The sequence below is a fragment of the Corvus hawaiiensis genome, chromosome 3 (assembly GCF_020740725.1).
Source record: "Corvus hawaiiensis isolate bCorHaw1 chromosome 3, bCorHaw1.pri.cur, whole genome shotgun sequence".
Classification (NCBI taxonomy): Eukaryota; Metazoa; Chordata; class Aves; order Passeriformes; family Corvidae; genus Corvus; species Corvus hawaiiensis.
In genome coordinates, this window is record NC_063215.1 from 50,139,064 (window position 1) to 50,211,152 (window position 72,089).

The following is a 72,089-nucleotide window of genomic DNA, read 5'->3' on the forward strand; positions in this document are numbered from 1 at the left end:
GGGCTCAGTGGCAAGAATTAGCATCCTATGACTTCAGCAGCTGGGTTTTAAGTTGGTGTATTTAATAAAATTGAATGGATTTAGATTCAACAAATCTCTCTTTCTACTCTTGTCTCTTGGGGCAGCACAGTCAGTCCTGCCTAAATTCAGGGAACCATTGATTAGATCAAATCAATGTTAAGTGGGGAAAGGAAGAAAGAAAAGGAGCTCAAGTATAATCTGGGGAGCTGAGAACTTGATACTATTTTTAAATCTTATTTAAAAAATCTAAGGCATATGTAAATTTGAGATAACACACCTCCCTGCTCTCAATGCCTCGAAGGAATTTACTTCAGTAATTCATATCTAATTCCATAATTATTAAGCTGGATAATGTATTTTCAATATTTAATACCACAAATGCTTAGGTGTTTTCAAAGTAATCTTTAATTTTGGCCATCAAAAGTAAAGCCTTGATAAAAATCTCTTTATGTGTTTCCTGTTCTGTTTAGTGATAACTGAATCAGGTTTCCTTTTTTCTTTTCAATGTTTTAGTACTTTTGGCCACCTGTCAGCCAACCAAAATTAAAAACAGAGGCTGATTAAATGGCTCTCTATGGTGCTGTTCAGGCAGCTTCATTAGTGTTTCAGCTTATGGCCACTGAGTGAGCCCCACTGCTGTAACTTCTGACAGTTTATGGAAGAAGATTTGAAGGCACAGGATGTGGGGTATGCAATTTTGCACAGTTGCAAAGTTTTGATTGCATGAATTATACATGAAGTCCATTACTGTCGATGCTCACTTGTGGTAACAGCACTCTGAAGGTGTAAAACAGCTTTTTCTTTGAAACAAGTAAAACCCAACTAACCAAATACAAGCCACATAAAAGAGGAAAATACAGGAGAAGAATAACAACAACAAAAAAAAAAATCCCAAACATTCTTTATTTGTCTATCCAATCACTAGATTTTATGAAAAATAGCTGAGAGCCTTCCAGCTCATTTTGCTGGTGTTCAGGTATGTTGAGAACTCAGGTGTCAGGAAGGTGAAAGGTGATGGAGAAATAAACCTTCCAGGCTATGGCTGTAGATTTTTGTACACATAAAGGATTTCTCCAGCATGAACACAGCAAGCACCTCTGAAAGCTCTCGATGTCATTTTGCCAAAGATGTCTCCTCTTTTCACTAGTTGTCTGTCTGCTCTGTCAAATGTAATGCTTTATTAAAGCTTTGGGGCTTCTTTTTTTTTTTTTCCCCTTTTCCTTCTCTCTGTGTGCCTTTTCAGGTGATAAGAAAGTAGTTTAAAAAAGCAAAAAGATGAGAGATAGAGCAAAACTCGCTCTAATTTCCAGTATTCCCACTTTCCTCAGATGACTTACTACCTCCTTGCCATTTTTTCATGTTATACTAAAAGGAAAATCTACATTTTAGTGAAGATTTGGTGTTAGTTGTTACAAAAACACTTCTTGGTGCAGTTCTATACAAAAGCCTTTAACCCTTCCCCTTGTACCATCTGAACAAATTAATTTATCTGTGTCAGAGTGTTCAGTAATGTACCAAAGCACATGTACACCAACACTTACACAGATGCTCCCTGTGGAGATGCGCTCCCATTGACATCAGTGGGAAAATTGTATCCAGACAAACCAAGGAAGAGTAGAACCTGTAAGTACCGATGTAGAAAATAAGCCAAACTGATCAGGCAGTGCAAGCTCTATCAGCTTCACACAGAGAGGATGTGTGTTTCCTCTTCCTCTAGCACTAGCCTGAATAAGTAAAGCTGCACATGTCATACCATGGATCATACTTGTACTTTCTTCCACTGTAAATTAAAGCAGTTTCCTCTTTCAATGATTCTTAGTACTCATTCCACATGCCTAACATGCCCTTTCTGTCTGAGGCTGGGTGTAGAGCACACTGCTCATGACTATTCATTGCAATGTCTTGGCAAGACATTCACAGCCTTAATATGTCAAAAAACAAATGTTCATGGGGTAATACTTGTACCTTGAAGTACTTATGTTAAGAAAAAAGACGTTGGCAAATTAGTGTAAGGCAAACTGCCTAACCTCTCAAAGCTTTTTTCTGGATTCCTAAGAACACAGGGTATTGGCTTTCTCCACATGTTCAAAATTTCTTTTAGTGTTCCATGTGAGACCAAGTTCCACACCTTTTCAACTAAAGGCTCTTCAATAGTGTAATCCTTGTACACAATTTCAGTTATGAAACATCTGAATTAATTCAGCTGTGGATTTTCGTGGGGAAGCGTATTCATCTCTGTTGCAATTGCTTTCCTCAGGTGACTCTCAGGAGCCATGTACTTCTCCTACATGATGCTGTGCTCTTCCACAGTCACCAATACCAGACTTTTGTACTGTCATTGTACTGTCCCATTACCAGGCAGTACTAACCTGATCTACATTAGGCATAGGCACACAATCACATTTCGTAGCCAGAATACATAATGTAGACTATCCCTCAAAGTGTTTTGACTCCCTGGTTTTATACCTAGTTTACATCACCTGTAACTTGTCAGAAAATCCACAAATAATTTTTGAAGAAATCTGAAAAAGAAATGCAAGCTTATCTCACTCTGCAACAGAATGTCTCTACAGCATTTCTGAATCCATGCTGAGACCTACGTTAATATTTGCCATTTACTATATTACTGAACCATGGTCTGAGCAGATCCATAAGCAGCAACTTATATACTGAAATTTGCAAAAGTTGTGCCAAGAAAAAACTTTAAGAAAAAACAACTTTTCTGTATTTTCTCACACTATGAATGGAATTCTATCATTCTTACCCCGATGTTTTCCCTATCTTTTGAACAGTAAACCTATCAGCATATTTTTATCTCATATTTTTGACTTGAGATTTTATGTCAAATATTTTATTTTTATATCAGAGTAAAGCTCTGTAGAAAATTAGATGCAACCTTAAGCAAACTGGCTGTGTCTGAAGCAACAGCTTCTCCTTAAATACAAGGTATAATTTTGAGCAAACAATGACAAAAATACCAAAGCAAAGCCCTGTTTCTACAATGAGTATGCATGTTTGGAAGCTAACAGCATCGTTTATGTGGTGACAAACCACCTCCCTACCCTTTCATAAAGTAATTCTGCAAATCTCATTCATAATAGTAGATTGGACTATCATGAGATCAGTCACAACTAACCTTATTCAATATGACTGCATTTTATAAGCAAGCATATTCCTCCTGGAAATCTGACCAGAATCAGCTGTTTACTTCCTGGAAACATTGGTGTTGATCTCTCTTTGCTTTCCTCTCTTTCCTTCCTCCCCTCTACTCTCTTATCCTTTATATGACCAAATTCTAGTTTAAACCCTTCAGGGCAAACAGTCGCTATCAAAACTTGTCTCTGCTGCAAACATACTTACAGGGAAGCAGAGTGTGTGATATCCCCTGCCGTGGGTTTGCACAGCAAGCTTTTGTAGCAGGGAAGCTACAGGGCTGACTTCTGTGAGGAGCTGGAGAAGCTTCCCCCACATCCAAGAGAACTAATTCCAACCAGCCCTAAGATGGACCCACTGCAGAGTGAGGCCAAGCCCATCAGTGACAGTGGTAGTGCCTCTGGAATAAAAGATTTAAGAAGTGTATAGGGGGTGAATCTGGGCTGTAGAATCTGCAGCCAGAGAGAAGGGTACTTAACTGCAAGTTTGGTTTCAAATATATTTGATACATGAGCATGAAATCTGCAATTCCTCCCCCTCTCTCATAGTAAGAATATGCCCTCCTCAGAAACCCAGGTTGACAAAAGACTTTGACACCTAATGACCTGGAGACCTAAATCTTCCTCTGTTTCTTAATGATGCAAGGCATCCGTACCTTTCCATGGATCATGCTGACTTGGACCATGCTGTGCCATCTAACAGGCTGCATTATGAATTTCTGGGTGTTTGGGTTATTTTGCAATGTGTAGAAACACTCATAAAAAATGAGATCACTGACCTAAGGTTGCAGGCAGTTAATATTTTCTGTAAAAATGGGTGTAGATATAAATGATGCTGTAAGGATAAGAGAAGGAGGCCAGTAAAAGGGGATGAATCAGAGAATCAAACCAATGTGTTCAGTCTAAAAACCTCACCAAAAAGAAAATCTGTAATTATTGCAATGGTGACCTTAACTCAGGGAAATAGGAAGCAGAAGTATACCTGCACAATATGTGAACCAAATCACTTTGCACATCTCTAGTGAGCACAAAGCAAAGGCATGGAATTATGAACAGGCAGATAAATGTTTTTCTGCATATTTTGCTTTGAAGTAGGGATGAAAAACCTTTTTTTTTTAAATTTCTGGGGGGCTTAATGTCCATTTCTAGACCACAACACTTCTTTTATCTGCTTTCTATAAGTACTTGTAATTGTATACATTATATACACGCAATATTTAAAAAGTTTATCTTAGTTTAACTGTGAGGAAACTGATGGTAGTTTTCCACTGCCAGAAGTCATAGTCTCAGCACCTGCTATGACTTTCATGGGACTCTATTTAATCAGTGGCAGTTCACCAGGACTCCCAGGTCCTTTCCTCAGAGATACTTACGCAGTCAGTCAGTGAGTAATTTACCCACACTGTGCTCCTCTAGAGCTTGGTCCATCCCTAGTGGAGGACTGTTGAATTTAATAAGGTTCCTGTTAGCCCTTGCCTTCAGCCTAAGTCTCTGAACAGCAGACCTGCCTTCAAAAATATAGATTGGTCTTTCAACATTGGTCTTCTGACTTGACAAAAGGGGGCATTTCTTTGCCTCCTCCAGGTCACTGGTAAAGATGTTAAACAAGACTAACAGGTCCTAGAAAAGGATTCTGAGGAATTACACTTGTAAATTCCTGCCAGGAGATTGCAAACTATTAACTACTACCCCCTGAGCCACACAATCCAGAATATTTTCCACTCATTTTGTAATAAATTCATCTATGTTACTATGTCCAAATCTGTTGACAAGGATGTTAGAGGAGACTATGTTGAAAACCTCACTAAAGTCAAAACACTTTTCCTATCTGTGACTAAGGGAGAGTCAACATTCCCCTTCCTCTCTAGATCCAGTAGTTTTATTCTGCAAAGTAACTATAAAACACAACCTGTTAAATGTCAGCTCAGGTTAGTTTTTCAAGTCAGTTTCTTCATGCAAGCCAAAATTGCTTCCAGGAAGAGTTGCTCTGTGATTTTCACAGTAACTGAAGTGAGACTGACAAGCTCATAGTTATTTCAATTTTCCTCAGACTGCTTGAAGATGTTTGAAGTATTTGTCTCCTGCTGCTGCTCTCCCAGTCCACTTGTGTGCAACACACCTAATCTCATGAATTAGTGTGAAGCAAACTCTCTCAAAAAATCACTGACTCCAACTCTCACATGCTGCTGGTTGGTTCTCTCCTTCTGCAACCTTGCCTCCACAGAGAGAGGCCCAGGAGACCTTGTTGGTGAAAATCAATGAAGGCATTGTGTACCTCATCCTCATCTTGTATTCACTGTCACTACATCGCTCACCTCCTTCAGCAGTGGGTCAGCTTTTTCATTGCTAGTTTATTTACTGTCAGTGCAGTCACAAAAGCTCTTCTTGTTGCCCTGGACATCTCTCACTAATTTCAACTCTACTCGAGCTTTTACTTGTCTATCAGCATTCCTGCATGACCAGGTAATGTTTCTGTATTCCTCTGTTACACCCTATCCTTGCTTCTACTTCCTGTATATATATTTAGTTTGTTTGGTTTGGGTTTTTTTTGTTTGTTTGTTTGTTTTGGTTAATCATGCCTCTTTATTCATGGTAAGTTTCTTGTTTTCCGGAACACATCATTCCTGTGCTTGGAGGAGGTTGTTCTCAAAGGTCTGACAGTACTCTTAAGCTCTTCTGCCCTTCAGAGCTTCATCTCACAGGATCCTTTCTGCCACTTCTGAATAAGTCAAAGTCTGTTCTAGTGAAGCTCAGGGTTTGTACTCTGCTTCTTGCCTTCCTCACTTCCCTCAGGATTGTGAACTTCCCTGTGTTATATACATTATGTTGCCACACACAAGGAGAGGATAAGGTCAGAGCAGAGCACTACATGCAGAACTGGCTACAAAACACTCCATTTTATATTTATTTTGCAAAAATGTTAGTCCAAGATAAGTAAAGTAGGTGAAGAATTGAAACCATTAACTTTGGTATAAGGACATTTTTTTCACTGAGATTCTTTTGCCCAGAGTAGCTGAAGCAAGTATTCAAGGATTGTTATATAAGCCTAAAGTGTTGAAAAGATGACACAATCGTGAAACCACAGCATGTTCCCTTCTTCATAATGTTCTTTTAATCATTGCTCACATCTTGTGCTTAAATGTCATCTTGTCTGTTAATCTAAAATTTATTAAGGATATTCAGGTCCTCTAATCATCTTTTCTTGTGAAGATTATTGAACTTAACCTTAGAGGATGTTCCTCCCCGGGAAGCATGGATCACAGATACATAATAGCATCAACAAATTATATATGAAAGGTGCATATGAGATCATTGGGAGTGTCAATATTGACTTTTCTCCAGACTGTAATGGATGAGTCATACCTGATCTAATGATTTTTATTGTAATTCTAACCACCACATTAGTAAGAGGTGGAAAAATTAAAATGCTAGACAGATGTAACCTTTACTGATAAAATACATGTATTATTAACTTTATTACATGCAGTTTTCTTCAAAGGTCCTTGAAAGCTGCTAATAATGTTGAAAGAAGTGATGGATAACAACTCGTAACATTTTCTCACTGAATTTTCTCAAAGTGATAGAAAAAATTCCATAGGATTAATTCAAATTACTAATAAGTATTATTTTACTATTAGTTCTTTTCTGCCTCAGCTGTTTTTCCTTTTCTTCAGAAAACATCTGTATCTTCTCAGCTGCATAATTTTTAATTTGCTGGATGCCTTTTATTGATCAGTATCTACTAATTGGGCGGGGGGGGGGGGGAGGTGGTCTTGTCTGTATTTTTTCAGAATGATTTCACTCAATCACTGTTACTTCTCCCTCACCAGACAGTCATCACATCCCTTGAAATAACATATAATAGTCTTCTTTCTATCCATAAACCAGAAATTGATCATTTTCAGGTAGATTGTTTTAGCTACATGGAGCTCTATTAACTCTGATAGGGTTCTACAGAGACCCAGCAATCTAACCATACTCTATCAGTTCCTGGACTGAAGTTTCTTTCAGTTTCTTTCAGTTTCTTTCAGTTTCTAACTAACGTTTATTTAAGGTTTGTTTGTTTGTTTGTTTGTTTGTTTTTGTGAAAGCCAGGAAGGAAAAATTCTCTTTTTGTCTGCTTTGTTCCACAGTTCTTCTTGCAAAGTTAGACCCCCCACTCCAAAACATATATGTGCTGTGTGTTTATACATGTACTTTTTTTTTATCCCAACAGGCTTTTTTCTCCCTTTGTTAATTTACTTCAGTATTTTGTCTAATGAGTTGCACAAATTTATTGCTCTTTGACACAGTCCAAGTTCCTAAGGAGGACAAATCTACTAAAGTTAAAATTACTGTAAGAGATAAAACCACAAGTATATGAGTGATATAATACAGTCTTTCTGGAACATTAATAAATAACTTCAATTAAATTTTAAATTTTTATTCTCACAAACAAGTCAAAAATTTCCAATATCTAGGGTAGGTATCTGCATGTCATCTCAGTTCCTAGACTTCTGTTAAAGGCAATGGAGCTCCAACATGCAAAGTCTGAAGGACTCTATAGAGCAATTCAGTTGTACCACTTTAAATTCTGCCAGATTTGGATATGCTCCTGCCAATGGACAGTAAATGTCTTTAACACTTAGAACATTTCCTGCCATTAATTTGACTTAACCTTGGACAATTCATGGGATGGTTTAGCTATTAAAATGGTACAGGTACCATTACAGTAGACAACTTGTAGTTTAAAACACAGGACACTTAACTGGCATGAACACATGGCAGTCTCTTCCAGGTGACCTCAGTGCCTAGAATCTGTCTAGGCAGTTTTAATTAACTAGTATGAGTGGAGTATTAGGAGCTGCTTGTCAGAATACGAGCTTTGAATGTATTAGCAAATCCTCTCATGATTATAATCCAATCTTAGATGTCTACTCCATGCACAGTTACTTCCATGTATGCACTTCTTACACCTGAAGAGCTTAAGTCCTCCTTTATGTTCAAGTCTGTACAACATTCTAACAATGTATGTGGACAAGGAATGCCAGCTGACCCAGACTTTCTCTTTGATATCTTATGAAAAATGTAATGTGCAGGTACACTCCTTTCCATGGACAACCATGATCAGATAGTTGGCTGCTCTATCAGGTAATTATGTACATAAGAGTCCTACATGCTTAAAAAGTGAATTCTTAAATCAGCCACATTATGTTGATTTATTCTTGGAAACTTCAATGACAGACTGCTCTACTTCCAAATGACTATGAATTTTTTACTTCCCATACATTTACATCCCAGCTGCTAAATGACAGCATTCGAGATTCATTACTGACCTGTTGTCTTTCATTGGTGAATTATGGTACTCATAGCCTAGCAAACTAATCAGACAAAACTTGTTTATCTTCTGAATAAATGTCCAGCCTGTCTCTCTCTTCCCCCTTTGCTCTACTCAGAAAATACAAACAAGATACAGGTCCAGAAGAACAAGCTTTGCTTTCCAGCAAACGTTGCAATAGTATTTAGATGAGCTCTTCAAACCTTTTGAAACTTAGCAAACAAAGCTTAGTTACACCCATAAAGGTATTGGCTGTGTTCAAGACTCCCAGATTGTAAAAGCTGCACATTATTAATCACCCTAAAATTCAGCAATAAGGAGTAGTGAACCATTCTTATCATCAGTTATGAACAGTCTTTATGTGCTGTCTAATTATGAGACATAATAACATTACTATGTAAATCAAAAGTCCATAATACTAATTAAAAATCCCAACATTTATGAATAATAATTAGAAATTTAATTAATAATAGAACATACCTGTTAATTTTATTTACATTTGTATGTGTAATAATTTAAAAGCTTTATAGCTTATATATATATGGTAGCTGTAGTGGATGACAAACATTAGGCTAACAAACACAGCCATTCAAAAAGCTATGTGATGTCTAGGGAATTTTGCCATTTTATTTCTTTTCTTTATTATTTGTACTAAAATCAGTTACAAATTAATTTCAATTGCCTCAAGACCAAAAGTAAATTGGATGTTTAGAATTTATTTTAAAATTTAGTAGAAAAAAACCCCATGAAGTCTAACATGCAAAAGACATATGGATATCAGATTTTAGTTCTACACCACATCTACTTAAAGTAAAACTCTATAAATTAAAACACAGTCATCTTGAATTTAACATGGGAAAATCTTACTTTCAATTAAGCCTAAACACATTTATAATCAATTCTAATTAGTCCTGTTCTTCTAAATATCATCTGCAATTATAAAATAAACCTACCCATGGATATTCATTAAATCTTGGGATTTTTGAACCTGAGCTTCAATGATCTTCATTTAAGCAGTCCCCCACCATCTGACATAACTTTCTGCCCTGTTCCTTGAGATTACTTGGCACACAAAACTATGACGGGAATATTTCAACAATTTCTCCATCTTTTCTCAACTTCTGCTAGGAACACACATGAACTAGTTGCTCAATCTCTACATTGGAAAGAGATGGGGGCAAAAGGATCATACATCCCTTCCATCTACCGCTGTCCTTATGTAGAAAGACTGATTTTTGCAAGTGATTTTTTCATTTCCAGATAGTTGTGTATATGCATGTCCACCGACGTTTCTGGAGTAGCAGAGAAGCATCCAAATGAAGGTGGAGGTGCACCTTTAGAGGTGCCATGGTTCAAGCCCTTGTGCAAATACACATTCTGGGCAGCACTCATAATCTTTCCTGCTCTCCTACTACAAGTCTTTGCTAGACTTCTGTGTGTCAGAAGGCAGCTGGAGCAGGCCTTGTGCATGAGGGATGACAATCTGGAAGCCAAGGGTGACTCTAGTTCAGTCTGTACCCTCACCAGCTGGCATCATCTCACCAGGTCTAAACACAGTAGACAGATTGAGTTGCTGCTAACCGAGTTTACTATCAGCTTTCAACACAGTAATGAATCAGCTCCAGGGTACACCCAGGAGACATGGCCAAATACATTACTTGAAACCAAGCTGCTAATTAGGTCTGAGGTCATTCTGGGGAAATAAGGTCAGAAAAAGGGATGAAGACAGGTACACCTAAAGCAAAGAGTGCTGATCCCACTGCTCAAGCCCGAAGAACAGCATTAGTAACTAGAAAGCAGTTGTATTTTCTGCCCATTTGCAACATTTTTAGCCCACCAGTCCATCCCATTGTCCACCCACCTTACTGTTCTCTGTTCCATATCTCACCACATGGCTATCAAGAAATTACAGATACACTTTTAAAGGCCTTCCTAGGCTCAATATACAAAATCCACTGATCTTCCGTGTTCCACAGAGGGATTATTCTAATCACAAAAGGCAATTTAATAGGTAATGCAAAACCTGTCCTTGGTAAAGTTATGCCAGCTCTTTCCAGCTGTCTCCTTATTCTCACATTCAGAAAAAGGTCCCCTCAGTATCCATCAGTTTGTGGAATACAAAGTACAACATTTGCTCAAAAACCCCCCAAAAAATTCTGACTTCTCCTTACAAGAACATTTCAGGTTCTTTCTGAGATAAAATGTCAATACCTCACTTCACAAAATGTGACTTTTCCTAGTAGATCCTTCAGAGTTTCTTTCTGGTCACAGATTTGAAATGAGCTGAAGAACATAAAGAGCTGGTGGTGTTAATTAAAGATTTCTTAAAAAATAAATTAGAACTTACTCATCCGATCTAAAAACAATAAGCTTTCCTCTCTGGGGTAATGAGTGTGGATGATATTATCCAGTAACTATGAACATCTAAAACCTGTTAACCCTTCCCTCATATACTTTTAGATATTTTCCATATGCATTTTCAAGTATAGTTAGGGGAAGGAGGTGATAGCTGTTGGACTGGTCTACAGTGCTGTTGTCCTATACAGTCCCAGTACAGTTAAACACTGGATGCCTGGCTATGTAGTAGGATGAACAGATGAAGAGTCTGAGTTTGGTGAGCCACAGGAAAGGGGGAGAATAATTAAAAAAGAAAAAAAGGAAAAAGAAAAAAAAGAATAAAAGTGGTTCTCCTTCACAGAGTGACCTTGTTTTAATGTTCTCCACGCCATTCACCCTCCATAGCTGATCAGCCAATTCCATTTATCATTATAATTAGGCAGCATCTTGCCAGTTCAATCAGGCTCAATTACTTAGGCCTCATTAGTGACTGACATACTATAACAAGTGCATCTTTGAATGAGCAAGGTCAGATAAAGGAAGTACAGTATGCAGCCAGCAAACACATTTATAGACCATGACAATACAATGCTTTCGATGTTGAATAACTTTGCATTCCCCCTTTTTAAGGAGGCATGAAGATAATGAAGCTAAAAGTAACCTTGCTTAGCTTGCAAGTTTCTACAAGTTCCTATCAACTCTGCAGCTGAACAGTAGTGATAAGAGGGAAATCTTCCAAAGGCTCTGGAAAAACTTTGGGGCTGTTAGCAAGTTTAAGTTTCAGGTTCTGGAGAATGGCAGCTTGTCTGATGCTTCAGAGCAGCATAAGAACTTCAAAAATGCACAGGAAGAAACTGGACATTGAGCCTCCAGTGCTACAAATCTTTCTGTATTAGTAACAGCAGTAAATGGTTCTGCTTGTAAAATATGGTGGAATGTAAAAGGAACTGACTGGCTTCTGCATAAATGAACATTCTAGATTTTGAAATAATGATTAAAGTGTGTTTGAAGATATTACTGCTATTTATAAATATATAGAAAAGTAACCTCCAGGGATTAAATGTATCTTAAGTTAAATATACATTTTTTAGACACACACACACACACACACACACACAAGTATGTATAATATTAAAGGCATGACATTAAAGAGAGAAAGGCACATTCATTAACTAGAAATTAGAGTTTCTTCACACAAGAAAGTGGTGGTCTTCAACTATTTGCCACTATGAATGGTGGAGAAATATATCCACATTACTTAAAGATGATGTCTGAAAAGTTTATAAAATTTTTCTCTCACTTTGATCTCATGGAGCAGGGAGCATAAATTATGAGTCTATTGGTGTGTCCCAGCTATATATCTTTTTAGGTATGACCAAAGCCCTTAGCTCTAATGGAGGTGATGGAATCACACCTGTTGCTATTCCATAATTAGGCACAAATGAAAGTGTAGTTTTACACGGCGAGACATTCCTTTTAATCTAACTTTCTTCATTGCAAAAGTCTACTGTTTCACCATTTGGTCATGCTCATTCTTTAGCAAACAGTGATAATCCTAATTTTTTTTTTTTTTCTTACTCCAGAGCACAGAAATAGAGCTTGCTTTAATGTTTTATCCATAGTCATGATACTTGGAGATACAACTCAACTTTCATTTTGCTGAGAAGATAGTACTCTGAAAGCAGATACAAATTATGATCGTTATGGTGCCTGTGTTTATTCTTATTCCGAATTATTTTTTTAGAATTTTGTGATGTACCTTACACTGGGTGATCACAAAAGTACCAATAAAGAATCCACCCATTTTCTGGGATATCCTCTTTTAAATTCTGGTAAACTTTGTTTCAAATGTCTCCTATATTTTATGTTACTTTTTTTGTATTTTGCATTAATGTATCCAGTTCTCCTCCAGTCATAATATTTAAAAGGTATATGAAAAATGCCCCAAGTCCACGCAGAAAATTCTGTAATATATTATGCATTATAAAAATAAAGTAATGTCTCCAGTGAAGTGATCAGTATGCATCCAAAAGTACAGGATTTGATTATTCTAACAGATATATTCTGAGTCATTATTATCTGGTTCCCTTTTATTCTTCTACACAATATTCAAGTACATTATACCCAGAGGTATTTCATTTCATAAACCGGCAGTGTGCCATGTGAAGTGTTTCTTTCATATATTCTTATCTAATCTCTTAGTTGTTTATTTATTTTCCTAGGCAACTATTAACTATAATAGCCAAATATTAAAAAATCAAAATAACAACTTTCCACTCTTACTTTCCTCCCTACTTGAAGACAAATCAACTGAATAATTTTTTATGTTTCTGAAAACTTCACTGAGTAAAAGTGAATCGAAGATGAGAATTTTGTGAGTGAAAAGTGGCTCAGATTGTGGTTATTTTTATCTTTTGCAGCAGTGAATTCTCCAGCCTTGGCTAGGATCTTAACCAATTTCTTTAGATATTTATGAGATAAAGAGACTAGAGGATGATCTCACACCTTCAGACTGTGTTATTGCATTTCTCCTTTAATGGGTTTTGGCCAAAGACAAAATATGACATATGCATACACGTGAATGTGACCTATACATATGTGCTATTCTGCACAATATTCTAGACCAATAGGTTGTTTCTGCAATGAATGCTGGAATAGGTATTACAAATCACAACAGTTTATATTCCCAACTCAAATTTTGCCACCTTCCTGAAAAGAAATGCAGCTATTTACATGAACAGTAGAAAAACCCAACCAAAATATTTAGAAAGAGAAGTTTTCCACTACATTTTCTACCACTGGAGAGAGAATAAGAAAGAAATTTGTGACAAGCATTAGGTGTGTCATTAAAGAAACTCCTGGGAAATGTTCGGTTCAATAGTTCAGACAGAGGTGAACTCAATGGGGATATAGCAAATTACCTTAGAGGAGTGGAATTATGAGGGCAAAGTTTTGGTGGATATTTAAGCACAGTAACTCATAACAGCTCTCACAGATCCATGCAAACCATTTTTGGGGATCCTTGTGTAAAGCCAGTCACATCCTGAGTTATACAAATAAAAAGTGAGACCAACAGGTCAAGGGAGGTGATTGTCTCCCTCTACTCCATTCTCACGAGAGCCCCCCCTTGAGTGCTGTGTCCAGCTCTGGAGTACAGCACAAAACATACATGGACCTGTTGGAGAGAGTCCAGAGTAGGCCACAAAGATGATCAGAGGGCTGTAGCACCTCTCTTACAAAGACAGGCTAAGCAAGCTGAAGTTGTTTATCCTAGAGAAGGCTCCTGGGAGACTTTTTTGTCTTTCAATACGTAAAAGGAGCTTATAAAAAAAGAGAGAAAAAGGCTTTACCAAGGCATGCAGTAACAGGACAAGAAACAATATTTTTAAACTGAAAGAGGGTAGATTTAGACATTGAAACAAGTTTTTTAGAGAAGCTGTGCATGTCCCATCTCAGGAAGTATTCAAGACCAGGTTGGATGGAGATTTGAGCAAGCTGATATAGTGAAAGATGCCCCAGCATATGACAGAGGCATTGGACTAGATGGTATCTAAAGCTCCCTTCCAACACACACCATTCTATGATTCCAAAATTTCTTACTCACTGCAACCTCTTCCAAACAAGATGCAGGAGTTTGGTGGTTACGTGCTGCTTCACTGTTTTACAAACGGCTCTCTGTACCATGTTCTAGTCAACAACTCTCTAAAAAGCACTCAGGAATTTGACAAGGGATGTATCACAATTGTGACTTTTTCTATTTTTTTTCTCAAATATTCTTGAGTGTCTTGCATGAAAACAGGGAAAGCATCACCTGTGTCTAGTAATAAAATTGATAGAAGTTAAGGTTAGGTTCTTATAAATGAATACTGCAATTTTTTACCAATCTGTGAACATGTGAATGGAAAAGTAAAACTGCAATAACCCTGGAGCAGAACACAGCAGCAGCCAGAAACAAATGAGCTCAGCATACATTTCAAATTGTGAAAAAATTGTTAGATTATATGTAGAAAGACCAACATTTAAAAGCAACAAACATGGCCCCCTCTTATCCATTGCATATTACCACTTTAGGGAGGGACCTAGCTTGCTTTTTTCAAACGTGGATTACTTTCAGGATTCACAGCTTTCTGAAACTGTGGCAGTGTGATTTACAGGGATTAACATGCTCATGTCTCCAAACCCTTACAGATCGTTAAATTCTCCTTATCAAAGGAGGCATCAAGAATTTATGTTTGGAAAGTTTCTGCATGCCCTTTATTATCTCTAATTGCTCAGGTAAAACAGAGGTCAAATTCATGGGCTCTGAACTGTTGCCATCAATGATTATATTAGTCTGGTGTAAATGAGATAAGTACCTAGAAATGGGGTATTTAATACACCCTGAATTTCATGAAAAGAAAGGTAATAGGTGAATACTGGTGAATTGCTTTATGAAAATTATTCACAGTTTTTTAGAGAAGGGATGCTTTATTCTTGCCATGACAGTCCTGGTTTGCAAGGCAATATATAGCTCAGGAAAATTGTGGGAGGGATGAAATTTATCTGCCATTATTTGCATTGGGCTTTTCTTCCCTATCAAAGCCCACTCACAGTTATATTTTTACTTCAGTTCTTACCATACCTGCCTGGGTGTCTTTGTTTTATAATTGCTCCCCAATGCTATTGATTTACGTCTCCTATACACTGAATGCTATGCATGTACCAGATGAAATTTGAGATTTTAAATGAAGTGAATTTAGTAGTTTTAGCTCAATCCCCAGCCAACAGCAGATAAAAACATATGCAACACTGCTCAGTTGACACAATTTCTTTCATCTGTGCTGAGGAAATGCACTGGAACACATCCAACACTGACAGTAAATTGATTTGCACCCTTGAGATGCTGGCTACTCCTGTCAGAATTGAGTTTGTTGACAGATGGCAGACAGCGTGGAGAAACTTTCTGTGGAATTGCTTATATGTTACCCAGAAATGGGTAAAAAAATCAAATAGGGGTACGGTGATGGAAAAAAGCCTGAATAACTGGATTTATTACAACCTCAGATTTCTTCACTTTCTGATGAAGTTTCTGGTTATCCAAATGGAACAATGTTACAACACCTTTTTGAATTATTTATTATTTTTCTCTTACAGTGTGGCTCTGGAACTTTTCTTAAATGCAGAAATTAAAAAATATGTCTGACATACAGATATTAGAGCATGCATTAGTCAGAAAAAGAGTATTTTGTGCACTTAAACCATTTAATTTTTTTTAAATTGGAAAAATTTCTGTAGGAATATTTCTTGTACCTGTTATCTCTTGTACCGGAGATAACATCTAAACAATAGACATTGAATTTCTACTTCTGATTTTAAAATTAGGTTCCCAGATTTTGTGCAAAATCTTTCCTCTCAATATAACTAGAGATAATTTATTTTACCTACTTTCTATCAAAGCCCGAAGACTAATGTACCAAATTTCTTATATACCTATGACAGAGCTACCATGTTTCATGCTCACACACAGTTCCGTGATTCAAGAGTTAGTCTTAAAGGGGTCAAGGGCAAAATGATTACAAAACAATGTGTCCTACCTAATTTTTCCTGTTAAAAATATAAGAAAAGTTATCAGACCACTTCATTTCCACATAGTCCTACTGACATCAAATTAAATTCTGAAACCCCTTGTTAAGTTTATTTTAGATTTCAACTAGAGAAACAGCACAGTAAGAACGAGGTGTTAAATGACAAGCAAATGTGACAATTGTGAGGGGCTATGAAATATTCTGCCAACACTTGGGAGGAATAACATGAATTGTCAGTTGACTTTATTTTACTTACATTGATGGTATAAGTAAATGGTGATATGAAAAGAAATATCCATACCTCATCTACTTGCCTCCCAAATAAATTATGTGATTTCAAAAGGGTTGAACCAAGCTTGGACACTTCAAGAGGGGAACAGCCAGGTACCTAAGCAAAAGAAAATGTCTTGGTCAGAGACAAATAAGGGGCAAGGAAGATAAAAGAAAAGAAAGAAGGATAAGAATGAAGGAACAAAGGAATAATGAGATATGACAGCCGTGAGAGAGGCTTGTCCATCCTCTTAGCTGCAATAACGCTGATAAAAATTCATATATTCAAATAATGGCTTTCTTAAGCACTAGGTTCTAGGGACAGATGGAATGGAAGGGCAAGAGCGAAACCTTTGAATTAGAGATCATATAATGCATATATATATTTTTATATATATACACATATATACACACATACATATAAATAGATTCTGATGACCTACTGTCAGCCCTCTAATTTTTTTGTGTTAATTTAGATGGAAATCATACAGGGAAATAGGTTGGCGAGACCAGCTACTCTGTCTCCTGGACAGTTCTCCTGACAGCTAGCTGCCTGAAGAGTAGACTGCCAATCTTTCCAGGACATCTGATTTCCCAGCTGTTCACCTGGTGAGCTGCTGGCCTCCCAGGCTCTCCAACTGGCTGCTCCACAAGCTCTCCAGCTGGGGTGGGGGTTACCTGATATCACAGAAATCAAGCTCTTTTGCTGGAGTCTGCACTGGCTGGGGTCTGGAAGAATATTTGTTTTGGAAACTGAAATGTTCCCAGTGTTTTGGCAGCCTGGACAATATCTACATTTCACTGCTCTCAAAACAGTATCTATCAAAATTTGCTGTGTCACAATGAGAATCCTAGTTTTGTTGTTTCTGCCATGCTTTTTTGCTTTAAAAAGTGCTAAAATTTTTTCAAATCAGGATGAAGGAAAAAAGAAAATCAGCCTGGATTTCTGGTCAGAAAGTAATACCATTTCTTTGCCGTGTTGATGGTAAAAAGACATCCTAATTTCAGAGACCGGAGAAAATCAAAGCATACTGAGAAAATGCTTCATTAAGTCTGTTCAATTTTTATTCTGAATGGATTTAATTCCAGGGGACATTTTACAGTATTTAAAAAAAAAAAAAAAAATTAAGGAATTTTTTTTAGCAAAAATTTAAAATTATAGTCTCATGAGAAATTAACACAAAGTAGCCCTAAAAAATCACATATCTATAAGAAAGAGGTATAAAACTGTCCTTGCAGATTATCTTTTAGGCCTTTACTTGGGAATGTGACAAGGAAAGATGTCTTTTAAGAGGTATCTCTTAGTTTTTGGGTCATTTGCTCTTTTAGATCAGCGTCTGACTCTGCCTGGGAGTCACACTGGGCACCTCTCCTGCTGCCAAAACAATTCAGTACATACTTGGAGGGGGTGAGATCACTAAATGCTGAATTAGGTCATACTTTCTCCAGAACTTTAAGTTTTGCACAGACATGCTCCTCAGAGTGATAGTTCGTATTGATTTCTGACTAGAAAGGGCAGCTGCATATGAAGAAAAACATTACTGAAATTTTCAAGTGTTACTCTTTCAACATAAACACAAATTAATGTGCTATTTTCTCACACTTATTAGCTTTTCTTTTCTCTTCTTACTGTTCCAGCAGAAACTGAGAGGAAGAAATTTGCATTTCCAAGTGATTTCAATACCTGGTATTCCAAAACAACAAATGTGCGTTGGGATCTACTTGTGTATGTCAGGTTGCATATTTAAACATATTCATTGGGGCCACTTTTGTTTAATATCATTATCAACACTCTGGATGAAGGGATCAAGCATACATTAAGTCACTTTGGAGATGGCAGCAAGTTGGGTGGGACCATTGATCTGCTGAAGAGCAGGAAGGTTCTGAAGAGGGATCTGGACCAGATGGATGGGCTGAGGACATGAGGTTCAGCAAGGCCAAGCAACAGGTCCTGCACTTGGGTTGCAACAAACCCAAGCAGTCCAACAGGCTGGAGAAGAGTGGCTGGAAAACTGCCCAGAGGAAAAGGGCCTGGGGCTGCTGGTCAACAGCTGGCTGGGCGTGAGCCAAAGTGTGCCCAGGTGGCCAAGAAGGACAGTGGCATCCTGGCCTGTATCAAAATCCCTGCTGACAGCAGCACCAGGGAAGTGTTTCTCCCTCTGTACTGGGCACTGCACCTCAAATCCTGTGTCCAGTTCTGGGGCCCTCACTACAGGAAGGACATTGAGGTGCTGCAGAAAGTCCAGAGAAGGGCAATGGAGCTGGTGCAGGGCTTGGAGCACAAGTCTTAGGCTTTCAGTCTCTACAACTGCCTGACCACTGTATGTATGTTCCCTCATCTTTTGGAAGGAACAGAAAGGCAGTCACGGCTTTCTTGCAAACAGTAATAGATGCCTATCTATGGCTAGGCAACAGAATTCTGCTAAAACACTATTTATCAAAATTCCTATATCATACATTTTCTTCTTTCCTCCTATTCTATCTGAATCCTTAGAACAGTATGTTTGGGCTGATCAGATTACAAACATATTCTTGCAAAATTGTGCTTCCTCTTGTAAGACCATGGTATGATATGTTATGGTCCTATGTTCCCAAAAATTTATCTACAGAAATTAAACTGAAAATTCCCATGTGATTTCACAAATCAGTAAGTGTAAAAGTGATAATTAATATGACATGAGAAAGGGATTAAATTTGTCATAATGGCTGCAATTGGATTTATTCTTCACTGTGGGAAGGACTTTTCCCAGTTATATTTTGACTTCTGTAGTTCTCTGCCCTCATAAAAGAGGGATGTTTCCCTAAAGGAAACTATGCACTCAGCTTAACTATTACTGATATGAATGTATTCGGTTTGGGTTTTTGCATTGATACAATTTATACAAACACTAAAGCCAACAAGCAAGGCATGAAATCCTTAGTGTTAAAGGAAGACTGTGTAGTCAAAAGTTGTGATACGTATTTACAGTCAGTGCATTTCAACAACATCAAGTAAGCATTGATCACAAACCAGGTGGTTCTTCTACTCAGATTTTGTAACTCATTGAATAAAGTTAGCCAAGCTTCAGCAGCTTTGGGATACGAAAGCTCAGCTTGAAGCAAAGCTTCAATCACCTCAGCACTATGTTTATTAATGGACTAATAAGGAGAGTATCAGTTTGCATTGTGCTGTGTGTTTCAGAATGTTAGAAAAGGCACTTGCTTTCATGGAAGGAGAAAGGCTGCCCTTATAAATAAAGCACAGTGTTTTCATCCATCACTGCAATGCAGCTCCCTACCAAAAGGTCTGTAGTGCCTTGTGTGAGTACAAGCAGATGTTCCATAGCTGCACAGTACAGGTGAGTGAATATTTGTGATGACAGCTTTCTGTGAAACGCAGTTCCCTTAAGGCTGTGTGTGTACACACACACATGCATATATATATATGTATATGAAAATATTTTAAATGGTTGAGTTGATAACTTGAAAAATGCTGTATACAAGTCTTGACTGTGTCATTTGCCAAACTTAAATGTAGTTTGATATCTGCAAGGACAGAAAAGGGTTTTCACTCAGACAACATAGACACCAAGATATATAAATTGTGATTTCAGGAGGTGAGTTGTTGAGCTATCTGTGAATTGGTACTTTAGAAAGAGTTCTTTGCAGAAAATTGTCTTGGACTTTTTTTCTGATTAAGAATAGCTTTTCTCATTTTCTTCATGAATATACATGCATGCATCATTTTAATGACATGCCTCTGTGAGTACTTGGGAAACCATTTATTTTTAAATTTATTACAACTCCTGAGTATTCCAGTCCTGAGTTCAAAAAGTAACAGGCAGAGAAACAATTTACTCTGTAACAATTTACATTTAAATTCATTTACAACAAATGTCCTTTGTGTGACTGAGAGGTTTCTATAACTTGTGACATTCTATTGTACAAAACCACACAGCAAGTAGCTTCCTCATGATATCCAATCTGAATCGTAGGCGGTGGTTATGAATATTCATTAATTCCTCTGCCTACTTGAAATACCATTTTACAGGGTACCAAGTAGCTGCAGCATCTACCCAAGTCCCAGGAAGCTGATAAGAGCAAGCACTTTGCTGAACTGGGACCCACACAATATCAGTATTAAAATCAAGGCAATGTGTGGTACAATATTATATCCCTTTAATTGCACAGGGAGGACAAAGAATTTTCATTAAAGCCAGTAAGTGTTTTGGATACTGAGAACACTGAACAACCTTCAGGTATTCCAGTTTAACTTTCCCTTTTTCTCACCGGTTGCATAGTGTGGAGACATGCAATGATTACTTTTACTATCATTTCCTTAGTGTTTTTAAAAGTATGGCAATTAAAATGTTTCTGTATAGTAAATATTTTGGCCAACAGGAGCACTTCCATTTCTTTTAGTTTTCCTATGAGTTCTCTTGTGACTGAATATGTGTGTGTGTGTTCATTTTTCCTCCTGCATAACAGTACATTGTTTTTAATCACAGAACACAGAGGGGAAGGGGGAGTTGTGGAATTGATTTTTCAGGAGGAAGAAGAAAACCTGAAGGAACAACCAAGAAACAAATGAAAATGTAATGAGACTACAGAAAACATGGCTGTGGCTGGAGGTGCTGGGGGAGAAAAAAGTGGGCTTGTGTAGATTGGTTCTGTGCAATGGACTGTGGAGGGTTCTGAGGAAAGTAAGAATGTGAAGGAATGCCAGATGGAAGTCAGTAAAGAAGCATGGAACAGAAAAGGACAGAAAACTGAAAGAAAATGGGAAAAAGGGCTGGGAGAAAGCCAATATAACCTTGATGAATGAGAGGAACCTCATTGCATGGTTTTGACTGTGGGGAACATTGCTCAGAGGTCAAGAATGACTTTGGAAGTAAGAGCTATCTTAAAAAATTATCCAGCTAAAAAACAAAGGACTTTCACAAAAATTTAAAGCAAGAAAACATAGAGTGTTTTTTACTTTGCTCATCTGGAAGTCACTGAACTTTATGAGAATTAACTAATTACAGCAAATCCCTGTTAATACAGAGAGCTGTCAATCCATATGGTTTTTCTCTTGGAGAGAGAAGGAAAATTCATCATCTTTCAAACTGGTTATATGACATTTTGAAGACACAGAGTACTGTATGAGCAGTGATAGGTTTACAGCAGCAGATTCATCATGGTGCTGAAAGATCTCCATACAGTTTCTTAAAGGGTACTCTGTAGCTGCCTCTGTTTTTCCATGAAGACCAAAAGCTTGCAAGCTGAGTCTCAGGGATAGAAGCAGGATATTTTCCACAGACAGCACTCTTCAGCTGCACACAAGCATGGTGCTAGCACGACAAGTGGGCAACTCTCCCCACTTTTAGGCAGATTGAGAAGAGCTTTCTCTTATGGGCTTCCCCTCCTTGAGGTCGCTCAGCGTAAAGTCGAGACAGTCTGATCTGGGATCACGGTAGGACCCTACTTCCTGAGCGACCACTCATCAGGACTCGAAGCCCAGATAAAAGACATGAGTACTCATTCACTCAGAAAGTCACATGGCATCTCATGAACCATAACCACGTTTTTAGTGTGTCTTTAATCTGAGCTTTGAGTCCTGATGAGTGGTCGCTCAGGAAATAGGGTCCTACCGTGATCCCAGAGGAGAGAGTCCCAGCTGTCTGGAAGGTTGTTCAGGCATGTGTCACACTGTACAGTCTGTCTAAGCTACCATGGCAGTGTAACCCAGTGGCACAGGTTTTTGAAAACAGTTTGATTTTTTTACATCTATCAAGTTTTTCTTCTCGCAAAAACCTGCACCACTGGGATGAGGTGCTAAGGTACTAAGAGGCTGTCTGACAGAAAGATGCACCTGTGAAAATACATCACCTTAAAATATACATTAAATTATTTTTCTGTATTCCTACATAAAATAATAATATACGTGGCTCTCAAATGCTATCTAAGGCTGACTTGGAGTTGAGTTGTCTCAACTCAGACAAATTGCAATTATTTACCTGTAAGTCAGCCATTAATGGCATATGCTAAGATCATAGTGTTCACTTTCCATTCATACTTGCCATTTGTACCTTTCTTCCTTTCCCTAAGTCACAATCATAATTCTTTTTATCATGGATTCTGTTTAGTTCATCAGATTCCATTCCCATCTCCTCCAGTCCCTCCCTCCCTCCTGTAAGGAAGTTCAGCAGAACTTGTTGCAAGGATTGATTATGAATGATTATGTTAATTATTATGTTTAAATGTAGATTATGAACTGATTGCTCAAGCTACAGGTCATTCCAGGATTATTATCTTTATATTTTCATTTTCCTTCAAATTCACAGTGTTCGCAGTCTTCCTCTCAACATCTTTTTCTTTTGGACTTGAAAGATATGTGATCCACAAGTGACTGTGTGTGGTGGTTTTGGCTTGGGTTGGTTAATTTTCTTCACAGTAGCTAGTAGGGAGCTCTTTTAGGATTTGTGCTGAAAACAGTGTTGGTAATACAGGCATGGTTTTGCTATTGCTGGGCAGTGTTCACGCTGAGTCAAGTTTGTTTCTGCTTCTTATCCCATCCCACCAGCAAGGAGGCTGGAGGTGCACAAAAATCTGGGAAGGGACACAGCTGAGAGAGGACATTCCATACCATATGGTGTCATGCTCAGGATGTAAAGCTGGGGGAAGAAGAAGGAAGAGGTGGACCTTTGGAATGATGGCATTTGTCTTCCCAAGCAGCCATTAAGCTTGATGGAGCCCTGCTCTCCTGGGGACAGCCTAACACCTGCCTGCCCATACAAAGTGGTAAATGAATTTCTCTTTTTGTTCTGCTTGCATGTGTGGCTTTTGCTTTAAGGATTAAACTGTCTCAACCCATGAGTGTTGTCATTATTACTCTTCCAATTCTGTCCCTCATCCTACCCAGGGGCTGAGTGAACAGCTGTGCAGGGCTTTTGTCAGCTGGGGTTAAACCACAACACTGTCAGATATAGAGAGAAATAAAAATTTTTGGGTGTTAGGCCTACATAATTATTACTTGTATTGCAGCATTATCAGAGGTTACACTTATACCAAGAAAGGGACGAGGTTACACACCTTTTTCTAACTTAGAGACTGCTTAACTTCAGCCTCTCCTCCTTTAGAGCAGCATGGCCCTGCCCAAACTACTGGCTAGAAATGGTCATTAATATGTCGACATGCTAACACAGTCTGGGTGACTGTGGGACTAGTTATTGCTGCTCTAGACGTTGCTGCTCTAGACATTGCTAGACAGAGCCATTCAGGGGCCCAACTGGACCAGGCTCTTATCATGTATGGAAAAGTATTGAGCAAACAAGTCCAGTACCTTAAAAAAAAACCCAAAAACCACATTTTTCATCTGTTACTCTATGAAAAATATGTAGGATAGTCTAAAATCTGATCTCCTGCATGTCAAGTATTCTTCAGGAAACTAAATAAAGCTGTATGAGAAGAATGTACACTTGCTGAAAAATCTGTAATTCACAGTCTATCCCACCTGTAGTGGTTTGGTCCAAAATACTCATTACTGTTTATCTGCTGTGAGATAAGAATTAGGAGAAATGCAAAGCAGGCACCAAACTTGAAAGAATATAAAGAAGTTTATTAACAGACCTAAAAGAAGAAGGGAAAAAAAAATTATACCACCTTCAGAACTCTCCTCCTCCCCCCACCTTCCTCCCTTCTCCCACTGACAATGCTCAAAGACAACCCTTAAGATGTTCAGTCTGTTTACCACTTCCATAATAACCTTGTTCAGTCCATTTAGAAAGAGAAGTCTCTTCTTGCTCATGCTATGAAAACATTATCACAACGAGACAGCCGCCCACTTCCAAATATTGTTCAGTCCATTTAGGAAGAGGAGTCTCTCTGCCTGCGTGTGAGTCCCTTCCCCCGACTTGCAGCTTTTCCCGCAACTGCTTTCGAGGGTCCACTCTTGAAGTTTTTTGGGGTACAATTTTAAAGTTGAGCCGTTCAGAAACAAAAACAGAGGCCCTTCTCCTTCCCTGGGAGCAAAGGGTCTTCATCATCTTCATCTTTAGGACTATCTCTGGGAGCATCTCTAGGGACTGAGGTTTTCTCCTTTCCCATTTGGAGCAAAAGTCCTCATCTGGTTCATCTCTCCCTGTCCAAACTTCTCATGCAATTACAGCTGCATCAGCATCTGCCTATCTCGGCGCAGGTGCTTTTGCTTACGAGTTGAACACTCCACCCCCCATATCTTCATGAAATTACAACAGGATACTCTGATATATCATAGCTTCACAACAGAATTTCAGCTTTAAGCATCTCCTCTCTCTCTTCCCTCAGGTTTTCAGCTCTTCACAGCAGTAAAAGGGTTAATCTCACCTCAGCCTTGCAGCTTTGCAGCTGGAATGTTGAATTTTTCTTATCGCAGTGGAGAGGGGGGAGAGCCGAGCCGCTCCGGCTGCCCACGGCAAGGCAGTGGGGGGGGTTCCACAGCTGGAACAGGTCCATCGGCTCCAGGATGGCCGTGGCCTGGCCCGGCCTGGCCCAAGCAGGGCCTGGCCGGGCCCGCTGGCCCCCACACGGGGCCCGCAGCCACCTGTCCCAGCGCCGGAAAAGAGAGAGAGCTTGGAGGAGGAGTTTGCCTATTCTTAAATGTGGATAACAGAGGTGATCACAACTTTAAGTGGCTTAGAGAATTGTCCATATTCAAACTGGCCAGCTGATAGGTTCTATCAGTTCCCAGAGGAAACTGTAAGCACCCCTTAGCAAGGACGTCCCTTCCGGGACTATGCTTGCTAACCTATGACACCACCTTAACCTGGTTGTGTTCTCATAAAACAGGAAAATAACATTTAGACAAAACAAATAGATTAAGAGGCCTGTAGATGTAAACAGAGATGATGCAGCTCTGGTCACCATAATAAGCTATGGTCTCAGTGATGCACCTGACCATTGTGTTTCCATTGTTTAGAAAAAAAAAGCTGGGAAATGGGACAGTAATGGGAAAGTTTTTATCAATATAAGGAAGGAATCTTCCAAATCTGAGAGAGGGAGCCTTTGGGGCAGCACAAAGATGTCCACCTGAAAACGTAGCGTGAAGGCAAAGAGTGTCATTGACCAATTGAAGAGAGAAATGTCTTAACAATTTTGGAATTGATAAATAGGCCTACTTATAGGTTTAGGATTAAATTTTAGTAAATGATAGTATGATTATATGATGTGTTAAGTAGTCCACAAAGGGCATGAATATATCAAAAGTAGACAACTTCGTGGATACAGAGAATTAACAAGAGAAAGACAGGATATAGGATACAATTACATATTACAAATTATACAATTACATATACATACAATTACCAAGAATAGATACAATTACATTCACTGCAGAATTTGCAGCACATTTTCATTTTCACTTTGATGCATTTTACATATGTACACAGATTGAATAGAAAGATATACCTATAAGTATAAAAATATAAACACACATAAAATATTATATGTAAGGCACAGCCAGAAGCATGTAGAGACATAAAATTTTTAGAAATGAATGCCCGTCTTGTACTTGGTGACCTATAAACAGTTATCCTAGAGAAGCCATGGATCTGAGGATAGAACTCAGCACAATTTCCATAGTATCTCACAAGCCCATATTTTCTAGAAATGGAATTCTTCTAAACATCACCACACATTCTAAAAAGATTTTTTCCTTACCTGGTGCATAAAATTTTCAAAAGGTAGTTAGTACCTGAAGTGCTTACATTTAATTGGGAATGTTTTTAATGGTACAGTTTTCACAAGGTCCTGATTATATATTCTCACTGCATTTCTATGCTGTTGGGCTTTTCTAATTCCTTACATGTAGACTTTATACTGCACTGAACACTAAACAGAATTACACCAGAAAAATCATAGCTTTAGGTTCATCTATGTGGCTTGTTGGGATTCTTTCCTTGACAGTTTGATTCTTGTGCATTATTTGTTCATGAAAAAAAAAGTTTTACATGTGACAGCTGGAGATGACTCTGTAAAATTTTTGTTAGAGATGGAAAGCAAAAAGAGTCTGGAGAAATTGCATGGAGGAACAAAACCCTAATTGCTGAAGTTTTAGCTACAAAGAATAACATTGCCTGCTGTATAGCAAATATAATTTTCTAAGACCATATACCCAGTCATTTCCATTTGGTGACTTTTCTTTTATTGTAATTTTTCACTCTATATTAAACTGATGCCTTTTCCTGGTCTTAAAATCAAGAGCCAAACATGGTTAGAAGGGAAAAAGGGATTTTACCTTGGTATTTATTTTAAAGATCTTTAGGTGCACTATGTCTAAGTTGAATGCACCGAAATGCACACCGCAGTGCCCCCAAAAGATCTCGTATAACATTTTAGATCTTACTAATTAGCATATCTACCGAAAATTCTCCAATGAGAGGCTTGAGTGAGCCCCCCTCCCCAACGAGCCTTCCCCTCGACAGTTCTATCTCAGTTTACAGAATGTGTTCTGGAGAGGACCTTGGGGTCTGGGGCACACTGATCCCTAGCTATGAAGCTTCTAAAATGTTTAGTCTCCTAGCTGAACAAACAAGTCCTAGAATGTAGGCAAAATCACTAAGAATACAGAAGCTGTAAAAAGGTATAACAAGGGTATAAAAGAAAAGGCAAAAAATCTTCATGGCATCAAAACAACATTAGCTTAAAAGTCTTTTGGTGATGTACCCCAAGGAACAAATATTCCAAAGTGAGTATTAAAATATACAATCTCTATATGAAACTGTAGCAAGGCATTTTTTGTCCTATTTTTACATGACAGCAAGCTACAGATTTTAACGTGAAAATCAGAAGTGAAGCAGGATTTCATGTAGGCATTGGGCCAAAACAGAACTGTGAAAATTTAAACCCTTGTGTAGGCTGCAAGATTACTTTCTTGCCTTGATGGTGTGATTTTCGGACTTGATGTTTCTGATCACTGTTACCACAATCTTTATTTCAAGAGAGAATAAATTTATTAAGATAGTGCTTTCTCTAACATTCTTATCATTATAAAGGTTTATTGTGTTAATAGAATACCACACAGAGATATTGATTTGCTGAAAGTTCAGGTTTACCTTTGCCCTTTCATGTTTTTGTCATGTTTTATTTTAACATTCTCTTCCCTTCTGTTCTGGGAAATACTTTTTCAGGTCAACTGTCAGTCATATGTAGGTCATCACCAGAAAATAGAAACAAAAATTCAAACACAATGAACACAATGATTTTGCTAGAAACCTGAAAAGCTATAAAATATTCATAGTGTTACCTGGCAGTAATTATATCTTGCATTGTGAGATCTTTGCATAAAAATTAGTGTTCTGGTGACTATTTATTTACTTAATATCTAGAATTCCATTGAAGTTAATTACTAAGAAAGAGCAGTGATTGAGGGATGTGAGTAAAAGCACAGTCTTACAATCCTTATTTATCCTTTCTATTACAATGATGAACTCTGCATCTGTTAGTCCTATGTATAATCTTACTCCTTTAATTGAATATGTAGATAAGACTCTAAGTCAAAATCTATGCCACAAACCTGAAAGTTAGTGTCACTTTTGGGGATACTGCTTAAACAAATAAAATTAGCACAAAACCATTATTTAAGTGTAGTACATATTTACAAGCTCAGTAATTGCTAAAACATTAATTAGGAAAAAAAGAAACCACATTCGGTATGATATTGTATAAAACAGTTGTATGATTTAGTGTGTGTGAAATAGAAGCAGAAACTGTTAGCAGAAATTCTCACTAGTAAAGATAACGTGCAGAATTCATTACAGTCTCACATCGATTACCAGCAGGTAATGCCTATGGCCATGTAGATTTACTTTTTTGTCTGACAGCAAGAGAACATGATCTGGCTTTGAGGTGATCTTTTAGCTGTCTCTTACATCTCCAGATCTGAAGCTTGACCTGTGCCCCATGCCACATCATCACCTTTTATGAGAGCCAGAACCCCGGGGTTTGCAGAAAAACTGCTTTTAGAAAAAAAAAAAATTTTTTTGTCTTTTGGTGTTCTTGGACATTGCCACATTAGGCATCAAACTGTTTCTTTTCTTTATTTTCTTGCTGATAAGCTTAACTGATGCACAGTGGGGCAGGACTCTGTGCAAAGACAACATTGTTTTTGCACCTCAGTGGTGTGTACAAAGGGTTTCAAGGCAAATAGCAGAAACCCATATTCATTCATTCCTGCACAACAGAGTGTGAGTATTCATGGCAGGTGCAGACATTTTTCAATATATGATTGAAGAGAAATCCCACAGGCAAAGAATATATTCCTAGCTAGCTGAGTACAGAGACCTGTGAGTGATAGGTGCTACAAAAGGTGTTAGGAGTGATAAACAGAACAAGCCAGGACTCTTAGAGAGAAAATAATTACAAAATATTCATGAGTAGTTATTTCCTACTACAGTACCCCCTTGTAGAGTAGTCACTCAAGGCTATTTATTCTTTACTGAACAGCTTCAGAATGCAGGAACCTTCACTGACTGGCAGGCTTTTTCCTGTTGCCTAGGAGGGCTTACCCTTTCGGTTCTTGCAATCAATCTCCTTAACTTAGGCACTGTGCAATGATATGCCCATGCTTCCAAAAGCATATATTTATTCAGTAGCTATCAAGAAAAACCTATGGGACAGTTTTCAGCTGTCCTTCTCCTTGAGGTGTTTAGATTGATAAACTGTCTAACACAGATAAACAGATCAAGCAGAACAATGCCTAAGTGATAATAGAGGGGCTAATTAAGAACAAGAGCAAAACACAAGGAGACAGAGACAATATATTTGAATAAAGTCTTCAGCAAATAAACAAACGAGAAAACCTTTTCCTGCAAGAGGAACCAGCTATATCAGAGTTACACCTGTTTCATGACACAGAGTACCCAGTACCTACCTGTGAAGTCATGAAGGGAAGGCATCAACTAGCTAAACAAAGAAAAATAGAATCAGTGCAGACTGCTATGATGATGAATACCTTCAGAAAACTTTACTGTGAAGTGCAATTCAACAAAGATGTCCTGCTGAGAACCTCTGTATTGACAAGATTTGTTGTGGTGTAAGAGTGAATACAAATATGTTCAGACATTTTAAAATTTTGGTTTTAAAACTTTCCACTTCTCCTACAGGACAATGTCAGTTTCCTGCAAGTGCAATACCCTGAGGATGTCAGTTTAGCTGTCATTACACTGATGAACTTGGTTGAGCAGACCCAGGCCTATCCACTTCAGTACCCACTCCTGTGAGCTAACACCCCATACGGTCAATGAAGATATAAACAGGAGGGAAGAGAGTGGTGTCTGCCTCCACCTTAATCTATAGATGTGGCAGGAGGAGGAGAGAGCAATGCGCAAACGACTCATTGGGATCATGACTGCTCTCCAGGTCCTGTGGCATGGTCTACAATTTGCTACGGGATGGATTGTTGTCAAAGATGGAATTTTTCAGTGATACCTGATCTGATGTGACTTGTTAGTTATACCATGGCTCTAGTCCTTCTAGGTCTGCCAGCAGGCTCCTCATGGTGCAACTCAGGAGACTTCCTGCTGCAGTACTACAAAATCAGCAGCTGACAGAGGTTTTATCACAGACACAAAGGCGTGGTGCTGCTCGGGAATGGAAGCAATTCACATGAAGTAATACATGAGAAAATAGTTCTTCCTGTAACTGGGAGTGTGGAAGCATCAAGAAACAAATTCAGGTCAATTCCAGAAGCAGTTTAATCTGTTTTGTAAGAAACTTTATATTATCTAAGGTATTTCAGTACTTATTAGCTCAGAGAAAAGAGAATCGACTTCAATAAATATTGTGCCAATAAAACACTATTAGTCGTGTTGCTCTACAGATGTGTTTGAGTGACACTCCTGACCCCATTAAGATAAGCTCTAGCACACCCACAAAATAGCGCTTGACTGGTCTACAAAATATATCATTTTGCACCTAATCATCTCTACTATTTCATGCTTACTCTGGTATGAAGCAGCTGGAAGGCTTACACCTCAAAAATAAGGGAAAGGATATGAGGATATTCCAATATGAAACAAAACAAGATTATCAAGCTCTTTTTTTACCTATGATCACTGATTCACTGGAGTTTTCATACTGTCATCCATGATGGATACAGTTAATTTTTGCTGTTTTGTATTTATATTGCAGGTTGTCATTTCTGTCATTAATCATAAACATAATTGTAATAGAGACAGAAATGTCTTTTCCCAGACATTTAATTCTGAAATACAATTATCCAGACTTCCTGCTGTTAATGGCATAGAATTCTAATTACTTCAAAATGAAGCCATTATTCATAAACTTCAGGCTTGTAACACACATGTTTACAGTAGATGGAAAACACTGTAGAATTCATCATTGTGGAGCTCTTATTTGCCACAGGCTTATTTAACTACTCCATTTCTTAGTACTGCCTTTGTCCTATCCCATTAAGGAATGATAAAGTACTCAACTCCCTGTTTACATAGAAAGCTATGAGCAGAAGTCCTCCTTCACAGACAATGGGCATTCAAATTTTCTGCCTATAAATAAACTACAGCTGTGCTTTTCCATTGTAGGAAGTCACTTGAAGTTGGAAATGGCACTAATTTAATTAGCAGTCACTATTTCACAATCAGATAATTCTAACAGCGGTTAATGTATAATGAAAATGGAAAATATGTAGGGCAATGCGCACCCAGACTCATGAGGTTAAAAGAGAAAAATGTTGAACTGAGTAATTTTCCCAAATTTTCAGAGATTGTAAATGCTCAAATTTGGAGAGCAAATACCACTACTAGCATGTAAAGAGGTAATGGAAATGTAGAAGGTACAAGAATATACCAAAAGCAAGGAAGTTATTTCAAATATAAATGAGTTTGGACTATGAAGTTATGCAGTAAATGGTTTTTCAAATGGAATGGAAATTTAAAAAAAAAAAAAGACACCCATCCCCAGACATGTTCTATAACACAATAGAGAACAGAGAAAATACTGAAGACTTCAGCTTTTATGTCACTGGGTTAGACAGGTCACCAATGCCCTTGCAGAGGTTCAACAACACCTGATATGAAGAGGGAAACAAGGTAAGACAGGCAGGTACTTCCAGGGCATGGCTGAACCCATTTTAACAAAGTTAGCAAAGGCAGGAGGGAAAAATCACCTTCTAAAGGTGTCAATATAAGTAACTGTTGAGAAAGTCCAGTTGAGTTGACCAGACACAGTTTCAAATGCCAAGGTGAACCTTATATTCTCTGTCAATGGGGAATACAAACCACCCGTAGCTACCAGTGTACCAGAACATCTCAATTAATGCAGGCATGTGAGCTGGCTCTCAAGACTTTAACAGCTGTGAATTATTTCTTCCACTGTATCACCACAGCAGAAGGAGGAAGTGATATCAGAAGCCATATTCAATTGTCAAAATCTGAAAATAAAAGGTTGATTTTTGTTAAGCGTACCATGCTTGCAAAATGTCTAATTGTACACATTGGAATATGAGTTCATCCATTGTGTTTAATCTTTACCCTTGCTATGTCCTAGTCATACCTGACACACCATGAATGATAGGCACATATTAGTGCTGATTTTACCTTATTTCTCCTAGCTTCACATTCTTATTTTATCATTGTGAAAGATCACTATTCCAACTGAATAGTAACATAAATGACTAAAAGATGTTGACTACTCACACACTGACATAAATGAGGAACAATGGCTAAATAACAAGTAAAAGGCAGTGAAGGTAGGTATGGGATCTTCATTTTGTGACTTATTTTAGTGCCTCCCTTTTATATTCTGCAAAACTTGAAAAGCTCTTAATCGATAAATTGTGGGGGATTTATTTTTCCCCAACATTTGTGTTTGTTTTTCATTTTCACATCTAAACAGGAGTTTCAGTGCTTCACATAGTGACAGGTATTCACACAATATTGCAAAGGAAGCTGAGAACTATGATTAGGTCACCCTCCACCTTCCCTGAAATTCATGTGCAGTTTGATTTGTGAAAAATTATTTCAATATATAATGTTAATGTCAATCTTCATTTGATGCCCATTACTGACAGCATGATAAATCATGGATTAAAATGGAGGAAAAATGTGTTAGTATAGTATACAACTGTTGAACCTTACCAAAATATGTAATCCCACAGCTATACCCTAGTATAACAAGAAAGCACCATGTCTTTCCCAAAATCACTGTTATGGAAAAACCTAGCATATTTAAAAGTACAGGTTCAAAGCAATTCATAGAACTTGGAAAGTAAAGCCTCCTTTTGAATGAGCTATATCTACAATATTTTTCTGACATACTGCTGCAGTAGATTACATGTCCTTTTTAAGTTTTGATTGTAAAATAGGAGACTTCTAAAAACACAGCAACATTTAGAGAGATGACACATCACTGAGATGTTTGCACGAAGTAGTTTTATATTAAAGGTTTGTGTAGCTGTGCACAATGCATCAGCTTTAAGAAAGCTTAGATAAATGGTACAGATGAAAAAATACAAAATGGAACAGAGAAAAAGTCACTTTAAAAGTTTATGTTTGGACTAAGCACATACAGCTTGGCATACAACTTGGGCTATGTTTGAACTTCAGTTTAGTTTATCTTATTTGTGTATTGGGTCTGGCTGGGATGGAGTTAACTTTCCCATAGCAGCCCTAATAGCGGTGCGCCTTTTATTTGTAGCTAGAATGGTATTGATAACACATCTGGCTGCCACCCAAGGTCAACCCACCACAATGTAAAAAGCTATTTGGAAAGGTACTTAACTTTTTATTTCCTTACCTACATTTTTCAATAATTCTTTTGTTCACAGCTCAGACGTTAAAGCCAAGTTAGTAGCAGACAGGGGCATCTATGGATTTTGGGTTTTGTTTTTTTTTCCTAAAGACATATATATTCAGAGTTCAGAAATGTATCGTAGCTTTCATTGAAAATATGAAACAATCAGAAGTTTATAATAAATGTAGCTTTTTAGTTGAATATCTAAATATGTTTATAAGGTAAGCCTGGAGAAAAGGAAGCTCAGAGGGGAGACCTTCTCACTCGCTACAACTACCTGAAAGGAGTAGCCAGGTGGGGATTGGTCACTTTTCCTAAGCAACAAGATTGAGTGAAAATGGCCTCAAGCTGTGCTAGAGAAGGTTTAGATTGAGTATTTGGAAAATTTGTTCATGCAAAGACGTGTCAAGAATTGGAACAGGCTGCCCAGGGAAGTGGTGGAGTCACCATTCCTGAAAATATTTAAAAGATGTTTCAGTGTGGTGGTAGACTTCACAATGCTGGGTTAAGGGTTGGACTTGTGGATCATAAAGGTCTTTTGCGCTCTGAATGTTTCCATAATGATTCTATCATTTACAGTACCTGAATTGGTAGTAGGTCTCCGCTGTCCATACATTGTAGGCAGTGTATGTCCACTCATGAGATTTAATAGCTTGGAGATATTTAAAAGACTCCAGTAGATGTGGTATTTAGGTACATGGTTTAGTGGTGGACTTTGCAGTGCCAAGTTTATGGTTGGATTTAATGATCTTAAAGATTTTTTCCAGCCTAAGTGATTTTATGATTCTTCTCTAGTGCCCAGTTCAAAAATCTCTGCTTTTCCTTCTAAAGAAATTAATTTAAAAAGCACTGTGTTGCGTACTCTCTCCAGCAGTGCACAAAGTAGGCTATTCTTAATCTTTACCTATAGTTTTAGTTAGAAAACAGACTCAGTCCTTCAGAGCTACTGTATAAAAGCTAAATAAAATTTCATCCTCTGTAACTGATTTATAGCTTCCATTTAAATCTTTAAGATATATTTTTGGGTTTATGACAACATTCTGAACCTGATTTGTCATCCATCTCTATACGAATTTCAGTAAATCCTAGTAGGATTCCTTCAGTATTTTATCTCTGACAACATTTTTCTTTAATCCATTTTACAGCACTCCCCACCTCTAACATCTAGAAGTTCTTGCTGTGACAGTCAAACCCCCAAAACAGGTTGCCACAAGTTGACATTCGGAATGATATTTATTACTGTTATCACCAAAATGATGATCTTGAAATGCAATTGGTAAATTGCAAATTGAACTAATGATTGAGATGAAACATTTCATACCACCTCAAGTGGAATTATTTGATTTTAAGTTCTTGAAATAATTTGCAAGTTAATGAATATCTGGACTAAGGAAAGTAACAAATAATAATAATAATAATAACAACAATAATAATAATAATAGTCAATCTATTGCACATCATCACCTAGTGTGGACATAGCCAGGGTGTCCAAAAGCCATGCTTACTGTATTTCAAACCCTGTTGGAGCTTACAGACACAGCACTTACTGTTTTATAAAGACATACGTAGTCACAGGCGTGGGACTGGAACTTGAACATCTCACCGACAGTGTAAATGACATAACAGCCATGGTACAAATTCATTTCTCAGAGTCTGGCTCTCTATTTTATTGAATATTTCAGTAGCCTGTGCTGAGGGAACTGGAAAATCAGCGGAGATTGATAGCCCTCTGCCTCCCCTCAGAACAGGGCCTGGCACAAGCAGAAGTTGAGAGAAGCTTTGGAAGTCTGCTGCTGGGTGAAAGGAACCTTCCCCTTCAGATGGGCTTCTGAAAATGCTATTTCTGAGTCTTTCCCACACAAAATCACTCAGTGAAAGAATTCCTACTTCATGAACAATTTTAGGGTTACAGCAATTGCATTTCTGGCTAAGAACATTTTCACCAAAAGTGTTCTCAAACACATTATTGCATTCCACACTGTTGTTATATACTTGACTCTAAACTTTTTTTCTTTTTTTTTATATGTAGCTTTCACTTAGAAGATTTATGATACTGTGTGTCATTCTATCTAGTATTATAAGCAATTGACACACTTTGCACATATAATTGACTTTATTAATAATTCTTATTTATTCTTTTTCAGTAAACAAATATCTGAATAGGCAGTTCCCAAAAGTAGTGGTTGTTGGTTTGGGGTTGGGTTTTTTCCTTCAATTTATTTGAAGGTGCTTAAGAAGCATCTTAGCAAAAATCTTTGTCAGCCTCATTATCAAGTGACTTGAAAAACTGAGCATGGTTTTAATTCTGCTCCTCTTAATATTTGTCCAATTTCTTTAATACAACTGAAGAAAAGAGGAAATTCTGATTAATGTCTTTTTATATTCATGAGCATGGATGTTTTTTCTAATTTTCTACAGTGCTTTATCCTCAAATTTCATGGAAATCAACTTCCATTTTCATGAGTTTGTGTCTTTTGCTGCCTCTTTATAAAGCATTGCCTCTTGAAAAGGATGAAATCTCTGTCGGTATAATGCCAAGATCATTTTCTCTACTCCACTGGAGCTTTGCCATTTCATCCCAGGTGGGGGTCAGCCCTCAGATTTGTAACCTGAATTGAATATGACATGATATGTGTACCCACAAACTTTTTGATCTTTTCCACTCTAAGAAAAACACAAGTTCATTAAAAAAATCCAAACATACTGTCCACTTGGAGGATAGGAGACACAAAGTAGTGCCTCTGCTTTACTTTTGTTAACACAAAAATAATTTTGAACTTTGGCAAAAATTTGATGTATAAGCAATGTTATACGTGTGCATAAGCACATACATACAGAAACATATATGAACAAATATATGGAAAGTAATTTCTGAAATATTTATATTCTTCCTAGAATAAAAAGGCTTCAGGGAACATTAATGCTCCTAACATGAATATGGAGCTTAGATATTAAAATTCATGAGGACCTGTCAACTGAACTGATGTAAGCTCTATTTGCCAGAAATACATGATGACATTGCAAGCTGGCAAAGATGAAAGCAGCTCAAGAAAGCTCCTCCTGGTGCTATTTCATCCCCTTGAATGTCAAACAAGCTGTCTTTCACCAATCTGGAGCTACATACAGAGCACAATTCTGTGCTATTTGGTGAAGGTGTTCTCCTGAGTACAGGGGATGTGCCTGTTTCCCTGCTTCCCAGACACCAGACGGCCTAGGTTTTGGAATGACAGTAGACTGCCAACCAAATTCTGTATTTACTCAAACATACGTTGTCTTCTCTTCCAGATGCCTTGTAGTGAAATTTAGCAGGCGTCATCCATATGTTCACATTCATATTCCACACAATACTTGCACGAAATATCAGCAGGTCCCTTTCAGAAAGCTCTAAATGGCTTCCCTAACAAGGGAGGCACTATGCAATACAAAAATTACCTGACAGAATCATCATCATCCTGCTAATAGAACTTTATTAGTCAATGTAAGGATTAGGTGCGAGGATCTACTCAAATACTGCTATCATGGTGAGCAATTTAAATTGTGGATCATTTAGAGTTAATACCTTATTGGGGAAGTTTATTCAGAAGTAGTTTAAAGTCTACAACTTTGTTTCTAAGAAAGTTCTTACAAAAATCAATAAATCGTTGCTCTCTGCTACAGCAAATACTGAGTATAACATGATACATTATGTGCAAACATCTGGAATATCTGAATTCACAGATGGTAAAGATGCTGGGCTAGAAAACCTGGAGTATTTTTAATGTAAGTTTCATTAATTTAAAGTATGACTTTCTCTCATCTAGAAATTTTACTGTTTTGTTTCCACGCAATGAACCACACTGAAATTACTTTTTCAAAGGCCTCAAGTTATTTCAAAAATTTCTGGGTAACGTTTTTCACTGAATACTAAGTAGATGCTTGAGTGAGACATTCTCTGAACAAGTCATTCTGAGGCACAAATAAGAACCATATCTTTTCCCTTTTTCTGTCTCTTCTAAACATTCAGTTACACAGATAATCTCAGATAGCTCATCTGATTGCATCAGCAGCCTGGATTGGTAGCTTTTCTTTTCCCTTATAGACAGTGATCACAGGTAAATTTTATGGCCAGTGGAATACAGTTTTAGAGAACCTCACCATGCTGAGAAAGTGACTGAAACCTTTAATAAAACTTGATGCCCTCACAATGCAGGAGAAAATTCTGAATATGAAAGACATATTTTTAAAGGACCATAATAATGAAAAAAACAGGGGATAAATATCTGGTAAGGTGAATGGCTGGGGCTGAGGGCATGGGTCCCCTTCTTTGTCATCTCCTGGAATAATGTTTAGTCAGATTAGACAATTTTCAGTGTTTCCAGTCCCCTTTTGACATGAATCTACATCTCAGAAAAATAATGGTAACTGAATTTGTCCACACTATAAGTGAAAAGCTCAAAATTCCTTTTGAAACAAATTATTTCTGACCTATAAAAAAGAGTAGTGGAAAATGATTTTACTAGACAAAGTTAAGTCCCTTATTCCCCAGCATGTTCACATTTATGGAATAAGAGAGGAGGCTGATATTATCAGACTATTCTCATTCTTACCAATTTAAACTTCAACATCTATAACTGTTTTTGAAATGTATACATCCCAGTTCACAACCAAAATAGTATAGGTAAGCAAAAGTCCTTTTCTTGGAGCAAATTTCCATCTGGCAACACGTGGCAATGTCAATGACATTTCATGAGAATCATCTTTCAGGTTGTGCTGTGAGTGAGGTAGACCATATTTGCACACAACACAATAAACAGCTGAAAGGATTGATTTGCCCTTACCTGAAAGGATTTATTTGCCCTTACCTAAAAGGATGTAAATAAATAAATATGGTCAGTATTGCAAAAATTTGTTTGGTTTGTATTCTGTGGCATTTGCAGGTGTAGGGAGGACTGAGATGTCATGGATAAAGGTGCCATATAAAGATAGTAGTGGCATTAAAGTGTTTACAGTTTGTATTTCAAACAACAAGAAATGAATAGGATCAGCAGAGAGTGATGGAAAGGACAAGCAGGGAAGACAAGTGGAGTGGCACTGCGCTACTCACACACTGCTTTGTCACCTCCAGATCATTTGGATAAACACAGATAAACAGATGTGACACCACTCCCATGAAAATGTTTAGTTTATCTACTTCCATTTCCTGTGTTCAGAGTTCAAATTTTCTGTCATTAGCTATATGTTCTATCTACAAATGTCAAATACCACAACAGCTCACCAAGTGTATCTGTGTTCCCACCTGCATAAGTTATGCAATGTAGGTTCTCAACAATTTCAAGCATTTTCTTGTAAAATCTGCTGAAGTTGGAATATCTCTCTATTCAAATCTGTCTAATTGCTCACTGAGATAGTCATTTGGCTGTGAATTTCTATAGTCCCAACTACCAGGTACACCTCTGCCTGCCAGTAGGTGGAAAGGAAGCCCTAGATCTTCTTCATCGGAAGCATGAATACCAGAATCAAGCTCTCAAACTACCTTTTTTTTCTTTTTCTTATTTTGTTGTTTTGTTTTAGTTTTTGGGGTTTTTTTAACACAAGAGGAAGCATAGTAGGACAAAAATCCAGTAAGATGATTGTTTTTCTAGCCAAAAAGTTTAGTCTGCTTATCAGATTTCCTGTACAAACAGGAGCGGAGAAATAAATAAACAAAAAATGGACAAAGGCTGCTCTGCAGAGCAATTCAATGCAGAAATCTAAACTGAACGTGGTGGCCCCTCCAACAGTTAGGTGTCTCAACTCACAGTATGTAAACATCCACTTATTCCCAGAAAGAAAAAAATTGGCTTTTATTCCAGTTCTCTGTATTGGAAAATAATTAATTAACAATAAGAGGGAGAAAGTGTGAGAAGGAAAACAGGAAGAGCATAGTCTAACTAATCACAGGTTACTGTGCTGTTTTGGTATATTCAGGCTAAAATTATAAGAGGCCATATGCCTATAAATGCGGACCTGTAAATTTAGGCATGTATACATACAGATATGTATTTGATTCAGTGATACAAAGTAATATATTCTGTGTTTTCAAGATGAATCCAGGAAAATGTTGGTGCACGAGTATTTATCTGTGTGTCTCTTTCTTACAATAGTACCTGGGACTCTGTGTCCAGCTTTTGCATTTTTGAAAATTAGGTTTCACAGTTTCATTTAAAATTTTCACAAATAGGGAAACTTTGTCTAGAGCAGCAGAACTCATGGTAAGTATTTTACAGATGAATAAAGAAACAGTAGAAGCTGTTCTCTTTCAGGTCAATTTCTTTCAAAGTGTTTCTGCCCCAGTAGTTTTTCTTATAAAATCAACTGAGATGGCATCTTGAAAACATGCTACCTCTGCACATTTACCTGGATTATTTAGCTGCTTGATGTTTCACTCTTTAACAGGGTTTTCAAGCAGAGAACAATATTATCCAAAAGTTCCAAGTAATATGCTTCTGCATCTTCCTTATGACCTAGAAAGTCATCCAGGCTTCCTTTAATGAAGTAGTAGCCTTTCAATGTCATGTTACTGAAACTCATCACTCTGCAGAGAAAAGTCTCCATTGTCACTTTACACATGTGCAACCATCAAGATTTAACCAGAGTTGCAAATAAGCCCCACACAGTTGCTCACTATTTCCCCTCATAGTGGCATGGGGAGAAAATTAGAAGAGTAAAAGTGAGAAGACTCGTAGGTTGAGGCAAAGACAGTTTAATAGGTAAAGCAAAAACCTCACATACAAGCAAAGCAAAACTAGACATTCATTCACCATTTCCCATGGGCAGGCAGGTGTTCAACCATGCCCAGGAAAGCAGGGCTCCATCACATGTAACCGTGACTTGGGAAGGCAAAAGTCGTAATTCTGAACATCCCATCCTTTTTCCTTATTCCCCCAGCTGTATATGCTGAGCATGACACCATATGGTATAGAATATCCCTGTGGTCAGCTGGGGTCAGCTGTTCTAGCTGTTTGCTCTCCCAGCTCCATGTGCACCCCCACCTCTGGCAGGTGGAGTGGGGTGAAAGGCAGAAAAGGCCTTGACTCTACGGAAGCACTGCTGAGCAGTAATGAAAACATCCCTGATGTTTCCAGCACAAATCCAAAACATAGTCCCATACCAGACAGTATGAACAAAATTAGTTCTACCCAACCAAAACTAGCACAGCAAACAAGTTGGCCAGCTATTAATTTTTTCTATAAGTTATGCAGTTTGGAAATAGGCCTCAGTGCATGTGTTCATGCAGATATATGCAATCCATTAGTCTGGCTTTCCAGGATCAGAGAAATGTGTTACTGTGCTCCTGTACAGCAGAAAAAAAAGAGTCATATCCTTCTGCAAGAGAAACAGCTATTACTCTTAAATTAAGCAAACATTAATATAACTATTTGTTGCAGTGGGGTCTCCTGCAACATGCATTAAACAGCAAGGCCCGTGGAAAGAAATAAGGACCTATTCTTGATAGAAGTTTCTGAGATCTTTATTCTCCAGCCACACGGCCCGGGGACTGCCGAAGAACTGAGCAATCATGGGACAAGCAGGGTCCTTCCCGGGCAGGGGAACACAAAACTACCAATGGGGAACGGGATTAGGGTACATGTGACCAGGAGCAGAGAGACCCCGTGCCTAGGCCATGCATCTACCCCAGGGTCCCCTCTCCCAGGACCCCATGGCAGGGGGGAGGAACCCCAACAACTATAAAATTTAGTTTCATTAATAACATGGCATTTCCCATGGATTTGACACAAGCTGGCTTCTGTTATACTAAGTGTCATAGAATTCAAATTATAAATCAAAATATAAGTTCCCCTGCAAAATTCATCTTGCCATGGGAACTGTGACTTAGCAGGCAAGTCTGGCTGCACATGCCCCGACTTGGCTGGCTATGACCCACTTTCTGTTGAATGACTGGGCACTGATCCTCTGCTAGTGAATTTTCCAGTGATCAGGAGAAGATGCTAGGATCTTGGAGAGGGCAAGCTTGACTGAAGCTTTTCATGGGTTGAGAACACAATCACTAAATTTCTCAAAACTGATTGCAACATGCTGGCAGACAGCCCCCATTTACAGACACCTTGGCTTGGGAAACGTGAACTCTGAGGCTTCATTGTTAACATCACCTTGCAAAGCCAGTGTGAAGATACTTAAATAGCAGAATTTTATACTTTGTATATGAAGAACAGGGTGGGTATTTAGAATAATAATTTCTATTTAAATGATGGGAACCTTAAGCTGTCCTTATTTTGAATGGTTTTCAACTGCCCATATGCAAGAGCTCGTGTGTTGGATGATGCAGAACTTCATAGGTCCTTCAACTCATCCCGGTTGTCTAAATATTTTCTACTCCATGTAAGAAGCCTGTGGAATCTTCTTTATAGTGTCAATAATTGATAAATTATAGAGATAATAATCCACTGATGACTGTAGATTTCAACATTTGCCAGTCGTGGTCTGTTAATTATCATTATTTGATTCAATTTTGTAATAAATAACTGTTGAATGAATTTTTGGCAAGCATGTCAACCATTTAAATAATTACTGTACCATATAATTCTTTTTACTGCATCCCTAGAATTCACATTGCTGTTCCTTGTTATTAAAATGTCGATCCCACTTATTTTGTTATGACAAACATCTCTCAGTTAAAATAGAGCTATGATTTTCCTACAGAAATCTGGTGTTATAAATAAACAATTATTTATCACATGCTGGTTTAGAAAAAAAATGCATAATAGCAGAGGTCCTGGATAAGAGAGAGACATTTTTTAAAGAAAAACAGAAGTCACAATTCAAAATTGTTTGATTTTTGGTAGAAATATTCTTCCTTATAATGTAAAATCTAATGTTGTGTATTTGGAACATGAAACCTGACATTTTTTTTTATCAGTCCCTTCAAATGACCCATAATTTTTGTGTGATAACATTCAGGAAACAATTCTCTCACATCACTACTATAGACATTCTTAAACTGTATTAAACTAGCTTGCTTTGCTTTCATGGAAAGCTAATTCAGTAGTGAGAGGATTTTTGCATAAAATTGTGACTAATGTTACTGCCTCTTTAAATCTCCTGCAAAGTAGAAGAAATCCATCATTAATTTTAACCTGTTTTCAGTATAACAAAGGGCATGTTCAATTTAAATACATTCTCCAACAAATTATTATTCCTTACCATTGCCTGTGCTGAGCATGGATCCAGTAGTCACATAGCTTTCATACAGTAATGTAATGTTATAAAATATGTTTGATGACTAGATTATCTTTTTGGTCACTAATCAAACAAGAATTAATCCCAGAAGTTTAAATATAATCCTAGCAATATTTTAATTTTGCTATGAGTAAACCAAATGAATGCTTCCTGAGTAAAATTATGGCCATCAGAAAAAGCATTTTTATCTGCTTAAACATTTGACAACAATTCAGGAACTCTTAGATAATGCTTCCATCGAGAATTTCCCTCTTTGCCTGATTAGGAAATGCCAGGGGCAAGAAGGGATATAGGAAGAAGGAATATAGTAGATGTCGGTACATCAAAGATATGGGTATTTGAAAATTCTGTATGGTCTTCCAGCTGTCTTGCAGTGAAATGGGAAATCACAGTTATAGTAACCTTAATGTTCTAAGTAGATCTTAATATGCTTTAGGTGAATCCAGAAAAGAGCGAGGTGTTAGGACGGTAAAAAAGACAGCTCATTTCAGACACGATAAAACAGAGAGTGGGTGCAGGCAGGAAGCAATCAGAAGGTAATACCAGCAGCAATTCACATTAAGGGGAAAGTGATTCCATGGCATTATGAGCACAATGAAAGAAAATTGTGTAAAGAATGGTTATCATCATATTAAGTTTAAACACAGAAAGAGCACCAGTAATGAGGCTAAGAGATGTTCAGAGGTGTTTTTATCAGTTTATTCTTCTCAGCCTTTCCTTCTTTATAATGCACCTCTTCATTAGTAATTAGAATCATAAACTATCACAGAAATTGCAAATAATGGTTCATGTATTCTTAAGTAAAGAAAGAGGTAATGAAACTTCCAGGACGAAATCTTCAGAAAACTCTAAACCCAAACAAGAAGGTGAAGGTGAAGAGGTACTGAGAGCTAAGATATCTACCTGTAGCTAACATGCTGTTTTCCAGAGCTTTATCATATAACAATAATATGAACTACATAAAATTAGGCCAGCGATGAGATCAGTTAACAAACGTGGTTTTAAATAGCAGTCAAATTTTCTAAATGCCTTTATGTGGGCACCTAAGCAAAGTAGTAAGAATTTTCTGATGTCCTCACTAAAGCAGATTTTAGAATCATCAAAATTGACATAGGATCTCCATTTTTTTAAAAAAATAGCTAGTTTTGCTGCCTAAAAAGTGGCAAAACCTAGTAAGAAACAGAAAATGCAGTCTTTGTTGAATTTTTTTCTACATGAAGTATTCTAATAGCAGACACTAACAATGTCTTGACCTTGCATTATTAAAGCTAAGAATCATTTCACCACTGGATTAATAAGTGTTCACGGAGCAGTGAAAAGTGTCAATTAAATGCAGAGAAGCTAGTTAAAAATAATCAAACGGGACAAAATTAGAAAGAAGTCAGATGATAGTAGAATAAAATGAGATGCCACACACAAATCCAAGTCTGTCATTCTCTTCTGCAGAAAGAGAAAACATCCGCTATTGCCTTATAATGTACAGTAGGACATAAGCATGCTCAAGAAAATAAAATAGTAAAAGGGAAGTTAGCCATCTGCTTGCTATTAAGTAGGAAAGAACTGGTTTTCAAACACCATAGAATTATGGATCAGCCTCTCGTTTCCTATTCCTCTCCCTCTTATAAAATTCTTGCATATAAAAACATCACAAAGAGAGCTACTTTCATACACAAGTAGCGAGCAAAAAAGTGGATGTCATAATGGAAATTATGGGTAAAATAAAGAGGAGAAATGTAAATGTAGAATAAAAAAAATATCTTATTAAAATTCTTAGAGTGAGTTTTTGTCTCAGTCTAGACACCATGTCAGAATAAGTCATGGCTTGGAGAGATCCAACCAGCACTAAGACAGTCTACCCAACAGTCATAACTGGAATACAGATATACAGGAAGATAGGAGAGCAACGTGAGGCTAATGTTTAATTTCAGAGACTTCAGAGCAAAATCTCCATCGGCACATATGTCAAAATCTTCTCCTTTACCAAAGAAAATCTCCAAAATGACAAAGTAGATAGTGATTCCTGCTCTCACACATAGTTTACTACAGACAGAGCTACAATCTGGATACTTCTGACATCTGGGATTTTGACTCGAAAAAAAATCTTTCCTCTTCCTGGGAAGAGCAGAATAGCAGTTTGTAGGGCACTGACAAAACTATAATTTATGCCATAAACATGTTCTTTGAAACAGGAAGTGTAAAATTTTTTACATTTTCAAGGGTGAAAGATTAAATACAATCTCCTTCTCTCCTGGTGAATGTGGTTCTTAGCTCTGAGTCTATGAAGTTTTATTGTAATAGTGGGAATAAAATGACAGGGTGGGAGAAGACGGGAACTAAACGACAATTGCACTTTTTCCACAGATGCTTTCTACTAATTTTTGAAGATAAGAGAGGAATCAATTATTCTGAACTTTTTATCATAGCACAAGCATGTTCTGCTTGAACACATGTACACAGTTTGGGCTTTACCAACCAAAACTGTCAGGGGGGTCAATGGAAGGACTGCAAAGCTGCTTCTCCGAAACTTTCTCTAGTGCTGTCTCAGCAGGGCTTGTTAATATGTACATAAAGCCATGAGCAAAATAAGCAATTTTCTAGAGCAACTAACAGTCAGAACAAAGATACAATGGTCCCACTTTTACAGTCAGGAAAGAGCAGGTTTCTTGCTCTTTTGGCTGCTTTTTTAAGAGTCACTATCCTATGAGGTCGGGGAAGAGGAAAGAGCAAACACAGAGAGGAGGAAGAGGATGGCAGGTTAAACTAAAGTGGCAAGGATGTCTGCACAGTACTGTAGTAGAGTGTTAGGATTCATCATCCTTGTAAGATAATGGGATGGGAGCTTGAGGACATTTTTCCATGTGCCAGAGGAGATTTATATTGGACATTAGGAAGTTCTTCACAGAAAGGGTGTTTGGGCATTGGGATGGGCTCCCCAAGGAAGGTGGTGGAGTCACCATCCCTGGAGGTGTTTAAGGAAAGACTGGATGTGGCACGTATGGTTGACATGGTAGTGTTAGGTCATAAGTTGGACTCAATGATCTCAAAGTTCTTTTCCAGCCTAGTTGAATCTGTGATTTTGTGCTTCTCTGTGTACTTTAGATATCTCTGTATTCAGATTCACCACTCAGGAGAAGTTCTGCTGTGCTTACTAAAAGGACTCCGTAAGTACCACTAAATGAAAACCTAACTGCTCTGTAAACTACACTGGAGACTCAGCTCTCTGTCTGTGATAATTTTGCAATTGACAGAGTTTTAGCTTAGACAATTTGCAAACATATTTAGATACTAGGATATCCAGCATTTCTATATTGCTAAATAAGTCTGTACAGCTACCATTTTTTTAAGTGAGAATCCTCACTAGTAAAATATACAGGTTCCTCTCTCATGCATGCAAGTTTAAGTAATTTCTGGGTGCACTGTTTCTAGATTTCTAATAATGACAGATAGAAACTTGAATTTCAGATCTCAATGGTATGTTCAGTAGAAGTAGCAATTAGGAAAAAGGGAACAGATCTCCTGTGAAATAACTGAGACACTGTGAACGTGGGATCCCTATGGTTTTCTTTTTACTGTCACTTTTCCAGTCTGAACTGCAGTTTAATGAGACCTGGTTTAATTTTTAGACATGAAATCTGAATCAGCTAACTGATGAAGGAGTCTATGTCATATCTTTCCAGTGTCCCATTTGGGAAGCCAATCAATCAACTGTTATTACATTACACATTACACGTTACTCATTACACATTACAAAGACATTGAGATCATTCTTTAGTCTCTTAAACTTATTGCAGCAACAGCTAGGGATGCCTCATGTACTAAACAGCATTTTTTCTGATCTGGGTCTTGATCATATTTTTGTCTCAGGCTTGTTTGAGAACTCTGCATTTTTCATAAGCCTTCAAAATGAAAATCAATTTGAACAGAAAAGGGAGTTCTATTCATATGTGTAACTTCATTTAAAAGTTATGGTGGTGGGCAAGGTTTGCTAGCTAAACAGATGGGAAAATTATGATCTTTTTCATGAATCATCCCTTGCTAAAAATTTCAAATTTTTTGTTAGGCTGTAGTGCAAGCTCTTCTATTTAAGAAGTGAAGTAATTTTCTGAAGTCCTTCTTAATATTTTGTATTGTAGCTGTTTTGTGTGCAGCTAAATATGGCATGAATGTGATCCTCATGATCTACAAGAGTAAGAAGAATTGAATGATTTTTTGCTACTCAAAAGATTTTTAGATTATGTATCCTTCACAAAGTCCTGTAAAGAAAAGGGTCATATTAAAACCAAAACAAAACAAAATTAAGCAAAACAAAACAAAACCCAGGTCATTCATTATTCAAATTGGGACAGAGTTACCTTCTCTGGATTTCTCTTTCTGTGAAATTGTGTGCGCACATGGGCAGGAATGCCCTTAGGATGAACTGCAGGATGCATCAGGAGTAGGATAGCCTTGATTGTAAATTGGAACTGTTCCTATCTCACAGTAGTGTACTGTCATTGGTGTCTGCCAGCAGTTCTCCACAAAGTCAATCTTGCAGCCTGTAACTGACAATTTAAGTTCTGCTTAGAAGATCACAGAATCTTCTGGGAGGAACCCCCGTGGGGTTGTCTGGTCCAGCCTCCTTGAAGATGATGATACCGACATGCTAAAACCCTGATATGGGAACAGCTAAGGAGATGCGTCTTCCTGCTATTTTTTTCCTTCCATTTAAATTCATAGATACAATTTCAGAGAAAAGTTACAAGATGAACAACAAAGGCAGGTTTTTGAACTTCCACAAAGTTTCGGAACACAAATCACCCTTCTCTTGAGCCCTTTGTCTCAGTATCTCAGCAACTTTTGTTATTAATTCTAAGAAATTTGTCAGTATGCTTAAATTTGCCCTCCAGCACAGTGGCAAGTTAGCACAGAAAGGTCTACATCTATAACATCAGGCTTTCTAACCCTGCAAATTGTGGTCACACACAAAGTGCTTATGGATAATGGTCTTTGGCCTGCACCCATTTCCTACTGTTGTCCAGGAGAGGCTGGTGCAAGGGCTAGCTGATACTGGCAAAAATGTGCCACAGATCACCCTAACAATTTAACTGTATACAAGATGATTTCCAGTGGCCAAAAGCATTCCCTGGCACTATTTCTTTCACTAGTACAGACACCGTCTATGTGAAATATCAGGTTTGCTTACAGACCCTGCTGCTAAATGGATGAGAATAAGATTAAAATCTGACTTTCTGAAAGAACTCCATGTGCTGCATGTATATAGATATTAAATATAGCTGGGAGGTGTATGCATGCCAAAGGATTTGTTACTTTGTGACTCACTGACCTGGTCTGTTTTCCTTACATTTGGGTTTTGGCAAATACAGACCTAGGGCATCTTTGTAAAGTCAGGGTTTTGCTGTTTCAATTTTTCCCTTAACCTCAACAAACTGTATCACAAATTATTTCCTAGCACTCCTCACATTTTCCTAATGATAGCAGTGTTTTCTCCTCAATGTAAGCTCTTCTCCATGCTTTAAACTATCACAGTCCAAGCCTTTGTTTAGATATACTTCTCTTTCCCTGCTATGGAAGTAGCAGCTATGAATTTTAGGATACACACACATGGACTTATTGGGAGTTCAGTAGTCACATAGTGACTAGGTGTGTTTCTATCACACTGTAAATTATTCAGGGATGCACAGAAACAAGACTACTCTAAGCATTATTAAAATGAAGTAAAGTTTTTAATTTGTTAATTAATTATTAATTTAAATTAAGAAAAAATGAAGACATTTGTTTCTGGATAAGACACAAATGCCCTAAGATACTTGAAATAAAGACAGTATACTGGGTAAGGAACCAGGGGTGACAGGGAAATGGCCATTAATAATAATATGTTTGTATATCACATTTCAAGGGAATGTCACAGTACTTTTACTTCCATACCAACACTTTTCTTTGTTCTCCACAGAACCAGCATGCACAGCAAAAAAGACGACACATTCAGAGTGAGCCTGAACTTGAACATTGAAATATAATTCAAGAATTGCAGAAATTACTTATGTGGTTCTCCATCCCATTACCCTGTTGAGGTTTTCACATTACTTTGTAATAGCCTTGATTCACCAGTGATGTGTTTTACTCTGAAGCAGAATGCACTGTTTTACAAACCTCTTATGTGCAAAAGAAAGGGAGCGAAAAATAGCTAACGTACAGTAGCTGCAGTGTCTGTATTAAATCTTGGCATTATCATGGTGGCTACCATTAAATCTACTTCACTGACACTTCATGTAAAAGCAATCTTTCCTCAAGAAGTAAGCCTGTAGAAAGCCTTTTGCAAAATCACTCTGTTGTAGGGAAAATTAAAAAAAAAAAAGGAGATGGAAGAATTACTGAAGCTGGAGTCAGAGCAAGATGTTTGTGCAAGATCCAATCTGATGGGCAAATCTCTGTGGATTAGGAAGCTTACTAGTCTCTAGCTATTTAAATGTCAAAAAGGAATGAATCTAAAAATCATTGTTGACCCACTGAGCAGCAGCAAGTCAGCTGGAATGTAACAGAAAACAAAGAGAATCGGAATCAATTAGAAATTAGAAATATCTTTGATATTTGCTGTATTTGCCCTCCCCCCGCCAAGTGGAAACAAACTCACCCAATGAAAAGCATAGTTACCAGAAGTATAAAAAAGGAACTTTTACTGGCTTTAAGTAGGTTCACAGTGGAATTTAAATTGGAATGACAATACTTTATGTATTATCTGTGGTGCACCAAGAATGATTGCCACACAACAGTGATTTTCCAGGCTGGGAGTTGTAATTATTCCTTAGAAGAAATTAAAAGTTCATTATCCCTTCCTCAAACAGCACATAGTACAGAGACATCATCATTTCATTGCAGCTGGATCAGTTGATTTGGAAACCATAAAATTCTTTTGTATGGAAACACAAAGCAAAATGTTGTCTTTTAATGATTATTTTATAGTAGACAATAACAAAGATAAACTAGTGCTTGCCCTTACAACATGCTGATTTTAGTCATTCATTACTTTGCCAAACTTCAATTGATTAGGTGTAATTTTCCAAGCCATGTATCTTCCAATGTTGCTTTTGTGCTGCTTTTATTTTACTATTTTATTTTACTTTTATAATGTAGGGATTTTTTTCTTTGTACAATCCATCATGATGTACATTTGTGCACTGTCTTGTATTTACCCAGAACTTTTAGCCACTCCTGTGCAACAACTCCTCCAAAGTCTGATATTTTAAGCTACTTTATGTTTTTCAAAATATTTCACATTGCACTTGCTTAGTAGAATTTCTATCCTTCCCATTTTCTGATGGAAGGAGATAATAGTCACAAAAGTTGCTCAGCATGATGAAATTCCTAAATGTTCTGGAGAGTCATGACTCAGATGTTTCAAGAAGGACATATGAAATAAGTGGGTATCTTATCCTGTGCCACTTCTGCCTAGGGCCCTGCATAGAATCAATACCAATTGATCTTATTGTGCTGTCATGAAAATACACTCTTTAATGTCCAAGAAAGCTCGAGATATTTTTTATTCGGATGAAACCACAATTAGTCCATTTGGGGATAAATTAGCAAGTCTATATTGGATGGATTTGAATGATGAATAATTTTATGCTACATAAATAAAAAAGTATTGATTCACTCGATTCAGGGTCTTATTAAAAAAACAGCATCAGTGTAACATGTACACACCAGACAATGTATTAACATTTTGAAAGACAAGGGTAAGTTTACCATCTTCTAACTTTTGAGTGATTAACTTTGCAGACTTAACAAACATCGTGCTTATTTATATCTAGACAGCGATACACAACAGTGATTCTCCAGATGTCAAACAGAACAGCCTGAGTAAAGATGAATGGAGCTATTAGTATTGAATTCAGCAGAACAGAGTGTAAAAAAAGAACAAATTTATTGGACTCTTCTGCAAGAACAAACAAAAAGGATTAGTGAGGCTTGGGAAGAAGAAACCATGGAGAGTAAGTGGAAATGTCTATTGTATTAGAGACAGATGACAAAAAAACAAACAAACAAGACAGCAAGTTATATACTACCTCTATATGCTGCAAATAAACTTATACCAAAGGCTTTTCCAGATTATACAGCGAGCCATCATTTCCGTTTCTTTTATGGATCATTAAGAATTCCTTTCTACCTTTGGAGATAAGGGAGAAAGAAAGTCTCCCTTTCAGAGACTACACTCCTCAAAACAGAAGAATAAGATTCATGACACCTGTGCAGTCCAGCTCTGTATTTTGATCTCTCTCAAATCTTTTCTGTGCAATGGCCAATCCTTTTTGTTGCAGTCTAATGGGTTTTGACAGCTTTGTGCATGAAAAACAGGAAAACTCCAGTGGCATACCTAAGCACTAGGCCTGCATTCTTAAATTTTCAACAGACTTTTTAAGCTTTAAGCTATAATTGATTAATATTACTGCCTTTTGACATTCAGAGTTAGTTTACCACTTTTAAAATAAACAAAAACAACACCAAAAGGACGCACACAAATAAAATCAAACAAGCAAACAAAAAAATCCCCAATTCCTTTTTTTTAACCTCCCGTTTTCTTTCTGCTTTTCCCTCAGGTGCCATAGTCAACCTGAAATTTGTCAGCCTAAATCAATCCTGCAGAGTTGGCATAACCCCACCAGTACTCGGGAGGCTGCCAGATGCAGATTCCATGGGCAATTGCACCTGTAGTTCCTAATTGTCCTTAGAGTTGGTTACGCATCTATAATGTCTTTAAAGAGTTTGCAAGGTGAATTTAACAACTTTGGGTGACCACCACAGCCCTTGCAATAAAAAATTAGTGAAGATGATGAAGCACATCCCTTTTCTCAATCATGACCTGTGACCTACAGGACCTGTGGGATATCAACTTCCAGAGTTTTTTCAATTCACAAGAAAGTGAATTGAAATTGAAAGTCAAATTTCAGCTGCAGGTTGCTGACAGACTCACACAAAGAGTAATAGGCAGCACACCTGGAAATCACAGCTTCTACTCTGCCTGAGTTTCCAGCACATGATTTCACTAAACTGCAGTGATTCTTTTTCCTTAAGTGTAACTGAGTGATCTCTTGTTCTGATGTCACAGATAACCCATGGAGAAATTTCTTTTTTACAGTTCTACCAGCTTGCTTCATGATGGAAGAATCCCATATATCAGAAGAAATAAAATACAAGCAATAAGAACTTTTATACAAACAGTTTATGAAAAGAAGAGAAATGCTGTGAAATGATTAAAGCTTTCTCTTTTTCCAATGTTCATTTGGTATTATCAAGCAAGGTGGGGAATATTGCCTTGGTCATTTATGTGATAAGAATTTATAAACGTGTGGAAACTGTCATAATAATTGACAGGTTTTCTGGTGGCAGAGGTGTGGATATAGTATGTGATGTTGACAGCTGAGTGTCAGATCAATTGAAGATGAGAAACTACAATAGCAGAGTAAAACATTTTTTTTTGCATATATTCCCTGACATACTAATCTTACTTAAAATTTATCTTACATTTTGAGAGATCTGATAAAGGAAAAGTTTTGCCTCTGTGTTATAAATAAGATACATTATTTTCTTATAGTATCACATTTACATGATGAATTGGACAGGGTGAATTGGAAAAAAAAGGTGATATATAAAATACTTTTATATACTCTTATACAACATAAAAATGCTTTTATGAAAAAAAAACCCTGTAAGACTTTGGTATTTCAGTTCAAACAATGATTTTAGATATTAAAATGGGACTTCCATTTTTGAATTGATATTATCAAGACAATATTGATTCAATATTGTTAAAGAGAAAAATCTGTTCTATTTCCCCAACTAAAACACTACACAGGTTTTAAAAAAGGTATTTCTTCCAGAAATATATAAGTAATCATGTTAAAATTGGCCTTTCCTGATCTGAACACTGTCAGTTAATTTAGATGGATTTAGATCTGAGTTTTTCAGCATCAGACCCCACCAGCTGGTGTTGCCCTAGTAGCTCTTAAGGAGGGTTTTGGTTTACTGGTTTTTTTGGTCCTTTCTGGAGGAAAGGAGAATCTACACAATTTTTAAAATAACATAAACATTTACAAGACCAGAATGTATTATGGTATTTTGAAACATACTTTTGGGACATTTAAAAACTCCTGGAGTTTCAGAACATATTCTTGAAAAAAGAAGTTTTCCTATAAAGGTATAACACTATTTGTTCCAGCTGTCTATAAAGAACTAAAAGAATTAAGCATGTGAGAGAAAGAGAAGAGAAGAGAAGAGAAGAGAAGAGAAGAGAAGAGAAGAGAAGAGAAGAGAAGAGAAGAGAAGAGAAGAGAAGAGAAGAGAAGAGAAGAGAAGAGAAGAGGAAAAGAGGAAAGAAAAAGAAAAAGGAAAAGGAAAAGGAAAAGGAAAAGGAAAAGGAAAAGGAAAAGGGAAAAGGAAAAGGAAAAGGAAAAGGGAAAAGGAAATTCTTCCAAGACAAATTTAACCCCTCAGGAAGATGGTTTAAGTGCATATAGCTCACACCTGCTTCTATGCATGTTTTTATGTTCACTGTAGAAGTGCCTGAGTATATTTGTAATATGTTTATACTTAAACATTTGCACTTACAGTTGACAGTCACTCAGTGGATCCTGTGTGACCATGCAACTGAATATTTCTTCTTCTGTTATCTCACTGCAGCAGGTTTTGAAGGAAGGCACTTGGCTATTAATTTCCCAAACAGTAAATGGACTACCAAATACCTGCAAAATGCAATGAGTTTAAATATAGAACAACTAGACAATTTCTTAGTCAAACTGGCCATAACCCATTATGAAGTTACAGCAGAAGACTACCAATAACCTGATAGTGTTTCCTACATCCTTCAATGGTCCTGATAGAACTTACCATGTTTGTATTGTGAGAGAAAATGGTCCTTCATGGACGTGGTGTACACTTAATATGTAGCTCTTTAAAAGCTTTCAAAAGGGGTCATGGTGTGAGTGGGAGGCTCCTGATTTGGGCTTTTAGTTTTTTAGTGCAAATAGTATCACTTTAAATATGTAATAGACATTCTTTTAAAGAACACCAGAAGAGTAAACCTAAATTAAAATATTGTTTACATAGTTAACTACTGGGAAACAAGTAAGAAAAATTATTATTCTACAAATCAAGTAAGCTTTTCAGCATCTAATAACCACATTAACCAGGCTTACCTATAGATAAATTTTAATTCTGAAATACACTGGAATTGCTCCTTCCTCTGGACTGGTATCAAGATAATTTTAATTATATTGATTTTTAAGTAGTCTGCTTTTCTTTGTTTTGCTTGAAACCTTCATGGATTTATAATCTCTGTAGAATTAAACGACTCTTACGATAGAAAAATTTTAAAATTTGTTTGTAGCATTTATGGAGATTTTCTGCTTAACAAAAGTTTGCTAAACAAGCAAGATTCCTCAGCTTATCAGATTTATGCCTAATGAAAGTCTTGCAAAAGAAACAGCATATCACCATGTAATTAAAAACAGTATGATAATGCATTTGCACAAAGGAGAATTTGGATGCAAATTAGGTTCAAACATTTTTAATCTTGATGTTATTTAATTCTTGAGTGCTTATCATTATAAGCTCAAAACGAGATTTTATGTTTGTATTTTAACTGTTGTGTACTACATTTATGTGAGTGATTAGCACAGTAATGATTTGTGGATCACAGCCCTTGAACGCGAAGTCCACTGAGGACTAACAGCACAGAGGGCGGTAACTGACTTTATCCATCCTCCGTTTTTCTGCTAGGATTTAAGATGTAATCACTTCAGAAGTGACAAGTGCTACTGAAGCATTCTTTGCTATTATTAGCAAGGTTGGCTGTCTGGTGTTGTACTTTGTAAGGAAAACATCTCTCACTCTTTGGGAATTATCCTGAAGCCAACCAGGTACATTACAGGAAATTAGGGAGTGATATTATGCATTACCTAGGGATACAAATGTGTAATACTGTGTTGAACACTATGAGAGAGATTGTCAATATGAGAGTAATTCATTCCTATCTTGGATTAATGAATTTTTTTCTATATCACTACATCGATTTTGGCTAATAGGGTGATGCTGGTGGAAGCAAGCAGTGGAGTAACACAGTGGCCACAATTGCCACCAAACAAACACTCATAGGCAATTACAGGGTAACTGAAGAAACTAGCAATCAAAAAACAGATTGAGTTGACCCTGGGAAAGATTATGATCTAGAGTGAGGAGGTTTTAAATGAGATATTCCCTGAGAACATAGAGAAAAAGGGGTTGTAAGTTAAGTGATAGTGAAGACTGAACACTAGTCTTTCCAGAAAAATTAATAGATATTTGCTAAATAACTAGGTGGGAGTGGGGATATATTTGTTTTTTAGCAAAATGTTTTACTTCTGAATACAATAAGATTCTGGTTTGGAGGTGTCATGTTGAATGGTAATCGCTGTCTCAGTCTCGGGAGAAGTACAATGCCAAGTGGTATAATCACTGTAAATGCACAGGCTCTCATGACCTATTTCAGGAGAGTCACATCATTCTATGTAGATCCTGCTCATGGCATGAGGCTTAGGTAACAATCACCGAAATTGAGGGACTTAGAAAAGAACTGTAGTTGACTCACCAACTTTGACATCAGCATCAGAAAGACCTCCTTTCAGCATGGGCTGGATTTGACCTAACGAGCTAGAGGTGAATGCTATACATCCCACTACCAATCTCCAGAGATCCAGTACATCTTTTATATCTTTTATTGGAAGTTAATGGCCCTGTAGGACACTGCTAACAGATTTATAAAACCTCCAGGAATTCTTTATTCAGGCTTCTAAGGTATTCTAGCTTGAACTTCTGGCCTCCTAATTTTGATTTCCTCACTTTGTGTGGCTTTCAAAGGTGTGTCAATACGAAAAGATTCAAGAACATTTCCAGATGAAGTTTTAACCCATTCTGTATTTTCTGTAATAGTGAATTAAACCACTCTTTGAAATACCTTTTAGCAGTAGAAAATTTCAAGAAACTTCACTGCCACCGCATTTCAACTCCACCTTTGAAATTCTTTCTCTTGCTGTGATAAGTTTAGTAATGTGCATCAAATTTAATTTCAAATCAGATAATTTATATGGGTTTATGGCAAATTAATCTTTCTCTTTTTACCTCCTTATTGTAACACCATAACCTTCTGGAAAACAATCTGTGTTTTATGAAATACTAGTGTTTACTGAAGCTGAAAGAATACCTGATTCTTTCAGGGGAATGCTTCTGAATATCTCTTCACTGGTCTGACTTGGACTCAAGTTTCTTTGGTCAATGCAGTCATCTATTTTCCCAGGAGGCCCTTGCAATCTATTAATACTCAGCATAAAGTAGCAAACTTGCCTTTCATTTTAGTATGAATTGTGTTGGGGTTTTATAACGGTTTCCAAAATGCTTCTGGCTCCACTTGGGAAGATTCTTCACTGTAATAATGGGAGAAAAGGAAGGAAACAACTGCATATTAGAGATGTAAGAAGAGAGAAAAGATAGGGGAGTATGGAGTTGGTGTTTCTCCTTAACTGCCAACAGCTAATATAGATCCCTTTTTCCTACCCTTTGTGCACTGGCAAAATCCTTGAGCAAGATTATCTGCCCTGGATAAAGACTGAAAACACAACAAGAATATCTGAATAGTGAAAAGTGAAATGTGACAACCATTCTGTCATAAGCATCCCATTAGACTCCTCTGCCAGTGTCTTCACCTTCCTCTTTGGAAAAACGTTTCTCCTCTATCACAGCATTATCATTGCATGAATTAGAAAAGAAGATGACTTTTCTTTTCACTTCATAGCTTTCTTCGTGCCTGTTCTTCAGAGAGGATGAAAGTCAGTGTAATGAAAATTCATTCTTCAGTGTAGGTGATCACGTTATGATCAGTTTGTTCAGTCCCTGCTGTTAATCTATGATAAAGATGCTCATACAGCCCTCATTGCCCCCTTTTCTGATCTGAGAAAGGTAAATCTGCTCCTGCCACGCAGAGAGCTCCCTGTTCACTGAATGTCTGGCTTGCTCTCTATTTCAAAGGGGTTTATTTTTCCATGGTCCTACTCCCTTATGGCAAGGGAAAGTACTCTGACAAAAACTGAAACATAATGAGTAGGCTTAATATTTTTTAGGCCCTGACCCTTCCAAAAACTGCCTTTTAAGACTTGCTGGGAGATTTATCTACTTATTTATTTTCCCACAGTGTTTGGAAGCTCTAGTTTTGCAAAATATTGTTATACTATTGTTCTGAGTAAAAGCTAACAAGCTCCTGTGACCTCATTCATGAAAAGGATTTACATAAAGAAAAATACACTATAAACAGGAACCCAGCATGTAAATAATAAAATATTTATGTGAAGGTACTGTTAAAATACCCTTGGAAATATTTCCTAGAATTATTTTGGTTTCTGGAATCTCCGAGGATATATCATCATCATCATCATTGCAAATCCTCTCATATTATACATTGACTTCACCATAGTATTATCAGTATTAATTCACAATAACAGCCTAGAATACAGTTCCAGCTCTTTGAAATAAGTAATTTCTTAGTTTATACACCAAAGTATAGATCTTAAGATTGAAGTTGGGATAATAGTTTATATGCCAAATTAATTTTCACTAAAAATCTACTTTTCTATTCAAATCAATTCCAGATGCTCTTTCCAACACTGTTGCTAGAATTGTAATACCAATGTACCAAATATTAATTGTTTCCCTTTACCCATTAACAGCTCTGCATTTCAGAATGCTGCATTTATTTCTGGGCAAGTAAAATCTTATGGGTGCATATTTAGAATGTCCAGAAATAAAAGTATAATGGATGAGCTAAAATTTAGGACTAAGTTTTCAGCTGAGATCTCATTAAAACCAGGATAAATTTTCCCCAATAAGATAGAAATGTGAAGTAGGGGGTATGTTCCTAAGAGGTTATAGAAGTCAAACTTTTAAGAAGGAGAAAACATTATATGTGTGTGCATATGTTCAGGATGTCACTCGGAATTTTTTTTCCAGTGTGCCCTATTTTTCCTTACTGTTCTCTTTGCAGACAATAAAAAAGTGAACATGTGATGTTGACAAATTAGTGACAACTTTTAAAATCTCTTACTCGGCTTTGGATTTCTCCTCTAAAGTGGACTATGAAACAGAATGACAGTGCCCATAATGAAATTTAATGAAAGCAACATTTTTCTTCCTGATTGGTACCTGAGAGATAATATATGGGTCAAATTGAACAGTAATAGGCGCAAGTTAAATTATTCACGGTATCCACTGAGGAGTGACTAACCTACTATTTATATTCTTTCTGAATACATCATTATGTCTCAGGCTCAATTTGCAAGGTTCTATTTGAAGTCAGTGGACTCCAGAGTATACATTTTGTTCATCTAAAAAGTCTGATAACTCAAATTATTGGGTTATTACGTAGATTGGGGAATAACCAAAGTAGGTTTAACTACCATCAGGGTTAAGTTGCAAGAAAATGTATTTATATGACATGGTTGTCTTCAACAGGTATATGCAAAACATTTAGACATACATACATTCAACGAGTGGAGGAAGGCTGCTTGCATTGATGAATTCTCTCTAAGGAACATCTAGAAAATGGACAGTGAGGGACCAGATTTGAAACATGAGATATGCTTTACCCATTTCATTATGTTAAATACAATTCCTGGAGAGAAAAACAAGCAAGCTAAGCATGTGTTTAATTGTTTCCATTGTTTTGCCTTTTCAGCCATAGCAATAGGATTTGAAGACTGCTGGCATTCCAGATTTGGAAAAGTTTCCTCTTTGTGACTGAACAAAATTAAATATTTAGCCAATTCTACCCTTATTTTTATTCAGTTGAGAGTGCTTCCTGAAATAAAAAATGCCAATTTTACAATTTAAATATTTACTTTAAATATTTTGATATTTGAAAATTATTTATACTGCAATGATAGCTTTGACCTTGCTACCATTTGCATTAATATTTAACTTTGGAGTAATATTTGCATTAATATTTAGCTTGGATGCAATAGGAATACTTTTGTTTGTTGCTGAAGCACAATATGAAATGTTTGTCACTTCATAAATCAGTGAAAAATTCAGTATTCAAGATGAAACTTATTTTCTAAAGATTCTGCTCTTTGCTTCTCAATGCCCCTCTTTCTGAATAATGTCTAGCTAAAAGGAGAACAATATTTTTAATTAAATACACCAAAAGGGCTTAAGCTAATTTTAGAACAAAATCTTAGAACAGGGATATATAATACAGAGATTATTTAAAGATTATTGGCTAGCACCTGGTGTCTCTTTTACTTAATCTGGAGCAGGGATTAAAATAATTTTATCAAGAGAGTGCAGTATCACAGCCTCTCCTTTAAAATGTGGCTTAAGGTGAGTTTGTTCAAAATCTTCAAGCACCCTAACCAGAGCTAAATCTGGCACATAACAGGAGGAGCATCTTCCCCACCTCCTGGATCAGTCACTTCCATTTCTGCACTGCTTACTGTAGAGGACCAGACCTAAGCATGTTTTGTCTCAAACATTCTGAGTATTGCTACAGGAAAGGAGATTGGATGACAGGGTCCCATGGAGGTGGAGCAGTGTTGTTCTGAGACAACTTCCTGCTCTGCCTTGATACTCGTGCTCGGGCCCGTCCTTCCCCTCCCAGCTCACTTCCTGGAGAAAGGCTGGATGTGCCTGCACAAACAAAACAGCACGAAAAATCTAGTTTGCATAAGAGGTGTGCACCACATTAATGATAAAAGGGGGAAGATTGGACCCCCTCTCTCTTTTCCATGGGTCTCTTTCTCTCCTCCTTCTTTTTCTTTGTCTCCTGACCCCAGCTCCAGAGGAACCATGTGGCAGGACCAATGCAGGATCTAAGGACTGGTGATATTCTTTGTTTACTTGTTTCTTTTCCTGGGCAAAGCACAGCTACCATATTTTACCCCACAACTTTGCTGTGTGAGTGGGGACACTATGAAGGTGTGCTGAGGCTAGTGAGCCAGCACCTTTTGAGGAGTTTGTTGTGGAAGCTGAGAACTTAATGAAGTGCCCTATACCAAATAAAGGGCTTGTTAGCCAACACCTTTTCAGTCTAAATAGTGGGCTGGTTGCTGGAGTTATGGTGACTGTATAATAAAACCACAAGTGTTCTGACACAGGGTCCAGTGTCTTCTTCAGCCTGATGAGAATTTACAAGGAACATCGCAACCCTCACTCCTGCAGTCCGTGAGTTCTGGACACTGAGGGCTGTCTGCAAGGCCAAGAACTGAGTCAAACATCCCTCGGCACAGGCTACCATCGAGTAGTTCGTCTAGTCTTTTGATCTTGTCTGATGTCTCCAAATCAGAGGGACGAAAAGAATATGTTTTTAAAACAAAAGGTCTTAGGCAGCATCAGACAGCATGTATTCTAATCACACAACCACAGAAAAGAGTACTAGTGGCCTTTCGGGAAAGTGTAATTACATAACAGCAGTGTGGGCTGCAGCAAATACCTTGGGTGTCTTTCAGTAAAAAATTTACATAAAACACATGCTCTTTTTTGCAATCATTTTTACATTTGCTTCCTTTTTATCTTAAAAACAAGTTATGCTGCATATGAAGGTATTGGGAAAAATACATTCTTTAAATAACGCAGTCAATGAACAAGTCCTTCTTTTATCTGATTACACCTAATCTTATTTAAAGACATTAGATGCTCAGTTATGATGAACTAGAAATGTTCTACCCTCTGGTGCTGCTTTTTTCATCTTAATATCAATTTTCTGAATTGTCCCATTCAAGATCCTAATATTTTTCATTAATTGTTCTTAAAATTACAGCTGACTTCCTAAATAACAGCTGGTTCTAATCTTATTGTAAGTAAGAACTGGTTGCAAGGGAGACTATATAGTCCTTAGTCCTTTTTTAGAGGTGGTGAGTGCTGTGCATGCTGTAGGACTACAAAAAGTAGCTGAGGTTTCCCAGGGGGTTCATCTCTCCCTGGCTTGGTTTATATACATTTTAATGTGTAGCCAAACCTTGACTCCCTGTCTGTAGTTTCTATAGCTGGCAATAGCCACCTCTTCCTCACATATCTATGGATGATATCCTATTTTTAAATTCATATTTAATTCCTGATTAAGTTTTCCTGCTATGCCATTTAAACTGGTCACAGATGATCTGTTCCTTACAGTGTAATCCTACAACCTGTACAATTGGAAATTTTGTCTGAAAACCTACCATAGATATAAACTTCATCTGGAAGAGAATTATTCAGATTGTCCTGACACACTCAGCTGTCTTCAGCAAAAAAACAGTATATATGACTCACAAGTTCCTTACTTATGTTTTAAGGTCATGGAGGTACAAAAAGACCTTGTATTCTGATTCTACAGCATATAGCACTATATATTCAGGTGTTTGCATAAACCTGTTGTATGCTATTATTGCAGAGTAATAAATATTAATATCATCTAGGCATTACTTAAGTGCTCTAGCATTCTTTCAGAAGGCTCTGCATGTGGCAGTGTGTGCATGGAAACACACCAAGAGAGAAAAAAAGAGAAGGAGAGAGAAAAATAACGCAAGTCCTATTAGGAAAATAAAAACAATGATAGTAAAAACATCTTGTCTGGTAAAATTAATAATTAGAAACTAAAACACAATAGTACCTGGTTTGAGTGTCTGGAAGTTAGTTTTCAGTAGAAATGTTTCATTTCAGTTCCTATTTCAGCTGCAGTATGGAGCTGTTTTCTTTAGCTCTGTTCTCCATTAAAGATTACAACTAAGTTCCCATAAAGAAGGCACCTCTTTAAAGGTGGACTATTCACTTATTTATGCCTTTCTTTTGCCATTTTTCCTTGTTTATGCTTCATATTGAAAAAATAGACTCAGGCTAAAAAATACACAAACAGACCAAGAGAATTGGACAGAATGAAATAGTAGGCAGTTTTACTGTAAAGCAGAGAACAGAAAGATATCATTTTTTCTGCCTCCTCTGTTCCTTTGAAATGGTTCTCCAAAATGGCCTTCCTGAAGTAATTTTTTCTTTAGAGCCATAACTGAGGGTATTCTGTCAGCTTCCCCTTTCTTTTGTACAGGTTTATAGCTCTCTATAAGCAGAATGCTAAAAGCAGGTACACTAAAATGTCAGGGCTGCTGTCATTTCATAGCTACGGCAAGTTGCCAGGTTATTTACACATAACTCTGACTATTAGCTCACAGAGAAAAATTAGTCTCTCCATGCCTTTAAAAACATGCATAGTTGCAATATATAGATACAAATGGATGAAAATAATATTATTCAGTGATTATGCTTTTTCTAAATTAGATATTTTAACGATTTTTCCAGATTCTATTTTTTGCAAGGCTTTCTATATGAGTTCATCATATAACATTAAAATTCCATAATTCAGTTGTGTTTTCTCTTACAGATAACAAATGAAAGATTATCCCTTCACATTATAATACACTGAAACAGGAAAACACTATCTGAATTGATGAAAAAGATGTTATGAACCTGAGCTTTGCAGAGTATACCCTCTAAAAACATCACTTGTCTGAGACACCAGATAAATATCACATATCTTTCACCAGCCAGTATGGGAGCACAGGTCTGTCTTGTTCAGAAATAGAGATTTCTTAGCTCAGGTGGGTGGCAGCAGACACACAGTTCTGAATTATTGCCATCTTTATGTGGTAGCTCAAAAATGCTTAAAAATTAGTGATTCGTATCATGTGGACAATAATTACTTGTACAATATTCTGCTCAGGTCAAAATTACTAAAGTCATAAGTCTAGATAGACCGGGGTGTAGATCAGCAGAAGTGATTAATTGGAAACTCCTTTCAGCAGGAAAATAAAGTAGTTCGGTTTCAAGCAAATATTCCAAGCTCATCGGATACCATTATAATAAATGGTTAAAAGCTCAAGTGGTTAACAAAAGTAGTTAAATTTCTCTCACTGTCTGAACAGGTAGAAAATTAATCCAAGAGCGTCTCTCTGAAAATGTCTTGTTCCCTGTACATAAAATTCAATGTAGAGGTTGTAGGCACAAATATCTCACAAAGTAAAAGTATAGAATAAATGTCTTGAAAATTCTAGAATGAAATCAGAGGTTAAAAGCCATTATAAAAATGATGCTATTATAGTAAGGTAATTGTACATTTCTAATGTCCAAGATAAGCTGATGTGTCATTGTTCAAGCACTGCACAAAATAGTGTTGAGCCACGATTACCTCAGTTCTGCCTCAGCACAGGCAGAGCTATGGTTAAGCAAGCTTTTCCTCAACATATTTTCTCCTATTTATGCTCCCTAGTAACATCTACCTGAGAATGCAGTAATTACCTTAATGTTTGAGGTATGTTGGAGGGAATATGGTGATATGGCAGTGTATACCTGTCAATCGGGGTGAAAATGTATTCTCAAGAGCTGGCCTGTGTTACTGGAAAGAAGAAGAAAGACACATGGGTGAAACAGATACCCAGTTATGAAAAAGGACCAATTTGCACTGGAGCTCTCACAGCAGTGCTGCTGCTTTGGTGAGGAGAGGGTCACACAGACAGGCAGCTGGCAGGAGCTGTAGGTATCCCAGCACCAGCCAGAAGGCGTGGCTCTAAGTGCTGGGTCTGGTGCTTGCCCCTCCTCAGCTCACATGCTCAATCCCCCTCCTGCAGCTAAGACACTCTCCAGTCAGAGCCTTCAAACCCTGAAGCTTAAATTTAGTTCCCAAGTCATCTTTATGCTTTTACATGATTAACAAAAGTGCTGAAGCCTGAGAGTTGCTGCTATAATCAGGTCAATCCCTACTTCCTGATGCTGCTAAATCACAGTAAACATCCCTTTTGCCAAAACTTTTTTGCTGACAGCAGGTGATGGGAAGAAGGAATACGCTTATTTATATTCCACCTTCTCCCCTTACATGTATATAATGCACTTACCTATAAGCAGCACTCCATTATTTCTCTGCTGATCCTTTGCTGGGAGTTACACAGGGCAGACCGACAGGCAGTTAGATGCCTCTGAGATGGACAATATTGCCTTGTGCTTGGATGGCAATGTTTTATTCCCCTTGTGTTACATCACCTTTCACCACTGCAGGTAATGCATGTTGACAAAGCATAAGGTTCTGTGCTTATTGCTTGCCTCCGTTACCCATTCATTGGCTCAAACTGTCCTCTCAGACAGGAACAACTGCAGGAACTGCACTATAACACTGTAGTTACTTCTTAGTTGTAGAACTTGCTTCTTGATCAGTAAAGTATATCATTAAATCCATGTGCACATTTTCCAGAACAACTTTGACTTCATTTTTCTTCAAAATAGATTCTATTTTCTTAACCAAAATGTACAATAAAAACTGCAATTATTATTTAACAAATAAAATCAATGACAGCAACATATTACTTTAAGTAGATCAACTCTCTTTAGAATAATAATCTTTAGAAAAGTTCATCATTATGTTAAACCATTGTATGTGAGACTGTAATGAAAATATGAAAGCTCATATATGTACAAAAATCCTGCAGTGTTCAGGTTTTCTCAAAACCTGTTAGGCAATCAAATAGTTCCCTCAGCACTTGTCAAGAAAAAAAATATTATATTTTGCAAGTGTAATTTCTATAATAAGAATGAAAATAAAAATGAGAAAAGCATATTGACCTCTTTGCAATGAATGAGATCCTGTTCTCTTTATTTTTCCTGGAAATCTGAGAAATTACAATATTTAACTTAGAGTCTTGGGAGAAAATTGCTTCTTGCAACTTCAAAGAATTAACGAGATTCCAGCTGCTTCAGTTTCAATGGTATTTCTTTACTTATACACATCTAAGAGACTAGACCAAGGAAAATTCTTGTCTTTTCTTTTGTATATTAAATTTTCAGATCAAGGTAGGAACTTAGATACCTTCCAGTATAGGAAATCAAAAAAAAAAAAAAAAAGAGAAAAAAAAAAGAGAAAGAAAGTTTTTTAAATATCAGTTCTTCACAAGAACAAATTTTACTGGCAATACTATTAATCACACCTTATTTGATTCACTCATGTCTCCTTCAAGCTGAGGGGAATGTGATATATCTCAACAGCCCCATTTGGCAACACTGATATTCTCAAGGTCAACACCACCAGAATGTTTTCCTTACCTAATGGAAATCAACATTTATTTTCTTTTTCAAATGGAATTTAGTGCTGATGAATTGAGCCTACATATTATTCTGGAGATGAAAAGTTTGATTTAAAGCCTGTCCTGAGGTCTTTTTGTTCAGGCTTGGTGTGCTTTGCTTGGATCAGGCCCCAGGTCTTTCGTTTACCTGTGGTCAAACAGGGGGGTTGCCCTACAGAGATTCCCCCTAGGGAGGGGAAGCTGTGTTCTGTCTTTGGGCTGATCTTGACAATTGTTATGCTCTTTTCAGGGGCAAAGCACAAATGCACAGGACATTTAATACTTCTTGGAAGCCCCCAGTTCTAAGCTGAATGATACATCTCAGCTGCCTACATTCAAAAGAGTTGCCCACATGTCTCTTATTCTGAAAAAACTTTTTTTCAGAACAAGCCAAGATGTATTAATTGGTTAGCTTGAGGTGGCCTTAAATAAGAACAGGAAAAATAAGTCTACTCTTTTTTACATTTTTGACTTGTTTGTTGGTTCATCTCTCACCTCCCAATGTATTCCACAGGAACATTTCTCATTACCCACAACAAAAATGTTTAATGTCAGGTTTTGTTACATTTGTTCTCACTATTGTCCAGTAGTACAAAAAATTTTTCTTCTTAGTATCTTTTGTATCTCCAAGAAAACTCATTTCAGATGTTGAAAATACCTGTATCTGGACCAAACAAGTCATATAAACTTTTCTGTCCCAAAACATCATAAATGTTTCATGTTCACTGGAGAAAAGCACAGTTAAGGAAATTGAATACAGTTTCAAGCAACCAACAGAGAAATTTGCAACATGATCTATAGTGACCGCTAGTCTCTAAATTGAAGGTTTACACCTAAGTTTCTCAATGGGTAAGATGTGGGGCAGGAAGGGATCCAGGGTTCAGTTATCTACAAATCTGTTCCAGTGTCCCAGAGACACTAACATCACAGAGTGGCTGATCCAGCAGGCACTTCATTGCTGGCAGTGCAGTACAGCACTAGGAGTCTTTCAGCACCGTGGGGTTTTTCCCACCACACCTATTTGATACAATGCATGACGGAGAAAAAGTACCTTGTAGTGACAGAGCTGGGTGTTCTTTTAGCCTGAAATATCATGAAATACAGTGGCAGTTGGATGTGCCACAGAAGAAGCATCATCTGAGCCAGAACAGGTACAGATAGAGCTTTATTAAACAATCTCACTTCTTTTTTGGACTGATGAGCTTTCAGCTATATATCAACCTCAAAGGACGAAATATTACTACTGAAAATAGAAGTGGTAATAGCATATGCCACGCACAATAGAAATTTCAGGGTTTGCACATATATGACCAGGAATAAGAAAAACAAAATATATGTATATCAGCTGGGATTTTCCATGATTGTATTTCACATCTAAAATAGCTCTGAAAGTATCATCTGCACATGACAACACTTGAATAAAATAAAATTTAAGGTATTAGCAGCTACATCCTCACCAAAAAAATGTAATGCTAATTCTTTTTATGTTGTTTGAATAGGACTTGGATCAACCTTGTCTGGTGGAAAGTGTCCCTGCCCATGGCAGGGTGGCCAGAACCATGTGATCTTTATGGTCCCTTTCAACATGAAATATTCTGTGATTCTATGGTTCTAAGATAATTTTACAGAATGTATTTGTTATGGTTCTCTTCCATTTACAAGAAAAGGTTTGATTTATTATTTATTTCATTTTACATTTTCTTAAAATTAAACCCTGGGCAACTTTTGACCAACACCATTATTACTAGTGATATTTAACCAAAAATTTTTCTGACAATGTAGATCACTCTGAACAGCTCATTTCTTTTTCCTGATGTACAGCCAGTATAGTCACCACATGGAATATTTAGCCACATGCTATGGCTCCTGTTTTTTGAGTCTTTCCTGCTGTGCATCACCACTACTGATTAAAGAAATAAGAGGAGAAAAGAAAAAAGTGGCAATGAATATATGGATTCTTTCTTGTGAGAATGTCATAGTTTAGGAATGGTTTCCCCAGTATAACTCCTACTTAAAAGAAAACCACAAGCCACTCCCCTGCCCCCTCTGGTGAGAGACAAAAGGCAGAGGTCACAAGTTGAGGTAAAAACAATTTACTGGAAACAGCAATGAGATAAGAAAATCAACAGTAACAGCAAAATTGCCAATAACAAAAATTTACAAAGAGAGGGTGATTTACATGGAAAATGTTCACCAAGACCAGGACAATGGAAAAACAGTGACGGACGGATCCTCAACCTGCTGCACTTTCCCATGACTGGAAAAGAATGCCTTTTCTTCCAGGAGGTGAGACAGAGGGAGTCCCTTTCTCTCATCTCTGGCAATGAGGTAAGACTGGGGTCTTGGCCACACCAGCAAGGCTCCAGGCCCTGCCCCCCTCACGGTTACTGCAAAAGATTAACCCTGTTCTTCACCAATATATTTTTATGGACATACTGTACATGTGGACAACTAACAACAGCTTTAGAGGTTCATCTAATTTTTCAGCTGTGGAGGGAAATGAAGGAAATGGAAGAAGAGCTACATCAAACTGCTGAGGCATTCAGTGACGTTTGACAAGCAGAGCCCACCAAACCCTCAGCCTTAGTTTGGAAGCTTATTGCTATTCACTCAGTTGGGGCACTCATTGCAGCGGTCACAATCTTGTGAACAATGTGGTACATTAGAGCTAAATTACGCACCAACATCCTGATTTATGGCTAAGAACTGTACTAAATTAAGTAGAAATTCTAAATTAAGGAGAAAATTGGAAATTAAAAGGAAAGGCTAACTTATTAGGAAATCATTTGCTAACCACCAGTAGTATGGAAATAGATCTAAAAATAAAGCTCCAATGGAAAAATATATAACTAATGCACAGGATTTTTGAAATGCAAGAACTCTTGGAAAGTTTAAGGGATCCCTAAGGCAGATGTGCTTCCCCACCCCAAAATACTGGATAATTAACTTAAACTTTTACAACTGAGATTTTGAAGGAGCTGAATGGTATGATCTTTGGAAACTAATGTAAAATCATAATAAATCTTGGAACACTGAGGAAACTCCAGAGAAGTACAAGTAAGCTAATTTTCTTCCAATATTTTAAAAGGCTACATAGTGACTCGAGTAATTATAGTCCTGTCATCATAGCATCATTTATAGGCAGAAGGATGGAACAATTGGTATGAAGTTCAATTAATTTAAAAACTAAAGTAGGATAATAATTTAATTGATATCAATCAGGTCTTGTCAAAATAACATAATATGGGGGGTTTTTTTTAGATTTCTAAAGAGGCTGATAAAAGCACTAGTTTTAATTTAATATGCCACAGCAACTGTGCAATTTTACTTGGTATCCAAAATTAATATAATATAAAATAATAGAGAATAGATTAAATAGTAAATGAAATAAAATCAGGCCAGCAGATCTCTGAAAATAAATGTAAAGGATAGAAAGTTTATAACTTTTATGGAAAGATTGATTCTTAATTATAACCTTTTTTTTTTTAATTAGCTGAGAGAAACTATACACTTTTTTGTGGTCAGGTTGGCAAACAATAACATTTATGGTTGTAAAAAATAAAGTCAGGCCACTGGTATTGAACAACAGAGATTTCTTAATAAATTTCTTACTAGGAATATGTATCAATATAAGAAAATGCAGGGTCATATAATTAGGAATAAGATTACTAACTGTACATAAAGGTTTCTGAGAAATTTCAAAGTTTCTCACCAACAGACAAAATTCAGAGTAAAAACTAAAAGACTAATTCAGCACCTGAACACATAGCCAGAATCATAGACCAGAGAAATTATGCAATTTCCATTTCTGACATCATGTCTTGTCTTTTGGTTACCTTCAGATTTGATGTCGATAACTAAAGATGGGTGTTCATAAAGTGAAGTTTTAGAGAAAAATCACAGAAAAGCCAGAATAACTGGAAAGGAGTCATGATTATTTCATTTTCCAAATACTAATTTAACAGCCAGTTTTATTATTGTCTATATATATATACAGATGGGGGCAAGGAAATCATTGTCTACTTCTTTTCCTGCTTACCATACCTGCTATATAAACATCTCATGTCCACAGTTTGAAACAAGAGAAATTCAGATTGGTTACAAGAGCCTTTTTTTTCTCAAATTGTAAAAACTTTATGCATGTTGGAAGCATGGCATGAAAAGAGGAATATTTTCATGAAAGATTATTTTTGTATTCAGACCATTTTTTTTTAAATAAAATATATTAAGTATTTCAGAGATTAATTCAAGGAACTTCAGTGATCTGGGGGATATTAATGAAATCGTGCTCAAGGAACTTAATGTTTCACCATTAGAATCTATTAAATTAAATTAAATCTTTCATTGTCTTGCGCTTTCAGTAAGGCTTGTGTGATTTAGTGGGCTTCTTATGCATAACAAATTTGAACATACGAAAAACCTTCACTAGACCTAAGATTCTTTCTTATAGTGAGCAGCATTTTCTAAGAGCAAGCCCATTTTTCTAGAGAAAAATGGGGCTATGATTTAACCATCTGGAAAAAGTACGTTGCACTCCAATGATCTACACAGCATTTCTTTTGTTTTCCGTGGCCAATTCTAGGGCTTTATCGCTCTCATTTTTGTAATGGGAATTCTTAATAAACTCTCCATTTGCAAGGAGCAGTTATACTTTTTCACTCCAGTTATTCTAATTTGGGGCTCTCTGTTGGTTTTATTTTTCCTGAGACTTTCTCTTGTATTTAGAGTGGTTCAAAACATAGTGGAGACAACAAGCTCTCAGAAATGGAAAGCTGCAATACACACAAAACAAGATCACAGCTATTAGATTTTCACATCAACCACGTTTGCTAGTCAAGATAAAGGTGGTCAATAATAAGCTAAATGCATGCTCCATAACACAATTCATGAAAATTATAGCATTTTACATGACATTACAGGACATTATGCATAACATAATCTATAAACAAAACCATGATGCAGTGTGTGCAACTCTGGAAATACCCTCCAGCCAATCAACACATAGAGGTGCCTGGGTAGTCAGAGTCACTGAATATGGTCACAGATTAGAGGAAAGCTCCATTAAGTGCACCCCCTGATGTCTCTGTGCTTGTTCACTCTCTTTAGAAGAAAACTCAGAGGATCTTTGGGACAGACATATAAGCCTTGACAGACTCTTGGACTGAGCAGGAATTCTGTCACCTTCAGAAGGGAAGCTGTGGTGGAGCAGCAAATAGCAGAATAGGATGCTTCCAGAAGGGAGTTAACATATAAAGGATCTGCATACAGGTGAATAGCAACATCTTTCTTCTACAGGACTATATCGCTGAGGTAGAAAAATGGCTGTATTAGCAGGTAGGTAACATCTTAAAGAAGGGATAGTTTGGGTACTCCTCCAGGCCATAAAAACTATACATGGGGCAGAAGAAGGGTGTTCATGGGATTGAGGAAAAATGAAGTGCATGGAAAAACATACTATGGAAATATGCTATACAGGTCACCTACAATAATCTGCAGAGAAGTCCTGAGTACTTTAAGGGCAGAGTTTCTAAAGCAGAGGCATACATGAACACATTTGTAGAGCTACTCATGTTTTGTAGCGAGACCAGGTAGACTGAGGCGACGTGTAAACTGTGTGCTGTTTTCTTTCATTTCCATTTTATCTCTACTTTCATTTGACTGGAGTAGCTCATTCCCCCACAGTGAAAAATTAACCATACTGTCATGTTTATGCTACACACAAAGTCAGGTTAAACAAAAAGTGATCCCTTAGAAGATGACCTTTCTTGGGCTAATATGTCAAAAAAGAAAATTGCATACACTAGAAATAGAATAACTAGAAACAGATTTGTCATTTTGATATATTTCTTAGAAATAAGAATCACAAAGTTCACTAGGAACTGAGATAAATTGCTAACAGGCCCACAAATTATTTATTCATGTGTATTTGTGTTGGAAACAGGAAAGTTGTTTCTCAGCTTGCTAAATACAGTCTTTGCAATCACAGAGGGAAATACAACTTTAAGTTTTTGGGTTTGCATTTCAACATGTTGTAAGAGTGGAAATGAAGCCTAGGTTGGCAACACTGCAAGTCAGAGTAAAAGTGATAAGCTGGATGAGTTTTTATTTTCTGGGGAATAAATCCATATTGGTTCATAGATCTGCAAATACAAATCTGTTCTTCAAGAAAAGGTCTCTTCCTTTTTAAAGAAAGAACATATCTACAAAAATACCCTAATAATTAGCAAAGCACTTTAAACTCCAGTGTCTAAGTCATCTAAGTGATCAGAATGCCTTTAGCGTTTTCTAGTGGTGAATGGGAGAACTCATTTGAGCAGTGATTCAGCCTTGAACAAGGGGGAAAGCTCAGCCACAAGATGTGAAATCAATTTGTAATAAATTTCCTAGAGAAATGGGCAATTTACTAAAGGGCACAAAACACCAACTTGTTAAGAAAAGCATTTTAAAAATCCAAGAAGGGATCAATCCTGCCTATTCTGTGGGAAATGACGTGGGGTACAAGGACACTAGGAAAAAGGAGAACAGAAGGTAGCCAATATGTTGAAGCAGTTTGGCTATTCTGAGTATAAGGAAAGAGGATATAAAGCTGGAAAAAATGGACAAGATTATGCATTTTCCAAGGTGTCTGGCATGGTCATAGTATGTCTTTTTCTCTGTGAAGGCCGGCTGCCAGTCTGGCCTACAGGTAGTCAATTAAATTTGAGGGCAGACTATATTTAACAACGCTGTTACTGCTTATGTGCCCCTTCTCCATGTTTCCTAATGTAGAGATCACATAATCCATGACTTGCAGTAGTGGAATTGTTAATTGTCTAAATACATTACTTCATTGTGTAAGATGTCTCCTTCTGTATCTTCATGAGAGGACCTTAAAGCATAGGACGTTGTTACTGACTTTACAGGGTTTAATTTATGGTCACCAATCACCTCCCTCTCAGAAATGCAAGGAAAAGGTTTTTAAGGGAGTATGAAGCAATGCTGGTACTGAAACAAAAGGATTGTATAATATTTGTTTATAATACTTTAAAAAGCTCCATATAAAACTGAACTTAGCAGGGAAAACAAAATGAGGCTTGAGATGAAAATGAGTTCCAATGTTTTCAGCTGGTTTGTTTAACATTTTAGTAATCTTGATTATGCAGTTTCTCATTCAAGTACTGTATAGTCTAATGTGTATTTATTAGAAGCAATATTGCCTCTCAAATAGACTTTATAAAATTAACTATACACCCCAATATAAATGTAAAATTGCTCAAAGTCAATATTCTATGTAGGAGTATTCTGTATTTCCTCTATTGGAAAATGGGCATGCTCTTAC